The 71,883-nt window shown below is 38.3% G+C and overlaps 3 protein-coding genes across 5 annotated transcripts in view; 1 reads left to right on the top strand and 2 right to left on the bottom strand.

The window, feature by feature from the left end:
• Positions 1–20,481: 20,481 nt before the first annotated feature.
• Positions 20,482–57,486, bottom strand: cpm (carboxypeptidase M). 2 transcript variants are annotated; one of them, XM_039668063.2, is made up of 9 exons: positions 57,304–57,486; positions 56,341–56,542; positions 48,368–48,465; positions 40,201–40,370; positions 33,229–33,416; positions 32,746–32,916; positions 31,796–31,948; positions 27,175–27,323; positions 20,482–20,820 (listed from the first exon to the last, which is right to left on the bottom strand). In XM_039668063.2, the coding sequence occupies exons 2-9, from the start codon at positions 56,519–56,521 to the stop codon at positions 20,623–20,625; spliced, it is 1,308 nt and encodes a 435-aa protein (XP_039523997.2). In that variant the 5' UTR covers positions 56,522–56,542; positions 57,304–57,486; the 3' UTR covers positions 20,482–20,622. The 2 variants fall into 2 exon arrangements, with proteins under 2 accessions (XP_039523997.2, XP_088983281.1); XM_089127155.1 differs by having other exon boundaries at positions 56,341–56,491; positions 57,304–57,444.
• A 4,687-nt stretch (positions 57,487–62,173) lies between these two features.
• Positions 62,174–65,551, top strand: mest (mesoderm specific transcript). 2 transcript variants are annotated; one of them, XM_039668074.2, is made up of 12 exons: positions 62,174–62,393; positions 62,647–62,833; positions 62,928–63,007; positions 63,186–63,263; positions 63,369–63,505; positions 63,604–63,662; positions 63,818–63,858; positions 63,943–64,013; positions 64,175–64,276; positions 64,366–64,442; positions 64,834–64,897; positions 65,177–65,551. In XM_039668074.2, exons 1-12 carry the CDS (start codon positions 62,298–62,300, stop codon positions 65,292–65,294), a joined length of 1,110 nt encoding a protein of 369 aa, XP_039524008.2. In that variant the 5' UTR covers positions 62,174–62,297; the 3' UTR covers positions 65,295–65,551. The 2 variants fall into 2 exon arrangements, with proteins under 2 accessions (XP_039524008.2, XP_039524007.2); XM_039668073.2 differs by having other exon boundaries at positions 62,175–62,393; positions 62,644–62,833.
• Positions 65,552–65,585: 34 nt separating this feature from the next.
• Positions 65,586–71,883, bottom strand: part of copg2 (coat protein complex I subunit gamma 2) — an 8,208-nt gene continuing 1,910 nt past the window's right edge. The window contains exons 5-23 of the mRNA XM_039668057.2: positions 71,876–71,883; positions 71,563–71,638; positions 71,338–71,430; positions 71,073–71,159; positions 70,836–70,993; positions 70,486–70,619; positions 70,300–70,367; positions 69,873–70,061; positions 69,602–69,697; positions 69,148–69,391; positions 68,830–68,905; positions 67,840–67,943; positions 67,521–67,646; positions 67,230–67,298; positions 66,822–67,133; positions 66,503–66,600; positions 66,282–66,420; positions 66,101–66,199; positions 65,586–65,991 (exon numbers count right to left, since the gene is read on the bottom strand). The exon at positions 71,876–71,883 is cut by the window's right edge and continues 72 nt beyond it. Of these exons, the coding sequence (XP_039523991.2) occupies positions 65,861–65,991; positions 66,101–66,199; positions 66,282–66,420; positions 66,503–66,600; positions 66,822–67,133; positions 67,230–67,298; positions 67,521–67,646; positions 67,840–67,943; positions 68,830–68,905; positions 69,148–69,391; positions 69,602–69,697; positions 69,873–70,061; positions 70,300–70,367; positions 70,486–70,619; positions 70,836–70,993; positions 71,073–71,159; positions 71,338–71,430; positions 71,563–71,638; positions 71,876–71,883 (2,307 nt within the window). The 3' untranslated portion in view covers positions 65,586–65,860. The remainder of the gene's footprint in view (positions 65,992–66,100; positions 66,200–66,281; positions 66,421–66,502; positions 66,601–66,821; positions 67,134–67,229; positions 67,299–67,520; positions 67,647–67,839; positions 67,944–68,829; positions 68,906–69,147; positions 69,392–69,601; positions 69,698–69,872; positions 70,062–70,299; positions 70,368–70,485; positions 70,620–70,835; positions 70,994–71,072; positions 71,160–71,337; positions 71,431–71,562; positions 71,639–71,875) is intronic.

The following is a 71,883-nucleotide window of genomic DNA, read 5'->3' as shown; positions in this document are numbered from 1 at the left end:
GCGAAAAATTAAGTTTCTCCAATCTTCCCAAATTCTGATAGAGGGCCATGAGACTTAGACCTGAGTGCAAAAATTGAGGCTCTAGCCCCTTCCAGAGCTGAGATATCGAAACTCAAAAATTAGGCCCGAAAAAAAAACGACAGTGGTACCCCTTACGTTTTTTTTTTTGGGCGAAAAATTAAGTTTCTCCAATCTTCCCAAATTCTGATAGAGGGCCATGAGACTTAGACCTGAGTGCAAAAATGGAGGCTCTAGCCCCTTCCAGAGCTGAGATATCGAAACTCAAAAATTAGGCCCGAAAAAAAAAACGACAGTGGTACCCCTTACGTTTTTTTTTTTTGGGCGAAAAATTAAGTTTCTCCAATCTTCCCAAATTCTGATAGAGGGCCATGAGACTTAGACCTGAGTGCAAAAATGGAGGCTCTAGCCCCTTCCAGAGCTGAGATATCGAAACTCAAAAATTAGGCCCGAAAAAAAAAACGACAGTGGTACCCCTTACGTTTTGTTTTTTTTTGGCGAAAAATTAAGTTTCTCCAATCTTCCCAAATTCTGATAGAGGGCCATGAGACTTAGACCTGAGTGCAAAAATTGAGGCTCTAGCCCCTTCCAGAGCTGAGATATCGAAACTCAAAAATTAGGCCCGAAAAAAAAACGACAGTGGTACCCCTTACGTTTTTTTTTTGGGGGCGAAAAATTAAGTTTCTCCAATCTTCCCAAATTCTGATAGAGGGCCATGAGACTTAGACCTGAGTGCAAAAATTGAGGCTCTAGCCCCTTCCAGAGCTAAGATATCGAAACTCAAAAATTAGGCCCGAAAAAAAAACGACAGTGGTACCCCTTACGTTTTTTTTTTTGGGCGAAAAATTAAGTTTCTCCAATCTTCCCAAATTCTGATAGAGGGCCATGAGACTTAGACCTGAGTGCAAAAATGGAGGCTCTAGCCCCTTCCAGAGCTGAGATATCGAAACTCAAAAATTAGGCCCGAAAAAAAAACGACAGTGGTACCCCTTACGTTTTTTTTTTTTGGGCAAAAAATTAAGTTTCTCCAATCTTCCCAAATTCTGATAGAGGGCCATGAGACTTAGACCTGAGTGCAAAAATGGAGGCTCTAGCCCCTTCCAGAGCTGAGATATCGAAACTCAAAAATTAGGCCCGAAAAAAAAAACGACAGTGGTACCCCTTACGTTTTTTTTTTTGGGCGAAAAATTAAGTTTCTCCAATCTTCCCAAATTCTGATAGAGGGCCACGAGACTTAGACCTGAGTGCAAAAATGGAGGCTCTAGCCCCTTCCAGAGCTGAGATATCGAAACTCAAAAATTAGGCCCGAAAAAAAAACGACAGTGGTACCCCTTACGTTTTTTTTTTTGGGCGAAAAATTAAGTTTCTCCAATCTTCCCAAATTCTGATAGAGGGCCATGAGACTTAGACCTGAGTGCAAAAATGGAGGCTCTAGCCCCTTCCAGAGCTGAGATATCGAAACTCAAAAATTAGGCCCGAAAAAAAAAACGACAGTGGTACCCCTTACGTTTTTTTTTTTGGGCGAAAAATTAAGTTTCTCCAATCTTCCCAAATTCTGATAGAGGGCCATGAGACTTAGACCTGAGTGCAAAAATGGAGGCTCTAGCCCCTTCCAGAGCTGAGATATCGAAACTCAAAAATTAGGCCTGAAAAAAAAACGACAGTGGTACCCCTTACGTTTTTTTTTTGGGCGAAAAATTAAGTTTCTCCAATCTTCCCAAATTCTGATAGAGGGCCATGAGACTTGGACCTGAGTGCAAAAATGGAGGCTCTAGCCACTTCCAGAGCTGGGATATCGAAACTCAAAAATTAGGCTCGAAAAAAAAACGACAGTGGTACCCCTTACGTTTTTTTTTTTTGGGCGAAAAATTAAGTTTCTCCAATCTTCCCAAATTCTGATAGAGGGCCATGAGACTTAGACCTGAGTGCAAAAATGGAGGCTCTAGCCCCTTCCAGAGCTGAGATATCGAAACTCAAAAATTAGGCCCGAAAAAAAAACGACAGTGGTACCCCTTACGTTTTTTTTTTTTTGGGCGAAAAATTAAGTTTCTCCAATCTTCCCAAATTCTGATAGAGGGCCATGAGACTTAGACCTGAGTGCAAAAATGGAGGCTCTAGCCCCTTCCAGAGCCGAGATATCGAAACTCAAAAATTAGGCCCGAAAAAAAAACGACAGTGGTACCCCTTACGTTTTTTTTTTTTGGGCGAAAAATTAAGTTTCTCCAATCTTCCCAAATTCTGATAGAGGGCCATGAGACTTACACCTGAGTGCAAAAATGGAGGCTCTAGCCCCTTCCAGAGCTGAGATATCGAAACTCAAAAATTAGGCCCGAAAAAAAAAACGACAGTGGTACCCCTTACGTTTTTTTTTTTGGGCGAAAAATTAAGTTTCTCCAATCTTCCCAAATTCTGATAGAGGGCCATGAGACTTAGACCTGAGTGCAAAAATGGAGGCTCTAGCCCCTTCCAGAGCTGAGATATCGAAACTCAAAAATTAGGCCCGAAAAAAAAACGACAGTGGTACCCCTTACGTTTTTTTTTTTTGGGGCGAAAAATTAAGTTTCTCCAATCTTCCCAAATTCTGATAGAGGGCCATGAGACTTAGACCTGAGTGCAAAAATGGAGGCTCTAGCCCCTTCCAGAGCTGAGATATCGAAACTCAAAAATTAGGCCCGAAAAAAAAAACGACAGTGGTACCCCTTACGTTTTTTTTTTTTGGGCGAAAAATTAAGTTTCTCCAATCTTCCCAAATTCTGATAGAGGGCCATGAGACTTAGACCTGAGTGCAAAAATTGAGGCTCTAGCCCCTTCCAGAGCTGAGATATCGAAACTCAAAAATTAGGCCCGAAAAAAAACGACAGTGGTACCCCTTACGTTTTTTTTTTTTGGGCGAAAAATTAAGTTTCTCCAATCTTCCCAAATTCTGATAGAGGGCCATGAGACTTAGACCTGAGTGCAAAAATGGAGGCTCTAGCCCCTTCCAGAGCTGAGATATCGAAACTCAAAAATTAGGCCCGAAAAAAAAACGACAGTGGTACCCCTTACGTTTTTTTTTTTTGGGTGAAAAATTAAGTTTCTCCAATCTTCCCAAATTCTGATAGAGGGCCATGAGACTTAGACCTGAGTGCAAAAATGGAGGCTCTAGCCCCTTCCAGAGCTGAGATATCGAAACTCAAAAATTAGGCCCGAAAAAAAAACGACAGTGGTACCCCTTACGGTTTTTTTTTTGGGCGAAAAATTAAGTTTCTCCAATCTTCCCAAATTCTGATAGAGGGCCATGAGACTTAGACCTGAGTGCAAAAATGGAGGCTCTAGCCCCTTCCAGAGCTGAGATATCGAAACTCAAAAATTAGGCCCGAAAAAAAAACGACAGTGGTACCCCTTACGTTTTTTTTTTTGGGCGAAAAATTAAGTTTCTCCAATCTTCCCAAATTCTGATAGAGGGCCATGAGACTTAGACCTGAGTGCAAAAATGGAGGCTCTAGCCCCTTCCAGAGCTGAGATATCGAAACTCAAAAATTAGGCCCGAAAAAAAAACGACAGTGGTACCCCTTACGTTTTTTTTTTGGGGCGAAAAATTAAGTTTCTCCAATCTTCCCAAATTCTGATAGAGGGCCATGAGACTTAGACCTGAGTGCAAAAATGGAGGCTCTAGCCCCTTCCAGAGCTGAGATATCGAAACTCAAAAATTAGGCCCGAAAAAAAAAACGACAGTGGTACCCCTTACGTTTTTTTTTTTGGGCGAAAAATTAAGTTTCTCCAATCTTCCCAAATTCTGATAGAGGGCCATGAGACTTAGACCTGAGTGCAAAAATGGAGGCTCTAGCCCCTTCCAGAGCTGAGATATCGAAACTCAAAAATTAGGCCCGAAAAAAAAACGACAGTGGTACCCCTTACGTTTTTTTTTTTGGGCGAAAAATTAAGTTTCTCCAATCTTCCCAAATTCTGATAGAGGGCCATGAGACTTAGACCTGAGTGCAAAAATGGAGGCTCTAGCCCCTTCCAGAGCTGAGATATCGAAACTCAAAAATTAGGCCCGGAAAAAAAACGACAGTGGTACCCCTTACGTTTTTTTTTTTTGGGCGAAAAATTAAGTTTCTCCAATCTTCCCAAATTCTGATAGAGGGCCATGAGACTTAGACCTGAGTGCAAAAATGGAGGCTCTAGCCCCTTCCAGAGCTGAGATATCGAAACTCAAAAATTAGGCCCGAAAAAAAAACGACAGTGGTACCCCTTACGTTTTTTTTTTTGGGCGAAAAATTAAGTTTCTCCAATCTTCCCAAATTCTGATAGAGGGCCATGAGACTTAGACCTGAGTGCAAAAATTGAGGCTCTAGCCCCTTCCAGAGCTGAGATATCGAAACTCAAAAATTAGGCCCGAAAAAAAAACGACAGTGGTACCCCTTACGGTTTTTTTTTTTGGGCGAAAAATTAAGTTTCTCCAATCTTCCCAAATTCTGATAGAGGGCCATGAGACTTAGACCTGAGTGCAAAAATGGAGGCTCTAGCCCCTTCCAGAGCTGAGATATCGAAACTCAAAAATTAGGCCCGAAAAAAAAACGACAGTGGTACCCCTTACGTTTTTTTTTTGGGGCGAAAAATTAAGTTTCTCCAATCTTCCCAAATTCTGATAGAGGGCAATGAGACTTAGACCTGAGTGCAAAAATGGAGGCTCTAGCCCCTTCCAGAGCTGAGATATCGAAACTCAAAAATTAGGCCCGAAAAAAAAAACGACAGTGGTACCCCTTACGGTTTTTTTTTTTGGGCGAAAAATTAAGTTTCTCCAATCTTCCCAAATTCTGATAGAGGGCCATGAGACTTAGACCTGAGTGCAAAAATGGAGGCTCTAGCCCCTTCCAGAGCTGAGATATCGAAACTCAAAAATTAGGCCCGAAAAAAAAACGACAGTGGTACCCCTTACGTTTTTTTTTTGGGGCGAAAAATTAAGTTTCTCCAATCTTCCCAAATTCTGATAGAGGGCCATGAGACTTAGACCTGAGTGCAAAAATGGAGGCTCTAGCCCCTTCCAGAGCTGAGATATCGAAACTCAAAAATTAGGCCCGAAAAAAAAACGACAGTGGTACCCCTTACGTTTTTTTTTTTTGGGCAAAAAATTAAGTTTCTCCAATCTTCCCAAATTCTGATAGAGGGCCATGAGACTTAGACCTGAGTGCAAAAATGGAGGCTCTAGCCCCTTCCAGAGCTGGGATATCGAAACTCAAAAATTAGGCTCGAAAAAAAAACGACAGTGGTACCCCTTACGTTTTTTTTTTTTGGGCGAAAAATTAAGTTTCTCCAATCTTCCCAAATTCTGATAGAGGGCCATGAGACTTAGACCTGAGTGCAAAAATGGAGGCTCTAGCCCCTTCCAGAGCTGAGATATCGAAACTCAAAAATTAGGCCCGAAAAAAAAACGACAGTGGTACCCCTTACGTTTTTTTTTTTTGGGCGAAAAATTAAGTTTCTCCAATCTTCCCAAATTCTGATAGAGGGCCATGAGACTTAGACCTGAGTGCAAAAATGGAGGCTCTAGCCCCTTCCAGAGCCGAGATATCGAAACTCAAAAATTAGGCCCGAAAAAAAAACGACAGTGGTACCCCTTACGTTTTTTTTTTTTGGGCGAAAAATTAAGTTTCTCCAATCTTCCCAAATTCTGATAGAGGGCCATGAGACTTACACCTGAGTGCAAAAATGGAGGCTCTAGCCCCTTCCAGAGCTGAGATATCGAAACTCAAAAATTAGGCCCGAAAAAAAAAACGACAGTGGTACCCCTTACGTTTTTTTTTTTGGGCGAAAAATTAAGTTTCTCCAATCTTCCCAAATTCTGATAGAGGGCCATGAGACTTAGACCTGAGTGCAAAAATGGAGGCTCTAGCCCCTTCCAGAGCTGAGATATCGAAACTCAAAAATTAGGCCCGAAAAAAAAACGACAGTGGTACCCCTTACGTTTTTTTTTTTTGGGGCGAAAAATTAAGTTTCTCCAATCTTCCCAAATTCTGATAGAGGGCCATGAGACTTAGACCTGAGTGCAAAAATGGAGGCTCTAGCCCCTTCCAGAGCTGAGATATCGAAACTCAAAAATTAGGCCCGAAAAAAAAAACGACAGTGGTACCCCTTACGTTTTTTTTTTTTTGGGCGAAAAATTAAGTTTCTCCAATCTTCCCAAATTCTGATAGAGGGCCATGAGACTTAGACCTGAGTGCAAAAATTGAGGCTCTAGCCCCTTCCAGAGCTGAGATATCGAAACTCAAAAATTAGGCCCGAAAAAAAACGACAGTGGTACCCCTTACGTTTTTTTTTTTTGGGCGAAAAATTAAGTTTCTCCAATCTTCCCAAATTCTGATAGAGGGCCATGAGACTTAGACCTGAGTGCAAAAATGGAGGCTCTAGCCCCTTCCAGAGCTGAGATATCGAAACTCAAAAATTAGGCCCGAAAAAAAAACGACAGTGGTACCCCTTACGTTTTTTTTTTTTGGGTGAAAAATTAAGTTTCTCCAATCTTCCCAAATTCTGATAGAGGGCCATGAGACTTAGACCTGAGTGCAAAAATGGAGGCTCTAGCCCCTTCCAGAGCTGAGATATCGAAACTCAAAAATTAGGCCCGAAAAAAAAAACGACAGTGGTACCCCTTACGGTTTTTTTTTTGGGCGAAAAATTAAGTTTCTCCAATCTTCCCAAATTCTGATAGAGGGCCATGAGACTTAGACCTGAGTGCAAAAATGGAGGCTCTAGCCCCTTCCAGAGCTGAGATATCGAAACTCAAAAATTAGGCCCGAAAAAAAAACGACAGTGGTACCCCTTACGTTTTTTTTTTTGGGCGAAAAATTAAGTTTCTCCAATCTTCCCAAATTCTGATAGAGGGCCATGAGACTTAGACCTGAGTGCAAAAATGGAGGCTCTAGCCCCTTCCAGAGCTGAGATATCGAAACTCAAAAATTAGGCCCGAAAAAAAAACGACAGTGGTACCCCTTACGTTTTTTTTTTGGGGCGAAAAATTAAGTTTCTCCAATCTTCCCAAATTCTGATAGAGGGCCATGAGACTTAGACCTGAGTGCAAAAATGGAGGCTCTAGCCCCTTCCAGAGCTGAGATATCGAAACTCAAAAATTAGGCCCGAAAAAAAAAACGACAGTGGTACCCCTTACGTTTTTTTTTTTGGGCGAAAAATTAAGTTTCTCCAATCTTCCCAAATTCTGATAGAGGGCCATGAGACTTAGACCTGAGTGCAAAAATGGAGGCTCTAGCCCCTTCCAGAGCTGAGATATCGAAACTCAAAAATTAGGCCCGAAAAAAAAACGACAGTGGTACCCCTTACGTTTTTTTTTTTGGGCGAAAAATTAAGTTTCTCCAATCTTCCCAAATTCTGATAGAGGGCCATGAGACTTAGACCTGAGTGCAAAAATGGAGGCTCTAGCCCCTTCCAGAGCTGAGATATCGAAACTCAAAAATTAGGCCCGAAAAAAAAACGACAGTGGTACCCCTTACGTTTTTTTTTTTTGGGCGAAAAATTAAGTTTCTCCAATCTTCCCAAATTCTGATAGAGGGCCATGAGACTTAGACCTGAGTGCAAAAATGGAGGCTCTAGCCCCTTCCAGAGCTGAGATATCGAAACTCAAAAATTAGGCCCGAAAAAAAAACGACAGTGGTACCCCTTACGTTTTTTTTTTTTGGGCGAAAAATTAAGTTTCTCCAATCTTCCCAAATTCTGATAGAGGGCCATGAGACTTAGACCTGAGTGCAAAAATTGAGGCTCTAGCCCCTTCCAGAGCTGAGATATCGAAACTCAAAAATTAGGCCCGAAAAAAATTAGGCCCGAAAAAAAAAACGACAGTGGTACCCCTTACGGTTTTTTTTTTGGGCGAAAAATTAAGTTTCTCCAATCTTCCCAAATTCTGATAGAGGGCCATGAGACTTAGACCTGAGTGCAAAAATGGAGGCTCTAGCCCCTTCCAGAGCTGAGATATCGAAACTCAAAAATTAGGCCCGAAAAAAAAACGACAGTGGTACCCCTTACGTTTTTTTTTTGGGGCGAAAAATTAAGTTTCTCCAATCTTCCCAAATTCTGATAGAGGGCCATGAGACTTAGACCTGAGTGCAAAAATGGAGGCTCTAGCCCCTTCCAGAGCTGAGATATCGAAACTCAAAAATTAGGCCCGAAAAAAAAAACGACAGTGGTACCCCTTACGTTTTTTTTTTTTGGGCGAAAAATTAAGTTTCTCCAATCTTCCCAAATTCTGATAGAGGGCAATGAGACTTAGACCTGAGTGCAAAAATGGAGGCTCTAGCCCCTTCCAGAGCTGAGATATCGAAACTCAAAAATTAGGCCCGAAAAAAAAAACGACAGTGGTACCCCTTACGGTTTTTTTTTGGGGCGAAAAATTAAGTTTTTCCAATCTTCCCAAATTCGGATAGAGGGCCATGAGACTTAGACCTGAGTGCAAAAATGGAGGCTCTAGCCCCTTCCAGAGCTGAGATATCGAAACTCAAAAATTAGGCCCGAAAAAAAACGACAGTGGTACCCCTTACGTTTTTTTTTTTTGGGCGAAAAATTAAGTTTCTCCAATCTTCCCAAATTCTGATAGAGGGCCATGAGACTTAGACCTGAGTGCAAAAATGGAGGCTCTAGCCCCTTCCAGAGCTGAGATATCGAAACTCAAAAATTAGGCCCGAAAAAAAAACGACATTGGTACCCCTTACGTGTTTTTTTTTGGGCGAAAAATTAAGTTTCTCCAATCTTCCCAAATTCTGATAGAGGGCCATGAGACTTAGACCTGAGTGCAAAAATGGAGGCTCTAGCCCCTTCCAGAGCTGAGATATCGAAACTCAAAAATTAGGCCCGAAAAAAAAAACGACAGTGGTACCCCTTACGTTTTTTTTTTGGGCGAAAAATTAAGTTTCTCCAATCTTCCCAAATTCTGATAGAGGGCCATGAGACTTAGACCTGAGTGCAAAAATGGAGGCTCTAGCCCCTTCCAGAGCTGAGATATCGAAACTCAAAAATTAGGCCCGAAAAAAAAACGACAGTGGTACCCCTTACGTTTTTTTTTTTGGGCGAAAAATTAAGTTTCTCCAATCCTCCCAAATTCTGATAGAGGGCCATGAGACTTAGACCTGAGTGCAAAAATGGAGGCTCTAGCCCCTTCCAGAGCTGAGATATCGAAACTCAAAAATTAGGCCCGAAAAAAAAACCGACAGTGGTACCCCTTACGTTTTTTTTTTTTGGGCGAAAAATTAAGTTTCTCCAATCTTCCCAAATTCTGATAGAGGGCCATGAGACTTAGACCTGAGTGCAAAAATTGAGTCTCTAGCCCCTTCCAGAGCTGAGATATCGAAACTCAAAAATTAGGCCCGAAAAAAAACGACAGTGGTACCCCTTACGTTTTTTTTTTTTGGGCGAAAAATTAAGTTTCTCCAATCTTCCCAAATTCTGATAGAGGGCCATGAGACTTAGACCTGAGTGCAAAAATGGAGGCTCTAGCCCCTTCCAGAGCTGAGATATCGAAACTCAAAAATTAGGCCCGAAAAAAAAACGACATTGGTACCCCTTACGTTTTTTTTTTTGGGCGAAAAATTAAGTTTCTCCAATCTTCCCAAATTCTGATAGAGGGCCATGAGACTTAGACCTGAGTGCAAAAATGGAGGCTCTAGCCCCTTCCAGAGCTGAGATATCGAAACTCAAAAATTAGGCCCGAAAAAAAAAACGACAGTGGTACCCCTTACGTTTTTTTTTTGGGCGAAAAATTAAGTTTCTCCAATCTTCCCAAATTCTGATAGAGGGCCATGAGACTTAGACCTGAGTGCAAAAATGGAGGCTCTAGCCCCTTCCAGAGCTGAGATATCGAAACTCAAAAATTAGGCCCGAAAAAAAAAAAACGACAGTGGTACCCCTTACGTTTTTTTTTTTGGGCAAAAAATTAAGTTTCTCCAATCTTCCCAAATTCTGATAGAGGGCCATGAGACTTAGACCTGAGTGCAAAAATGGAGGCTCTAGCCCCTTCCAGAGCTGAGATATCGAAACTCAAAAATTAGGCCTGAAAAAAAAAACGACAGTGGTACCCCTTACGTTTTTTTTTTTTTGGGCGAAAAATTAAGTTTCTCCAATCTTCCCAAATTCTGATAGAGGGCCATGAGACTTAGACCTGAGAGCAAAAATGGAGGCTCTAGCCCCTTCCAGAGCTGAGATATCGAAACTCAAAAATTAGGCCCGAAAAAAAACGACAGTGGTACCCCTTACGTTTTTTTTTTTTGGGCGAAAAATTAAGTTTCTCCAATCTTCCCAAATTCTGATAGAGGGCCATGAGACTTAGACCTGAGTGCAAAAATGGAGGCTCTAGCCCCTTCTAGAGCTGAGATATCGAAACTCAAAAATTAGGCCCGAAAAAAAAAACGACATTGGTACCCCTTACGTTTTTTTTTTTGGGCGAAAAATTAAGTTTCTCCAATCTTCCCAAATTCTGATAGAGGGCCATGAGACTTAGACCTGAGTGCAAAAATGGAGGCTCTAGCCCCTTCCAGAGCTGAGATATCGAAACTCAAAAATTAGGCCCGAAAAAAAAACGACAGTGGTACCCCTTACGTTTTTTTTTTTGGGAGAAAAATTAAGTTTCTCCAATCTTCCCAAATTCTGATAGAGGGCCATGAGACTTAGACCTGAGTGCAAAAATGGAGGCTCTAGCCCCTTCCAGAGCTGAGATATCGAAACTCAAAAATTAGGCCCGAAAAAAAAACGACAGTGGTACCCCTTACGTTTTTTTTTTTGGGCGAAAAATTAAGTTTCTCCAATCTTCCCAAATTCTGATAGAGGGCCATGAGACTTAGACCTGGGTGCAAAAATGGAGGCTCTAGCCCCTTCCAGAGCTGAGATATCGAAACTCAAAAATTAGGCCCGAAAAAAAAACGACAGTGGTACCCCTTACGTTTTTTTTTTTGGGCGAAAAATTAAGTTTCTCCAATCTTCCCAAATTCTGATAGAGGGCCATGAGACTTAGACCTGAGTGCAAAAATGGAGGCTCTAGCCCCTTCCAGAGCTGAGATATCGAAACTCAAAAATTAGGCCCGAAAAAAAAAAACGACAGTGGTACCCCTTACGTTTTTTTTTTTTTGGGCGAAAAATTAAGTTTCTCCAATCTTCCCAAATTCTGATAGAGGGCCATGAGACTTAGACCTGAGTGCAAAAATGGAGGCTCTAGCCCCTTCCAGAGCTGAGATATCGAAACTCAAAAATTAGGCCCGAAAAAAAAACGACAGTGGTACCCCTTACGTTTTTTTTTTTTTGGGCGAAAAATTAAGTTTCTCCAATCTTCCCAAATTCTGATAGAGGGCCATGAGACTTAGACCTGAGTGCAAAAATGGAGGCTCTAGCCCCTTCCAGAGCTGAGATATCGAAACTCAAAAATTAGGCCCGAAAAAAAAACGACAGTGGTACCCCTTACGTTTTTTTTTTTGGGCGAAAAATTAAGTTTCTCCAATCTTCCCAAATTCTGATAGAGGGCAATGAGACTTAGACCTGAGTGCAAAAATGGAGGCTCTAGCCCCTTCCAGAGCTGAGATATCGAAACTCAAAAATTAGGCCCGAAAAAAAAAAACGACAGTGGTACCCCTTACGTTTTTTTTTTTTGGGCGAAAAATTAAGTTTCTCCAATCTTCCCAAATTCTGATAGAGGGCCATGAGACTTAGACCTGAGTGCAAAAATGGAGGCTCTAGCCCCTTCCAGAGCTGAGATATCGAAACTCAAAAATTAGGCCCGAAAAAAAAAACGACAGTGGTACCCCTTACGTTTTTTTTTTTTTGGGCGAAAAATTAAGTTTCTCCAATCTTCCCAAATTCTGATAGAGGGCCATGAGACTTAGACCTGAGTGCAAAAATGGAGGCTCTAGCCCCTTCCAGAGCTGAGATATCGAAACTCAAAAATTAGGCCCGAAAAAAAAACGACAGTGGTACCCCTTACGTTTTTTTTTTGGGCGAAAAATTAAGTTTCTCCAATCTTCCCAAATTCTGATAGAGGGCCATGAGACTTAGACCTGAGTGCAAAAATGGAGGCTCTAGCCCCTTCCAGAGCTGAGATATCGAAACTCAAAAATTAGGCCCGAAAAAAAAACGACAGCGGTACCCCTTACGTTTTTTTTTTTGGGCGAAAAATTAAGTTTCTCCAATCTTCCCAAATTCTGATAGAGGGCCATGAGACTTAGACCTGAGTGCAAAAATGGAGGCTCTAGCCCCTTCCAGAGCTGAGATATCGAAACTCAAAAATTAGGCCCGAAAAAAAAAAACGACAGTGGTACCCCTTACGTTTTTTTTTTTTGGGCGAAAAATTAAGTTTCTCCAATCTTCCCAAATTCTGATAGAGGGCCATGAGACTTAGACCTGAGTGCAAAAATTGAGGCTCTAGCCCCTTCCAGAGCTGAGATATCGAAACTCAAAAATTAGGCCCGAAAAAAAAAACGACAGTGGTACCCCTTACGTTTTTTTTTTTGGGCGAAAAATTAAGTTTCTCCAATCTTCCCAAATTCTGATAGAGGGCCATGAGACTTAGACCTGAGTGCAAAAATGGAGGCTCTAGCCCCTTCCAGAGCTGAGATATCGAAACTCAAAAATTAGGCCCGAAAAAAAAAACGACAGTGGTACCCCTTACGGTTTTTTTTTTGGGCGAAAAATTAAGTTTCTCCAATCTTCCCAAATTCTGATAGAGGGCAATGAGACTTAGACCTGAGTGCAAAAATGGAGGCTCTAGCCCCTTCCAGAGCTGAGATATCGAAACTCAAAAATTAGGCCCGAAAAAAAAAAAAACGACAGTGGTACCCCTTACGTTTTTTTTTTTGGGCAAAAAATTAAGTTTCTCCAATCTTCCCAAATTCTGATAGAGGGCCATGAGACTTAGACCTGAGTGCAAAAATGGAGGCTCTAGCCCCTTCCAGAGCTGAGATATCGAAACTCAAAAATTAGGCCTGAAAAAAAAAACGACAGTGGTACCCCTTACGTTTTTTTTTTTTGGGCGAAAAATTAAGTTTCTCCAATCTTCCCAAATTCTGATAGAGGGCCATGAGACTTAGACCTGAGAGCAAAAATGGAGGCTCTAGCCCCTTCCAGAGCTGAGATATCGAAACTCAAAAATTAGGCCCGAAAAAAAACGACAGTGGTACCCCTTACGTTTTTTTTTTTTGGGCGAAAAATTAAGTTTCTCCAATCTTCCCAAATTCTGATAGAGGGCCATGAGACTTAGACCTGAGTGCAAAAATGGAGGCTCTAGCCCCTTCTAGAGCTGAGATATCGAAACTCAAAAATTAGGCCCGAAAAAAAAAACGACATTGGTACCCCTTACGTTTTTTTTTTTGGGCGAAAAATTAAGTTTCTCCAATCTTCCCAAATTCTGATAGAGGGCCATGAGACTTAGACCTGAGTGCAAAAATGGAGGCTCTAGCCCCTTCCAGAGCTGAGATATCGAAACTCAAAAATTAGGCCCGAAAAAAAAACGACAGTGGTACCCCTTACGTTTTTTTTTTTGGGAGAAAAATTAAGTTTCTCCAATCTTCCCAAATTCTGATAGAGGGCCATGAGACTTAGACCTGAGTGCAAAAATGGAGGCTCTAGCCCCTTCCAGAGCTGAGATATCGAAACTCAAAAATTAGGCCCGAAAAAAAAACGACAGTGGTACCCCTTACGTTTTTTTTTTTGGGCGAAAAATTAAGTTTCTCCAATCTTCCCAAATTCTGATAGAGGGCCATGAGACTTAGACCTGGGTGCAAAAATGGAGGCTCTAGCCCCTTCCAGAGCTGAGATATCGAAACTCAAAAATTAGGCCCGAAAAAAAAACGACAGTGGTACCCCTTACGTTTTTTTTTTTGGGCGAAAAATTAAGTTTCTCCAATCTTCCCAAATTCTGATAGAGGGCCATGAGACTTAGACCTGAGTGCAAAAATGGAGGCTCTAGCCCCTTCCAGAGCTGAGATATCGAAACTCAAAAATTAGGCCCGAAAAAAAAAACGACAGTGGTACCCCTTACGTTTTTTTTTTTTTGGGCGAAAAATTAAGTTTCTCCAATCTTCCCAAATTCTGATAGAGGGCCATGAGACTTAGACCTGAGTGCAAAAATGGAGGCTCTAGCCCCTTCCAGAGCTGAGATATCGAAACTCAAAAATTAGGCCCGAAAAAAAAACGACAGTGGTACCCCTTACGTTTTTTTTTTTTGGGCGAAAAATTAAGTTTCTCCAATCTTCCCAAATTCTGATAGAGGGCCATGAGACTTAGACCTGAGTGCAAAAATGGAGGCTCTAGCCCCTTCCAGAGCTGAGATATCGAAACTCAAAAATTAGGCCCGAAAAAAAAACGACAGTGGTACCCCTTACGTTTTTTTTTTTGGGCGAAAAATTAAGTTTCTCCAATCTTCCCAAATTCTGATAGAGGGCAATGAGACTTAGACCTGAGTGCAAAAATGGAGGCTCTAGCCCCTTCCAGAGCTGAGATATCGAAACTCAAAAATTAGGCCCGAAAAAAAAACGACAGTGGTACCCCTTACGTTTTTTTTTTTTGGGCGAAAAATTAAGTTTCTCCAATCTTCCCAAATTCTGATAGAGGGCCATGAGACTTAGACCTGAGTGCAAAAATGGAGGCTCTAGCCCCTTCCAGAGCTGAGATATCGAAACTCAAAAATTAGGCCCGAAAAAAAAAACGACAGTGGTACCCCTTACGTTTTTTTTTTTTTGGGCGAAAAATTAAGTTTCTCCAATCTTCCCAAATTCTGATAGAGGGCCATGAGACTTAGACCTGAGTGCAAAAATGGAGGCTCTAGCCCCTTCCAGAGCTGAGATATCGAAACTCAAAAATTAGGCCCGAAAAAAAAACGACAGTGGTACCCCTTACGTTTTTTTTTTGGGCGAAAAATTAAGTTTCTCCAATCTTCCCAAATTCTGATAGAGGGCCATGAGACTTAGACCTGAGTGCAAAAATGGAGGCTCTAGCCCCTTCCAGAGCTGAGATATCGAAACTCAAAAATTAGGCCCGAAAAAAAAACGACAGCGGTACCCCTTACGTTTTTTTTTTTGGGCGAAAAATTAAGTTTCTCCAATCTTCCCAAATTCTGATAGAGGGCCATGAGACTTAGACCTGAGTGCAAAAATGGAGGCTCTAGCCCCTTCCAGAGCTGAGATATCGAAACTCAAAAATTAGGCCCGAAAAAAAAAAACGACAGTGGTACCCCTTACGTTTTTTTTTTTTGGGCGAAAAATTAAGTTTCTCCAATCTTCCCAAATTCTGATAGAGGGCCATGAGACTTAGACCTGAGTGCAAAAATTGAGGCTCTAGCCCCTTCCAGAGCTGAGATATCGAAACTCAAAAATTAGGCCCGAAAAAAAAAACGACAGTGGTACCCCTTACGTTTTTTTTTTTGGGCGAAAAATTAAGTTTCTCCAATCTTCCCAAATTCTGATAGAGGGCCATGAGACTTAGACCTGAGTGCAAAAATGGAGGCTCTAGCCCCTTCCAGAGCTGAGATATCGAAACTCAAAAATTAGGCCCGAAAAAAAAAACGACAGTGGTACCCCTTACGGTTTTTTTTTTGGGCGAAAAATTAAGTTTCTCCAATCTTCCCAAATTCTGATAGAGGGCAATGAGACTTAGACCTGAGTGCAAAAATGGAGGCTCTAGCCCCTTCCAGAGCTGAGATATCGAAACTCAAAAATTAGGCCCGAAAAAAAAACGACAGCGGTACCCCTTACGTTTTTTTTTTTGGGCGAAAAATTAAGTTTCTCCAATCTTCCCAAATTCTGATAGAGGGCCATGAGACTTAGACCTGAGTGCAAAAATGGAGGCTCTAGCCCCTTCCAGAGCTGAGATATCGAAACTCAAAAATTAGGCCCGAAAAAAAAAAACGACAGTGGTACCCCTTACGTTTTTTTTTTTTGGGCGAAAAATTAAGTTTCTCCAATCTTCCCAAATTCTGATAGAGGGCCATGAGACTTAGACCTGAGTGCAAAAATTGAGGCTCTAGCCCCTTCCAGAGCTGAGATATCGAAACTCAAAAATTAGGCCCGAAAAAAAAAACGACAGTGGTACCCCTTACGTTTTTTTTTTTGGGCGAAAAATTAAGTTTCTCCAATCTTCCCAAATTCTGATAGAGGGCCATGAGACTTAGACCTGAGTGCAAAAATGGAGGCTCTAGCCCCTTCCAGAGCTGAGATATCGAAACTCAAAAATTAGGCCCGAAAAAAAAAACGACAGTGGTACCCCTTACGGTTTTTTTTTTGGGCGAAAAATTAAGTTTCTCCAATCTTCCCAAAACTCTGGATTCTGATAGAGGGCCATGAGACTTAGACCTGAGTGCAAAAATTGAGGCTCTAGACCCTTTCAGAGCTGAGATATCGAAATTTTAAAATTCGACCCGAAAAAGAAAAACGACAGTGGTTCCCCTTTCGTTTTTTGTTTTTTTTTCCGGCGAAAAATTAAGTTTCTCCAATCTTCTCAAAAGGGCCATGAGACTTAAACCTGAGTGCAAAAATGATTACAGAACCTGGGGGCGCCAGATCCCCGTCCGCGAATCTCATAACTTGGGGGCACCAGGTCCATCAGATTCGCGGACGGGGATCTGGCACCCCCAGGTTCTGTAACCTGGGGGCGCCAGGTCCATCAGATTCGCGGACGGGGATCTGGCGCCCCCCAGGTTTCCGTAACGTAACCTAACCCTAACCTAACCCTAACCCTAACCCTAACCCTAAAGTTGATAAAAAAGTAAAGTAAATAGTCTCACTTTTAGTTACGTCTTAACTATTATAATATTTCGAAGGGCAAAACATGAACTTTAACCATTGGCTTTACTTTTTCAATCAGCTGTCAATTCAGCGGCAGTAGCATCCCAGATAGCAAACTGACATTGAATCAACTTGGAAATATGACATCGAAACAACGTTGATCTGACATTGTTTTGCTCATCGAATTAACGTTGAACCAACGTCAGACGCGTCATTCTTTCAAAACTAATGGAAAATCAACTTGAAATCAACGCGTTGTTTCAACGTTATGAAAGCAAACCAATTTTCGATTTTCATTTAGCTTTGAAGAATGCCGCGTCTGACGTTGGTTCAACGTTAATTCGATGAGCAAAATCAACGTTGTTTCAATGTCATGAGAGACGTTGTTTCCACGTTGATTCAATGTCAGTTCGCTATCTGGGATAGCATTAGCACCTCAGCTCCACCCGCGTCCCGCCTCTTTGCCCATTTTAATTTATCCGGTAGTGACGAGAGGTGACGCACTGCCAAGATGGCGACGGCCGGCCCCGCCCACTTTAGTCTTCAAAAAAGCTCTTCAGAAACCTATGGGTGACGTCACGGACACTACGTCCATATTTTTTTACAGTCTATGGTCTAGACCGAACTTCCCGACCAAAAAATGTTGTGGGCGGAGTTCGGGCTGGCATCCAGGCTACTTCGTCACTCTCTGGGGAAAAAAAAAAAAACTGTTGACATCGCTCGATTTCCACTCACGAGATGCAGCTGCAGACCCAGCACCACCAGTTTCAGAACCCCATTTTCAGAACCCCGGCGCCAGAACCGGAAGTGAGGGAGGAGCGCAATTATTGTTAGTTATTTTAGCAAGAATGTAAGGACAAAATGGGCCTGAGAGGGAGTTCCTCATTTCATACATTGTTAGTTAAATTTATACAAGATTGTTGTGATAAAACAGGCTTGCAAGGGTTGAGTTGGTCATTTTGTATACATATTTGTTGTTTTGTTTAAAACAATGCCGAATTTTCTCTCTCTTTTTTAGATTGACATTATTATTTTACACGAAAAAATGCATGTTACACATCTTGTGAAATAAAGTACATTTTATATAAAAAAAAAAATCCATGCGTTTATTTTTTTTATTAAACAATAAAAATCATTTTACAAATACAGATCTTCAATATCAAAACAATTTAAGATTTTTGTAAACACAATAAATAAACATAAAATATCACAGACATCTAATTAGTTTGTGAATTGTGTATCATTTTAAACACCTCCAATGCTTGTCTTGTTTTACTTCTTTTAAAGCTTTATTAAACAAATTACCTCCTTCATAAAAAACAAAGGTCTTACCTTCATAAATGTATAAACTGCTTAGCTAAAATTATTACACTGTTATACATTAAAATGCCCATTAGTTTCAAGTATTTTTTTTCACCATCATGATCAGGAAGTATCTCAATACAATGAAACACATAATTGAAACTATATACAATTATATTACACAAAATCAATGTTTTAAAATGCTTATTGTACAGTAATGTATAGCATCATAAGGTACATAAGTAGGACGTTTCAAGTTCAATTAAAGCTGTTTCATGAGTAAAATAGCCTCCAAATTACGTTAGATGGCGTTATTAGATTTCGAACCTAAGCTCCGCCCCTCACTTACGACCCTGGCGCTGGTGTTGGTTAGAAGAACGTAAGCCCGCCCCTTACTTCCGGGTCTGGCGCTGGGGGTTCTGAAACTGGTGTGCTGCGGGTCTGCAGCTGGATACTATAGGTTCGCAGAAGACACCTCAAACAGCTGCCAGATACAAAAGAGCCCAGATTCGTCATGAGCCTGAGGCTCCACAAGTTTCTCTCCAGAGGTCATTTCAAACACCTAATGAGGACATTCATTATTATCACATAAAACAGCACAGCGTCAGAACACAAACAGATATTTACCCACAACATCTTGCTGGCCCCACAAGAGGCGATCTTACTCCCATCTTTGGAGAAGCGAGCGTAGTAGACGGACCTGACCAGCCGGGACAAACTGTCCTTATTATATTTGTTCCTAAAGGTGTCAAATCACACTTTAAATCAAAAGGTCATTAACTACACGAAAGGCACTGGATGAGGCAGAGAAATCAGATCATCCAATCAAATCCAATCAGAGAAACCACCAAAGGGGAACCAAGAAAGTGAGGTAGAGGACAGGTGAGAAATGCAGTGATCACGTTTAACATAAAAATAACAACAAAAAAACGAGTTGTACCTTTATATTCGCTCACAATGCTGCGGGCCTGTTCTGGAACTTGCTGTGGTTTCCCATTGACATACAAAGAGAGAATTTCCAGGGCTTTGTCCTCATCTAGACCGTTTTCAACAGGCACTTCAAATCTTGTACCTTCACAAAAACAAAGCACGAAGAAACAGGATGAATTATGCAGAATAACACCCATGTGTCTTCTGCTGTAGCTTATCTATCTCAAGGATGACGTGTTGTGGGTTCAGAGATGCTTTTATACATACCTCAGTTGTAACAAGGTGACTGTTGAGAGACTGTTGTGTTGCCTTTCTATCAGCTCCAACCAGTCTGGCCATTCTCCTCTGACCTCAGCAAGGCATTTAAAGGCCTGAATGCATCAAAAAGCTGTTCTGTGATTGGCTAATTAGATCTGAGTTAACAAGCAGGTGTACCTAATAATGTGACAGGTTAGCGTATAGCAATAACACACAGTTTTATCAAGGATTGGTACTTTTAGAAACATTTCAAGTGGTACAACAGAATAAACAATGTTTTTTTGCAGGCTGTGTGGACAAAATTCATTTATCAATATAGATCTGTTTATTTATATAGTTCATTTTGAGAACCTGCCTTTAGAATGGCAAGTATAAAATAAAAGCCATAAAACAGTCCAATATTGGCTTCTTATTGGTCAGCATAAAATCAACTAAATAGTGGCTCATATTGCCACTATGGCTGGCACACTGCCACTATCTTCTATCAGAATGATGCCAATTGCCAAACGAATAAATTTGCGTTAAAAAACTAACCCTTATTAACAACACAAATTATCCTAAATATTTTAATTGCTAAATATAAAATATGCTCCTCAGCCAATTAGTACTGATTATTAACTGACTTCCGATCAGTTAGTTAAGACAGGGAGAGAACATCTAAATTAATTTTAAAACACATGCACATACTTACAGATATTGTGCTTCGCGGAGAAATAATGGGACATGACAGAATAGTTCCTGCTAGATTGAGACCAGTGACGTTGAGTGACACATTCCAAAGAAGAGCATCTTACATGTGAAAAATCAGACACTGGATCCTGTGTATGATGTTTATTGAAGGCACAGTCTTTGTAAAGTAAAACTGAGTGAGGTAGAAAGAGCACCAGGTTTTTTTTGTTGTTGTTGTTTTTTTGGCTTGGTTGTCTTCATGTTACACAGATGCAAAGACACATTAATATGCAAAAGGTTAAGATAATTTTCCTGGCAAACTATCTGCAGCGTCTTCAAATAAAAACAATCATGAATAGTACGTTTCTCAAAGAGTTAAAAATTGTACACACATCCTTCAACTTGTCAATCTTCATATGTCAGTATTGTAGCAACTGGTCTTCCAATATTGACAGCAGATATGCAGGCATCTTAAATTTGACATCATTATAAAGCATTATCTGAGACACAGGAAAAAGTTTTACGTTTAACTGTACTGTTTCAATAACTTGCGCTGTGGATCGAGTCTTTACATGCATGCCACTATTGATTGTTTGACAATGCTCGATATGGCATCATGATTTAGTACAGAATTAAAAAAAAATATGTGTGTGCAAGAAAGGCAGTTGAGTTTGTCTTTAATGTTTAAAAGAGTCTTTGCTCCCTCTCAGGACAGCAGTCTTTGTAGGATGAATAAGGTAAGTGTTGTGATTGCGTTGGTGCAGGACTGAGGACTTGGTGCCGCTCCTGTTGAGATGTTGTCTTTCTGCCGAAGGATGAAGTTGTGTGTCAGGGCAGAGAACGAGTCGGGACCATATGGCACTTTAATCCTCTGTGTGAGGGTCTCGTGTCCTGGGTGTGTCACCTGTAGACAAAGCAATACTGAGTAACTCTGTAGTCAAAACTGTAAATGTCTATCTTAATAGATTTATTGGCATGTCTGTATTCCAGGATTTGATGTGATGTTTTCTGTTTCCTTCTTTCAGAATGTCATTTCGAACCTCCTCCTGCCACCAACTTCCTGACAGAGAGAGCGGCTAGTGAAATTCTCATCTAACATCTGGACAATCAGCGCGTGTTTTTGCACCCCTATATGCATGTCTGAGTCTGTTTACAGGCAGAGGCCTGGAGCAGAACACACTCTAAACAGTGGACTTCAGGATGAACACCCCAACACTCGCCTCCCTTATCATCATGGACAGCACTGTGGCCACTGTGGGGGATTTATTCAAGTTCCAGGGCTTGAAGTGGGACAGTCACATTGACTCCATTGTGGAAAAAAAGCCCAGCAGAAATTGTAGTTCCTTCATCAGCTGAAGTTTAACATGCTTAGCCAGTTTTAATGCATAACTAACTTGTAACTCAGCAACAAGATGTACGGCACAAAGGTCATTTTATTTATTGATTTATTTATTTTATTGGTTTGCGCCTAATCAATGAAATGGTAACTTTTGTATGCGATGATGTCACAAAACCCTCCGAATGCTCTGAAACGCTAATGTGGCTAAATGCATTAGATAGTGATATTAAAAGAAATAAATTACTAAACTTAGTAAAAAAAAAATAAAAAAAATAAAAAAAAAAGAGAGGGGTCGCACTTAAGTTTGTTGTCCTACTGATAGTTTAACTGATTGTTTTGTTGTCATTTGTAAGTCGCTTTGGATAAAAGTGTCATGTAAATGCAATAAATGCAATTTACCTAGAAAAATTCCTAGTGTTCCTCTTACTGATTCTGAGGTTTCTGCAAATAAAGCCTGTATGCATATCTATTCTAAATACAATGCTTATTCAGTCTTACTAGTAACATTTGAAATAAATACTAGTATCTAATAAATAGGCACTAGTATCCATTGAATAAGTACTAGCATCTAATTAATAAGTACTAGTATCTAATGAATAACTGCTAGTCTCTAATATATATGTACTAATCACAATTGGAATACATATTAGTCAGAACTGAATAGTTGATATCTGAATGACAGATCCCCATAGAAGTCACTGGCAAAAAATTAAATTTGTTATAGTCACAAAAGAATAGTTGCTAGTATCTAATGAACAAGTACTAGTATCTAATAAATAAGGACTAGTATCTAATAAATAAGGACTAGTATCTAATGAATAAGTACTAGTATCTAATGAATAAGGACTAGTATCTAATGAATAAGTACTAGTATCTTTAAAAAGGCACTAGTACCTAAAGAATAAGCAGTGGTGGAGGAAGTACTGAATCTCAGTACTTAAGTAAAAGTACAAATAACCAGATAAATATTTACTTTAGTAAAAGTAGAAGTAACACAATGACAACCATACTTAAGTAAAAAGTAAAAAGTACCTGATTTTAAATGTACTTTAAGTATTTAAAAGTAAAAGTACTTTCTAATGATTAATAAAACATTTAATTCTAACTCATTCAACCTAATACTCCTATAATGATGTTCAATAATGATGGAAAAAAAATGTCACCATTTCTGAAACAAGCTTGCAATTAGGCAATATATACACATCCTTACTATAATAACTATGGCAGTAAACGCGATTAATTTATGGTGTAATTCTGAACCTCTTGGCTTGCCATAATCCTAACCAAACGTATATTACACACGGTGCGTTTCCTATGCATTTAAAAACTGCATTTAAAAACACTAAATGCGTGCGAGACGCATTTAGTGTGACCGGGTTGATATATCTAGAGCCTCCATTTTTGCACTCAAGTCTAAGTCCCATGGCCCTCTATCAGAATCCAGAGTTTCAAGAAGATAAGAGAAACTCAAAATTCGACCCCAAAAAAAAAAGTTTCTCCAATCTTCTTGAAACTCTGGATTCTGATAGAGGGCCATGGGACTTAGACCTGAGTGCAAAAATGGAGGCTCTATGGCAACCAAACGTCACTGGTGAGACAAACGTGCAACGGACAGACGGTCAGATTACGTTTTGGCAGGGGAAAAACTGATCAGAAAATGTAATGAAAATGTAACAGAAGTTGTAGAAATGTAGTGGAGTAGAAAGTATAATAATTGCTGCGAAATGTAACGAAGTAAAAGTAAAAAGTATGCACTATTTATTCTACTTAAGTAAAGTAAAGATACGTGAAAAATGTACTTAAGTAAAGTAACAAAGTATTTGTACTTCGTTACATTCCACCACTTCACTAGTAGCTAATGAATAAGTACTAGTACTTAATGGAATAGATACTAGTATATAGAAAATAAGTACTAGTAGCATGAAAATAGAGACTAGTAGGTTTAAATTACTAAATATTAAAAACAGCTTACCATATGTGTATAGAAGTGAAATTTAGCATGGTTGAACATTTCAAACACATTTTTTATAGTTAACAATTCAATAATTCACCTTCATATTTCTATTCAAACTGTTTAAAAACACAACCTATAATCTTCAACAGGCAATTTTCGGTCCATTTGATTTTGCTTTTTGACTTCCTCAAATCCCATGTTGACCTCGATGAAAAGCAGTAGATTACCGAGCATAATTTCCATCTGCTAATTAGTCAACAAGCGTGCAAGCGTGTGTTGTTGACGAGCAAGCCATTAATTCGCAAAAACTTATAGGATTTTATTGTCATTATTAGGACGGCTGTTTTATGTTCAATTCAGTGTATTCACGGTTACTTTCCCTGTGCAGCATATATGCAACGAGATTATAATGTTATTCCTTGGATGTTTTCCTCATTGCTTCAGGATTCCCCTGTTGGACATAAAACGCTTAACATAGCTTAATGGACTAATACAGTGATATAAAAGATCAAACTAACAGACACAGAATATGAACTTAATGCTGAGCGTTTCCGAGTGATGGATATACCAACCCGATCTCCCGGGAATTCGTACGAATTTTACGAGGTGGCTAATTCGTAACAATTTGTACGACCTCACTCGTACGAATTAGTACGATTTAGCTAAATCGTACATATTTTACGAATTAGCCAATTCGTATGAATTCGTACGAATGACCTACCCCTGACCCCGCCCCTAAACATAACCGTCACGTGGGTTTAGACAAATCGTACAAATTTGTACGAGTGAGGTCGTATGAATTAGTACGAATTAGCCACTTTTGAATCACTCGTACAAATTCGTACGAATTGGTCGTGAGATAGGGTAGGATATACTGGCATAAAGTTGGCTTGACATTGGACATTGGCACATTTTTAACTTTAATAGCATGTGAAGAGAATGATCTAGTCATAAAAACAACTGTAAAGGTTTGGGCATAATGAGCACCTTTTTAATATTAACTCAAATAAATTGAAGTTAGAGACAGTCCCTAAATGTGCAAATGTCAAGCCATTTTTACATTTAAACTAACAATAGGACAACAAATATTTGCTATGATTCTTCCCAGTTACTTATATATAATGGAAAAGAAAGTGTTACCATTAATTGATCAAGTGTTCATTTTATGCCAGTAGCACTGGGAAACGCTCAGCATGAAACTGCATATTCTGAGTCTGCTTGCCTGTAGCCTATGATTATACAGCCTATCCTACATCCCCAATGTGGTGAGAGTAGGTCTTTTTTATCACTGTATTAGTCCATTAAGATACGATATCCTTGAGGATGATGAGGTATTGAGGGAAACCGATTATAATCCCGTTCATGGTAGAGAAACCTGACAACGTGTAGACTACACAGGGAAAGTAACAAGGAAAGTTACTGTATTAAACATAAACATAGCTTTTGTGTCTTTACTGACCCAGATATTCATCACAAAAACTTAATACATGCTCAACTGCTGTAAATGAGTTATGATTGAATGGCTTGCTCTGGTCTTCTTCAACAACGCACGCTTACACCCCCTGCTGGTGAGGTCGACTAACCTCACCAGCAGATTAGGCTCGGTAATCTACTGCTTTTCCTAGATGTCAAAGTTGAATTTACAATAGAATTTGTGGAAGCGAATTTGCAAAGCGAAATAAAATGGATCCGAAAATTGTCTGTTTAATATTATAAGTTGTGTTTTTTAAACGTTTGAATATTTTGGAAGTGAAATATGAAAGATGAATATGGATTATTGAATTTTTAATAATGAAAATGTGTTTTAAATGTTTTAATTTGAAATATGCACCGCCTAAATATTCAACCATGCTAAATTTCACAGCCCATAAAAATGCAAGCATGGTTAACGCAGCATATGCATAGCAATATTCTATTTGAAATGTAATATGTAAAATGTCAATGCATTTCTGTATTTAAATTAAATTCAACGTTGGAGCAAAATTACAATGATAATACAATTATATAATTTACATTTGGCATTTCATACACTAACTTTAACATGTAAATTAAATACACATTTTAATGCTTTATAAGTTCAAAACGTATTGCAGAAATGAATGTCTAACATGTTCAAGCAAAAACTGTAAGAAAATGATCATTTAAATGTTATTTTGCTTAATTTGCATTTAAAATCATACCGTTTTTCCTTACAAATGCTTAAGCCTATTACTCAGATTACAGAATATGACGGGATAAATTCATACCAAAAATTGTGACCACTCTTTATTTCTTCATGGCTGTAATGTTCAATCAAGTGACTCATGTGATGTATGACCATCTCCCATTTCTATTTTATTGGCTTTTTGGGGGGCTGGTGACGTCATCTTCTATAATTCAGTGTGTACTTTTTCAAAAAGCAGCACAAACAATTGTTTTACCGGCACAAACAAACAAGTCTTTTTTTATTTGAATTTGGAGCATGTGTATATGATTGATGATTGGGGGCTGAGTGAGCTCGAATGACCAATTAATATTATTTTAATATCTAAGAAACTGAAGCAGCACAAAATTAACGTTTACTGGCACAAACAGAGCAGGAACAAATGCAAGTGTCTTAACTGAGTCTAAAAACATTGAAATGATCATTCTGCTACAGTTTTTGCTTGAACAAATTAAAACATCTAATCATTTCTGAAATACATTTTCATTTTGCAACTTAATATATAATACTAAAATATCTATTCAATTTACATAGCCTATTTAAACTAGTGTATGAAATGGAAAATGGAAATTATATAATTGTATTATTTTCATTTTGCACCAAACATGCACAAATGTAATGGAAAATGTACATTTAAATACAGAAATGCATTGACATTTTACATATTGCATTGTCATTTTTCATTTTACATTTCAAATTGAATATTGCTGTGTAATGGCTAATTTTGCATTTACATTTATACAAGTTTCTTTTATTTCATATATGATCTTTATTTTCTTTTATATGTTTTCTTTTATTTCATTAAGATGTGATAGATGTGTGTGTAACTTTTACTAACGTTGGAGAAGATGTATTCATGAGCATTTAAAGGAAAATATTCATATCATCTAACATATACTCATAAGCATTTAAAGGAAGATGTTCATGAAATCCAAAGGACATTGTTAAGGTATAACTAAGCTGTTAGAAATGCATAAGTAATGTAAGCTTAGTGTGAGGACATAATGTTCTGTGTTTAACAAAGAAGCAAGCAGCATGGAAACATTTTAATAGCTCATTGTATTTCAAGTGTGAGTTATATTTGTGCAGGGTTTTGATCAAACAAAAGATAAACCAGAACTTGCACCCAAGAGATAAATTGAGCAGAAAGGTGTGAGGTCGAACAGAACTTGTAACCAAGAGATAAATTGAGGTGTGAAGCTGTATTTGAACATAGGAAACTTAACACAAACGTCATTGTGCTGTCCAAATTAAATATACTGTCTACAAGAATAGTCAAGAGCAGCGCAAACAGGTTTCCTTGCTAGAGGGTGTAAGAGACAATCGGTAGCAAAACCAGATATAGCCTGCATGGTTTCCTGGGTTTTCAGGTATACAAGGATGATGAGAAGGACTAGCCTTCGCCTTCACATGTAGACATTGTTCTGTATGTTGAACGCCTTCACATGTAGACATTGTTCTGTATGTTAAACGCCTTCACATGTAGACACTGTTCTCTATGTTGAACGCCAAAAGATTGGATGTGTTTTCTTGCAAGAAAATAAACTTTTGATACTTTGACTTTTGAAAAGGTTTCCACTTGTCTTCTTCCTCCTATCTTTTCGAATAACAGAGAATCATTTCCACAACAGCTGCTACCCATACGCTTCCATATATGCAGTTTTTTTTTTTTTTTTTGTAATGATAATATTGTGTTGTGACTGATCTGCAAAGCTTTCAGAAAAATGAGATTGAGGTCGACCACACGGGGGCGGTATCTTACCGTGATGGTGTATGTGCCGGGCAGCAGCAGTCTGAAGTACTCCCCGTTCCGATCGCTACTGAACGGACACAGATTTCTTCTTCCCGACACCTCGACTACAGCGTTTTGCACAGGCTTCCCGTCTGAGTCCATCACTACTCCTTTCACTCCTGTACAAAATAAAATACAAACTCCATGACTTCATTTCTGTTTGCAAAATATCACACCGGACCTGATATGAAAGGTAACAGATTAACCACTTTTGCTTCACTTGGGCCAGTAGGCCACCTAACAATCACCCACACCATAGTAAAATGAAAAATATTGATTCTCCTGGTTTACAGTAAGTTACACCTGCATGCCCTCCATCAATTATGTAGTCGCATGTAAACACTCTAGTTGCAGGTCTGTGTACATGAGTTTTAAAAGGGGACATCATGAAAATCTGACTTTTTCCGTGTTTAAAGGTGCCATATGTAATAATTGAGGTAAAAATACCCCCCCCCCCCCCCCCCGCAAAAAAAAGAGCTACACGCATCAAAAGAATGAGAAGAAATAAGTGCAATAATGTCATTGAAAAACTGACAAGTTATAGTGCTGCCGAGATATAAACCTAAATTAGCATGCTAAATTACTAGCCCTGGCCCGGCAGGTGTCGTAATACCACTTTCGGCCATGGGAGGCGGTATGCGGGCAGGCAACATAACCACCAGCCAAATTGCAGTACACGAGTAACTCGCGCGGCTTGTGTGTACTTGAACCTGATGTCAGTCGTGTGGAAATACAGCCCACTACTACATTTCAGTTCAGGGAAGAGTTCAAAAATGATTGTTCGACATTATGCATGAGGAATACATTTTGGTAAGTTGTAGCATACTGTATCTTTCAACAGTGTTCATGTTCTTTTTCCATTAGCTAGTAGAGATGATCGGTTCACGTGCGCTAGGGATCTGTGGTGTAACATGTACAAGCGCCAAAACGGTATTTATTGTTTGAATTGCGTAATAAAATTGACAGAATCTGAAAGCTTAACTAACCTAACTAACCTTAATTGCTAAGTGTCAATTGCGTGTTATTCGCCGATGTTGATCAAGCTAGCGCCATTCAGAGCTGCAAACTCTCACGAATTCACCGAATTCACCGAATTCACTAATTCAACTAATTAATTCAAACTAACAATAAAAGTGTAATATGAACAAAACGAATACCATAAACTTCAAATAATTGCCCAGGCTTTTATTTTCCCATATCGTCGAAATGCACCAGCTTGTTTTTGAGACAGGCGTCTATGAGACGCTCTTCATCATTTAGTGTTGAGATGTTGTTCATTGAGTCTCTGATCTCTAAAAATCTCCAAATGCTCCACGTGAAACTGCGGTCTTCCGACCTTTTACTATCGTGTCAAATGATTTGAATAATTTGCGCGAGGGAGAGAGAGCAAAACAGCGCTCGCTTTTGTTGTTTGTAGACGTGAGAGTGCGCGCGGCCACGGCACAACTCACTTTCTGGAGGTATACTGCCCCCATCTGGTATGGAATATGGAATATGATTTGATTTTTGTGTCAGATGGCACCTTTAAGAACTATAATGGGGTCCCCGGTGAATCTACCAATCCGGAAAACGTGAAAAGTGGCAACCCAGTAACGTTAACTGTTTGGTAAGCCTTTCTCTGCAAGCATGTCAACAAATAAAATCAAATATAAGCCCATGCAACTTCGCTCACCTTCTAATGTAAGGTGGGATCTTATTGTAATATTACCACCCCTTAATCTGCACGTTTGTGACGGTTAGACTGTATACAACTTAACGTTACGCACATGGCGCCGCAATTTAGTTTTTTTTCGCAAACGACAAAACCAAAGGCAAAGTATTGTCTTTGTCAAAGTACAAATCGTGCAAACTGCTCTGTCGTTGGCTGCACAGACCAACACATAACATTACTTGACCAAAAAAATGTCACAGCTATCTCATAAAGACCACAGGGAATTGTGTCGACTTGTGTAAAAGTTAACCAATACGGTAACTCACACGCTGCAAGTAACTTATATGAAATGAATCAATGTACTCCACAATGACAACATATATAAATCCACTACTAACCATTCTGAAACGTCCAGGTCTAAAAGTTGAAACCTCTTCCTGTGTCTCTCTATAGGCTGCAATCCGCTACTTTTGTAAGAAATTCACGTGTTTTGTTACTGACTGAGAATCGCTCATGTATACAATCGGCCATCTTCTGAACGGAAGTGGAGCACAGCAGTTCATTTGCATTTAAGGGGACATACACAAATATAGTTTTTCCAAAGATAGTTTTTGTCATTTACTGTAGTTTTTATCACGCTGGTGTAATTTCAAGTGTTTGTTTTTAAAATAAGTATTTTTAGTTAGTTATTTGATGCGGTGGTGTGACGTTATGATGGGTAGCCAGTGAAAATTGAGTCATTCATTAGGTTTTTTTTAACAACTGTTGTTCTTTTACATTTCAACAAAGTCTGCCATTGCGTTGGACTTTGTGAAACAAACAACCAACAAAAAGATGAGGATGAGTCGTGAGTGGCTGATTTGTGACAGCGACTGTTTCGGAACGTTCATGCGATCAGAAAGAAGATGAGGCCCTTTTCTGTCTGACTACGTTTGGATGTGCGAGTATTAAACTGTTGGTGAGATGGGATGAGATAATGTAACGCTGACGTAGGCTACAGTACAATGACAGTTGCACAGATGTGTGTGCGTGTGCAACTGTGCATGTTGGGAGTTGGGAACCGGAAAAAAAAAATGTCCGGTACCCGATAACTTTACCAATAATAATAATATTAATTTAGTTCTGCTTAACGGTTCCTGAACGCTGTCTAAAAGCTGTCAGGACCTGTCTACGTGACTAAATCAGCCATCAACACAGCCGCGTGTGATTTGTTTACATATGAGCTGCGGTAAGTCTATATATACAGTATGTTGATATTATATACTATATATCTGTTGTATGTGTTTGTCAAAATCAATGAATAAAAAGATTTTAAAAATGTATATTCTAAGAGTTAATATTACTTATATTGATTTCGTTAATAACTTGACAGCACTTAAATGTGTATTCTTACAAGTTAAAGAACAGTATTGTGAAATTCCCGTTTTTCACCTTTAAGAGGTAAAAAAAAAAAAAAAAACTGGCGGGAAAAAAGCTCTGTGGCAGGTGAATTTTGAAATCCACAGTGGCTGATGGCTGAAAAAGTTAACTTCAGGCCCTGGCCGTCCATCTTTTATTTATTTTATATTTTTTTTCAGGCTATGGCTCATACACACAGAGGCAAATTTGACAAGCTATAATTAATGATCTGGGGGCATTTTGAGCAAGAAGTTCACACATTATGAGGACAACATATTACATCTTGTGAAAAGGGGCATAATATGTCACCTTTAAAGGCGCACAGCACCATCTTACAAGCAGAAAATGCAAATAACTTGACATTAAAAAAAATAGTCGTGTCTACGTGGTATTACACAACTTTAGGTGCTCTCTAATTGGTTAGCCATTTCTTTCACACCGTTGTTTAAGAGGTGTGGTAGCGTATGTCTGGATGTTTTGCTTGTGGTTGGGTTACAGGGACAGTTGTGTCAATGCTTGGTGTGGACGGCGGCTTTGTCCCTGTGGGACAATCACGGTCAGGATAGTGCTGTGTGTGTGTGTGTGTGTGTAATTTTATTGCGACTGTAAAATAATATGTTTACTGTGTGCTGTAATAATACAGCGCCCTATACCGCATGAAATTTACCTCATAATGTGATGGCTACAATTATGGCTTGGTAAAACTGCTTTTTTTAAATATTTGTTTATTTAGCGGCCACTTAAGTGTGGGTGGGACGTTTCACTGGTAAAATCTCAAATCACCTACCTTCTAGAGTTAATGAAAGAGCTAAAGGTGTTGTCACATCTACCGTTACTTGGAAAAATGCACTTATTGCAACAGGACAATCAGGAGTTTCATGCGAGGCCAAAAGTTTCTCTGCATACTAGTTTTGATTGTGTTCAAATTCACAGCATTGACCAACACAACGTTGAGTGATTAGAATGTGACTTTTGTGTGAGCATTGATTCATGCATCACTATGCTACCGACGTTGGAGAGTTTTACTGCTGTCTTCTTTATAGTGTGTTTATCATAAACAGTATTGTGTATATGAACAAACAGTTATACAATTAATTACATGACTGGTTGTAATTTGCAAGTGAGTTTAGCCAATTTAGCTTGCTAATAAACAATTGTGTTATCACAAAAACGTACTAACGAGTAATCTGTCAAATTACATATAGCAGTCAACACGGCAACTAACATTAGCAAATTGTATTTCATAGACAACTTAGTGGAGCTTCAGACACAGACAATAGAGTCTGCGTTGTCATTGTCTGAGGGCGAAACGCACTGGCCAAATGCTACAGCCCAGAAATGTCCCGAGCACAGCGAAACAAGACAATTACAATTTACAGGCACATGCAAATGTAGTGCGTCTAAACACAAACACCAGCACACACTTCCAGTGGATCAAAAGTTATGATTAAGAGCCATTTTTTTTACTTATTTGTATTATTCTTTTGGGATACCATGCATAATGCTCCTTTAAGTGGACAAGTGTGTCTAAGCAGTACCTACCTAGGTGTACTTGCTGCATGTAAGCCAGTAGTGCAGGTCTGTTGGCCTCCCATAGGCCAGGAAGCTGTGACTCTAGAGGAAACTTGCAGCAAGATATTTCCAGTGTGAGCTCTAAACACTGTGCCTTCACATAGTTATAGTCTTGCATTCCCCCTAAGAGAAAAACACATTCAATTAGTACAGAACCATTGATTGGTACTAACAGTATATTAGATCTGTGCGGTACTGTAGGTCTTAAAGGAGTAGTTCACAAAAAAAAAAAACCTTTTGCTGATAATTTACTCAACCCCCATGTCATTCAAGATATCAATGTCATTCTTTCTTCAGTTGAAAAGAAATTATGGTTTCTGATAAAAACATTCCAGGATTTTCTCCATATAATGGACTTCATTGGGACGATGACTAAGGGTCTTATCTAGCGAAACGATCAGTCATTTAAAAAATAAATAAAAAAGTTTTATAAGCACAAATGCTCACCTTGCTCTGTTCTGTGATGAACGTTTGTGACACTCCTGTTCAAACTCGTTCATCAAAATGAACAAATCTTTTTTTTTTTTTTCGAGTCATGACTCGAAGGGTCCTAGATAAGACCCTTATTCATCGTCTGGTGTCATTTAAAGCCCTTTGAAGCTGCACTGAAACTCTCATTTGGACCTTGAACCGTTTGGTTCCCAATGAAGTGCATTATATGGACAAAATCCTGTAATGTTTTCATCAAAAACCTTATTTTCTTTTCGACTGAAGAAATAAAGACATGGACATCTTGGATGACATGGGGGTGAGTAAATTATAAGCAAAAGTTTTTTTTAAAAGTGAACTACTCCTTTAATACAGTATATAGGCTGTCTGTTTTCATTAGTGTTAATCAAAAAATTGTGGTATACTGGTAAAAAAAGTAGAGCACTTAGCACAGGTCACAAATATTAAAATGCTGCATTGAACACTTTTACCTTTTAGAGGATACCAGTAGTATCCGTTAGTGATGCCGTGGTCAAAGCCTATAAAATCGGAACAACTGTTTGCGTTGTGCATTTCAGTGTGGTTGTAGGAGTATGTCTTTGCCAAGTGGATAAACACGTCATCGTCGGGGGAGATGCTCTGGCCTCCTTGCAGCTCGCTTCCTGTAAGACACCGATAACATTCCTGTTAATCTCATGATCACAGCATGTTTGCCGTGCAGATTCAGATACTGGAATCGAGGCAACAAGCTGAATTGCTGTTCGGTCATGAGTTCTGGTAAAACGTTTATTTTATACCATTATAGCTTTTTATACCATTCTGCTTTGAGATTCCACTGGCCTGCTTGCCCAAATAAATCTAGTTTCATGTGGCTTTTAACAGCTAACAATATCTCTTTTTTTGTAATTTCACTTCATGACCTTAAAAAAAAACTGAGGGAAGCCACCGAAAAAGGGTTCATTAATGTGACTGACCTCTGTTGCTGTTGTCGTAGGGGTAGCTGGCCACCACCGCACCTCCGTGGAGATTGGCCGACAGGACGAAAGTCTCCGTCTTCAGCCAGTCCATCACTGCACTGACTTCTTTCTCAATTTCCTGCTCGGTATTACTCTCAAATGCATCCGGAAAATTGCGATTCAGGTCCACGCCGTTCTTATTATACCTGGAGGGGGGGAGGAACTTGTTACTCAAGGAAACTATGGCCTGTAAATGTTGCTTTTCTGGAGTAATTGCACATATTTCTTTTACACATTCACAACAAATAACCTTTTGTGATTATTTTCTCTTTTGTGGACATACTGAACAGAAGACCTGACTTTGTCAGCTGCAGCCTGCATCTGTGCTGCTGACACCAACATCTTCAAGGATGAAGAACATCAAACGATTAACTAGCAAACTAACAGGCCCTCTGCATTAGTCTGCACTGGCAGGTCTAAATTTGTGCGGGTGGATTAGTGTGTTTTGCCGTGACATCGTCGGGTGGAGCGATCCTTCTTAATCCCGAACACGGAGCGCCTGCTCTACGCCATACAGAAGTGCTTCCCTCAGGGATTCCTGTCTGCTTACTGTTGCAATGCTTTGAAGTGCTTTTAAACAGCCCCTCTCAGTCAACAAATGCTGCTCAGCTAAAACGGCACGCCTGGATGCCAGCACAACAGAAATGTTACACACAACGAAAAAATATATATATTTAGCACAAAAAAATGACCCAAATTACGTCACACGAGGTCCAATGCTGCCAATGACAATTGGGAAAAACAAACAAACAAACAAACAGATTTAAATGGTTTGGTTGAATTGTGTTCAACAATCAAGCCTTCCTGGGTGGTCAACGCCAAATGCATATGAAACCAACCTAGATGCAATAAACAGGATGTGTGTGTGTGCCACTGGTGTTTGAACACAGAGCTGTTTCTTCCTGCTTTCACAATACTATAAAACAAAAAAAGTTGGCCTGCACTCTCAGCCTCGAATGCCTTTTGTAGTTTAATGGGAAAGATGAGCTTGTTTATGCCAGGTTCTCTCGCAAATATTGGAGCTCTTCAACTTGTTTGAAAGCTTTTTGAAAACTGATTAAGCGCCTCATAAATCCACTTAGATTCTCTTGTGTCTCTGGCTCGGTTTGGACTCGGGTTGTTTTCTTTCGCTGATTGCCGGCCTCATCCAGACACCCTAGACCCTAGAATCTAAATCACGCCAGACACTTCAGCTGATCGATGTGGCCGACCACATTTTGTCGTTAAAATGGTTGATTAACTGCTTTCAGCTCTATAAACTATTTGTCTAAAAGAGCTCTTGAGGTTTCCATTAGTGGTGAGCTGTTAGTTTGATGGGGCAGAACAGATCGTTGAAGGCCTTCTTCTTGTCTGACGCTTTTTGCATTTGTGCTCAGATCAATGTATGCCATTTCTCTTATTTAACCTTTGTTAGGGTAACTGATCCTGGGTCAGACTAAGACACATTGCTCCATCTGTGATATCTATCTGTGATGATCACTCTATATATCAGAGATGGAGCAACGCCCAGTGTGGTTTACTTTCCTTTAACCACTGTTTATATGTAATGACAGCTTAGATCATGGTGTTTTTCGGATGACTTGAATCAGTACAATTTTACACACATGCCTGCCATGCCACACACTTAGATCTCTATGCATGCGCACAGCCATTAAATCTCAGCCGGCTCGCACTCTAGGTCTGTCAGTTTAATTTGGAGGAGTATCAGGGCTGTCACAGGGCGCCAGGATGTGTGAGAGCCATTAATTCGTGAGTGAAAAGCATTAAATAGTGTTTATGTTGTGCTCTGTGGCTATGGAGTGATCAGTGCAGGAAATTTTTCAAGTGTGTTTCACTGATCTGTAAAGGAATAATTTACTAAAACTTCTGTCATTGTTTATTCACTCTCATGGTGTTACAAACCATCAACAGAACACAAAGGTATTTGTTTAGCAGAATGCGCAAGCTGTTCTTTGCTATTGAAACTAAATGGAGAGTGGTTCTGGCAAATGCCAACAATTACAATAGGTCACCAGAAGTATTTAAAAAAAAATGTGTTGTTAAAAACCACTTACATGCTGCGTGGTGACGCAGGTTTCAGGTTTCACTTTCTAGATACACAGTATATACTGCACAGGATTCTCTAATTAGTAAATGTCGATTCCAAACGTAACTGGATTTCCCGAATCCTCCTTCCACCCTGCCCCTTATCTGCCATTGTTCAGAGCCAGAGGCTGACATGTCATGAGATTCTGACATGAGGCAAATGTTTTGTGTGTTTAAACTACTCAGGAAGTCAACCTAGTAATGGCTTACTACTAATTAGCTCTGTATGTTAAAACGAGACAAAAAATTATTGCAGGTTGCCCTTTCAAGGAAAACACCCTCTAAGTTTATGGTGTGCGAGATATATAAATATATATATATATATATATATATATATATAAGATGGATATATGGAATGAATATTCCACTGCAGACTCTCAAACTCGACCTGATGGAATATTCCAGCAGTCCAGCTGTGCTTTCAAATTATAGTACTTTCACTGAAACCTCAGATGACTTGCGCCAATGACAAACTGACCAGTCATAATGTGTATTTGCCTCTTTCCGCTGAGAAAACTACGAATGCCAGGCCAAAACTTCTGTGGACCGTTTGATCGAGTCAAGTCGCCTTAAATGTCTAAAACCTCAAGAGTTGTCTTTTCTTAAATCGGAAGGTCAAATTATTGCCATATTGGACATAAATCTGACAAGAGTGGATTTCATTTGCTACCAAATATAGACCGTTTCCCAAATGAATTTATCAGAACATCCTTTTCCTGTCCTTTAAGAATGACACATTTCCTCTGAATCTTAAGGGTGGCTACATGATATTGCTAATTATATCTGTAATTCCTTATCTGCTATTATGACTAATATAATCTTTCCCACAAACTAATATCTGAGATTATACTAGTGTGATTTGATTTAGTCGACTAGTTTTTTTGTGACTTTAAGGGGATCTGAGTAAATAATCCCCCAAAATAAAATTAAAATAATAATTTCTTATTAGGGCTTTGAATTGACAACCGGTTAAAGCTTCACAGCTTGCTCCATATGCTGTCATTTTAAACCATTAACTGTTTTCAACATTGGTAAGAAATAGTGATACATTTCTGAAGGATCATGTGACAATTTTCACTGATGAAAATTCAGCTTTGCCAGCAAAGGAATAAATCGCATTTCCAAAAATAAGTAAATTGAAAACAGTTCATTTCTGTTAGCAGTTCTGGAAACTTGTTGCACTTTTTGTCTCTGTACAAGTTCACGCTAATGTCTTTTATTGTTCCTCTTGTAGCAACACTGAGAATTCAACATGTTTTGCTGCATTGTTTCAAAATCTACATTATACATAAACATGTACTTGCATATAGTACCTTCAACTGAGGCCATAAAATGTTTTACGGCGATCGGCTTGTGTATTTTTGTGTCAAACTTACAAGTGTTGATTCATTGTTTCCTATGAAATGTATAAACGGTTTCCTGTAGTATGTATATTTTCTTTGCAGACTTGGCACATACAAAAATCTAAGGTATGGGTCTACGAGAAATACATGAAGTGGTGCTATAACAGGTTAAGAAAATGTCTTCCATAAGTTTAAATGCATAAACTTTACTACAATGCAACAACTTTTCCTGAGTATTTCCATGGCATTACTAGCGACAAAGTTACTGAATAAGTTAAAACTAATTTAATTAGTTATAAACTAATTTATGTAAGTGTTAGGTCACCTTAACTTATAAAGCACTTTTATAACTTATCTGGCCAAATGAAAGAACATAATGTGATTATGCATCTAGGCTGCATCATAAATCAGATTGTGGATTGGTATCATTCCGAATATTTCATTCAGCTCCTGCTCACACTGGCAAAGTAGCCGAATCAGAGTGATGCATTTGCTTGCGATTCCCATCACTTTTCCTTACAATGTGACCTGTCACAGGTTAAGCATGATCCGTTGGATTGAAATACGAGACTGTGGCAGTGGCTGACAGGGTTGTGTTTGTTTCACTTGGTTGAGAGTGGTGCCAAACCTCACAGGAAGCTCATAGCGAGAGCCATGGCAATAAGGGCGAACCACACCGTGTAAAAATACAATCATCGTCCTAAATGTGCACAGCTGCATGACTGATGTTGTAGTGTGCTCTCTCGCTTTGACTCTTGCTCAATCTCCTTTTCTCCGAGTTTACCCACCATATCATCAAATCCAGATCAGATCTGTTTCCAATTGCATCCCCATCTGAGCAGGAGCGCTTATATGATCCCAGACTGCAGGAGCAGGACGGTTTGTATTCAAGGATGTGGCTTCTATGGTATTAGATGAGGTCTGGTGTGTCTCCAAAGTTTTGGGGCTTACTGAGCTGGACATATGGTTGACACTGGTCTCATGTAGCCTTTCAAAAAATTGAGAGTGGCTTTACTGTCTACAGGTTTTGCAGGCAGCTTTTTAATGTTAATTGAGCTCATGTTTTTCACTTCACTAATAGTCTGTGTGGCTTACATACATCATAATGCAAACTGACTGAGAATGAATAATACTGATGTTTGTGCGTACTGTGACCATACCACTGGCCCAAGGGGTCTGCAGAAAGTCTGAGAATAAAAAGATTTTACAAAATGTTAGGGCTGTCAAACGATTAATCGCATCCAAAATAAAAGTTTGTGTTTACATAATATATGTTGGTGCACTGTATAATTATTTTATATATATATAAATACACACACATGCATGTATATTTAAGAAATAAAAAAAAAATTATATATAATATAAATTATATATAAATCTATATACAGTATATACATGAAAATATTTCTTACAATCATGTGTGTGTATTTATATATATAAAATAATTAAACACAGTGCACCCATATATTATGTAAACACAAACTTTTATTTTGGATGTGATTAATCGTTTGACAGCCCTACAAAATGTAGTTTTTTAGGGTTGCTCGCATAAACGATTTAAGACATTCACCTATATTTGTACACTGTAAAAACATAGTTCATGATTTGTAAACACAACATTTTTTCTTTTGTCAAATCAACTTAAATAATTTATGTAGTTCAGATAACATAATATTTTGAATTTCTGATGATTAATTTAATCTCCTTCATTGTATTAACTAATTAACATTATTTTTCAAGACGGAAAGATGGGCGTCAAATTAATAAAATTTGACTATACAGTGGAAATTAAATTAAACAAATCAGTGCTAAGCGACTAGAGAAAAGGGCTGTGATATTCCCTTTTACCAAAACCTTCAACACCCATAATGCACTTCTGATAGTGCAACCTAACAATCTGATGGGCAGGAATACAAAAATGTCTAAGTTTGATCTGTAGTTTTAACAAAATTCCCTAGAACTGTCAGAAGTCTGCTGTATAACTTTTGAAAAGTCATACATATAACCGTTCTCCTTGCCACGAATGGCATCCAACTATTCATTTGTTTGAGCTTGACTAATTAAATGTACTTATCATACAGAGCGATTCTAGATTGAGGTCACCCAGTGGGAGCTTCCACAGATACGATCCATCTACATCATCTAGTTCCTCTGTACAAATCGGACAAGGTGCTGACTTGTCTTTGATTGGTATCATTGAAAACAGCAGACCTTTACAGCATTGTGGGTCTGATCAAAAGCTGCATTGTTACATCCACAGGATGAATGAAACTTAGCCATCCAGATTTTCATATCTTCTGATGATTACAGATTACATATTTCCACTTGGGTGGATTTTGTTGTCAGCATGTTGTGGCAACAGACCAAAGAAGTTATTTTCCATTGCTTCAGGCTTTTGACACCCCTTTACTCTGGCAAAACTATGCCCGTGGACCAAATAGTTTGAGTTTGCTATAATGAATGTTTATCTTTGTGTGTGTGTGTGAGAGAGAGATTAAGATCCCTCATGCTAGATAAGATGTGTGTTTGAGTCTTTGTATCCTGCTTATCAGCAAAGTCTTGGATGATTTGTGGGAAAAGCAGCTCTATCTGTAAACGTCTCATCTGAGCCATGGTTTCTCTGGGCAGATAGTTACAGACTCTGACAACTTGGAAATAAACTGTTCTGAATTCCTTGCAGCAAAATAAATTAAGCTTTTGAAAGACAAAAATAAATTGTTCAATTGGATGTTAAAGGGTCACTTCATTTAAAAAAAAAGATTTTCCCTGCTTTTTTCCGATATACTAACTTAAATAATGTGGTAAAGAGGTTTAAACGCTCTTTATTTAAACCATGTATACTCTATCTATAGGAATTGGTATAGACCAATTCCACTGGAAGCGTTGAAGCCAAATGTCACCATAGACCAATCAGCTGTGACCTCGAGGCTACATTCACCAATATCAATGTGTTTTGTCACTGACTGGTGTCAATATAATAGTGAGTTTCAGTGAGAAGTATTCAAGTTCTCAAAAACACACCACAAAAAACTTGTTTAAAGCTACATGAAACCACACTGACATTTTCACACTCACGCAGAAGACAGGAGAAACACTGTGCGACAACGATCTAGGCTTTTTTTAACCACAAATCACCAACATTAACCATGGATTTACAGTAGTATCGTGGCACAACTGTGGGATATTCCAACGCATTCCCATCCTAGGGCGTCATCTAACTGACGCTTTTGACCATGCGCCAACATCCGACGCACATGAAACCCTTTAGTGTCAATATGAATGCTTCCGTTATGGGTAGGTTTAGGTCTGGGGTATGGTTAGGGTTAGACCACTAGGAGGCGCCTTCTGGCCCATATATATCTGCGTCTCATATTGACGCTAAAGGGTGCCATGTGCATCGGATGTTTACGCATGGTCGAAAGCGTCAGTTAGATGACGCCTTGGGATGAGAACCGGGTGGATATTCATATCAACTTGTATTATTTATCTCTCTCTCACTTACCGGCCCACTGAGTTTATGCAGTCCCGGTCAGATGACTCAAAGCCGTCCGGGTTCATGGATGGCAGGATGTGCACACGACTGCTGTTCAACATACGTGTCACCAGCGGGTCACTCAGGTAACGGCTGGTCAGATAATTGATCAACTGAAGCAGTAACACACGCCCTACAACCTGCACACAGAGAAATACAAATACATGGTCAAAAAGAAACTTCAAAGATTTTTGATAAATCTGCTTCGATGTGCATACATTTATGAATTATATGGGCTCATATCATTTATGTGTCCTTTTTTGGAAAGACACCTACATTTATCTTGAAAAAAAGCTTGAAGAGAATAGTTTTGTGAGAATCACCCTTACTTTGCTGGATATACAGTAGAAAATTATATGACATAATGAACGTGTTAAACAAGATAAATGATGTATGCTTAATTTCATGATAAGTGTATAATTAATCACACAAAAAATATTCTATTGACAGCCCTAATACACACACTATATATATATATATATAACTTCAAATTTCTTTTTTCAAATGTAATATCTTAAGCATGACAAATACTAATGCAATTTGTGTGGCTTTATAGTTTAACAAAACTATGGCAGAATCTTCCACAGGAAATGAATTGCCCCATTCCTGGTAGGAGATCACTGAATAGATAGTTCATGCCACATCATTGTTGTCTCTTCTGGACGTCACAGGACGACAGGGGCGCTTTGATGTGGTTTGAGGAGAGTTTTGGCCTGCTATTCTCATCTTACAGGAGCAGCTATACCAGAAACTACTCACAGAACCTGATGCCCGAGGTGCATATACTATACAAAACAACATGCAAACATTGAGACTACAGATAGATACAGTAGTTTCGGTATGGTGTGTATTGTCTCTTTCTGAGAAATGACTGCCTTGGTTAGTTCCAAGGACAACCCATTTTCTAGAAAACTATATTCGAAAGAGACTCTGAAGTTAAAGTGCATCGTCATACACATTGTGACACAGTGAGACCTGTGATTATGAAGCACAAGTTCAGACCAGCAGAGTTGTGGGTTAAACTGTCTGTCCTGGAGCATTGTAGTCTGTCTAACAGCAGGTCATGGTGTGTATGATTACTTTTATCTGTGAAACAGACCACAGCACACATCAGTTCATCGGTGTGAATGTGATAACACACCTTTCCAAAAGAGTACCAGTAAACATCAGACACCAATAAACAAAACATGCCTATAAGCACAAAACATACATGCTTACAATATGTTACATCCTTATAAATTATAGACACAATATTAAACAGGGCTTAATATCCCAGAAAATCACAATGAAAAATGTAGGGGCGTATTGAGGATTTATCAAACAGTTTCCTTCCTAATATGTAATTTAAATGGTTTCATTCTTTTTTGAGTGATTATTGGCATTTGATAGGAAAAGGCTTACTTCTGTCCCCAATGGGACTTTAATACATTTGTTATATAACAATTATTTTTATCTTCTTAATTGTTACATTTGGCATGCTAAGTTCTCTCCTGTTCCTTCATCAGACAAGAGCATTTCAAGTCCACACAAGAACCACTGGCTCCATTAGACCTCTAAGCAAATTCTGTAAAAACAGAGAGCTGGAAACACACTAATGATGATATATTGTGTCCTGTAGTTCTCCCTGTCCCCATCAGCACTTACTCGCCAACTCATCTCAGACAAAAACATCTGCTCCAGTGGCGGGTTTTCAGAAGAAAACAGTAAAGTCTGATTCCACGGTTCATTGACAACAGATAGTTGACACAATAAGTAGTTCCTGGACATTGTACGTCCCGTCATGTTTGCATTACTGCAAATTACTTTACTTAGTGGTTATATGTTGACATGTCATTACATTTCTCTGTTAAAACTTTCAGTGATGTGGTTGAATCTTGACTGATGTGGTTTGGTTTTTGTTTACCATTCAATTTACATAGTGTCCATCTATTGTGGGTGAAAACAGTGAACAACAACAAGATCCAAGAACTGTGTACCATTTCCTTTTCAAAAGACCAACACAAACCGCACACCCTCAGTCCCTTCAGCGCCCCAGACATGATCAGGGCCCAACACCAGGCCTGAAATACTTGATGTTCTTCATTCGGCACCCTGATGCTCACACTAAAACACCTCTAGATCAACATTTCAGCATGTGTGTGAGGGCACAGACAGATCCCTCACACCTGTGGGGTGATGCATTTGTGGCCAAGCTTACACTTGTTGGTGAAATAAAACACCCCTGAGAGAAGGAATGGAAGAAGGGTCCAGTTTAATAATTTAGGGAAGAATTCTCACACCCACACAGGATTCTGCGTACATACTAAACCGCTGTGAGTATATTTGGTTGTAGATTCCTGAAAACTATTCCTTTAGGTTTTGAAATGTTTTGTTAATATGAAAAGAGAATAGTTTCCTGGCTAAAAAACTTTGATTTTGATCATTTCTTGTGTTGAAAGACAATAAATAATATATAAAAGAAGAAAGTCAGAACATTAAATGTCATGGATAGATGGGTATTAACTGAGTAATTAATGGGTATTAATCTGAGCCAGATTACAGGTTAAATTATTAACCAGATTAAATTATTTTAGAAAGATTGCAGCATCAATACTTTATTTTTACAGAGAAATTGATAGGTCTATTAGTTAAATATACTGACTACAATCTATGTTAGATGTCAACATGTCATAAATAAAATAAAATAAAAATACTTCTTGTGCTTTTTTCCCTGAAGTTTGCATGCCTGTTACTCAGTATTACATATATCTTAATATCCTTTTAGATTGGGTAAATTCATTTTTAAGGCCTTTTATGTTTTATTTCCAGAGATATGGGGATTTCAATGTGGCTCAGAGAGTAAATTGTTGAATTCTGCACTTTTTCTAAAAAACAAACATGGGTCACTTTCCATTTGCAGGAGGAATGTCTGAAGAACAAATCATGTTGAATAATTTTGTGTGCCTGTAACTCAAGTATTAAAGATTTTGTAAGGCAGTTCACATTTCCACTGAAACCAACTGAACCGATTTGTCCCTTAGCCTACATGTCAGACAGATGGTCTTTTCATGTCTAAGTAGCAATTCTTTACCATACGTAAACCAGACTTTATGCTGAATACAGCTGATGTAAAACTTTGTAAGAAAACATTAACTTCACTGTTGCCTATAATAAAAGCTTTTTTTTTTCTTATTGAGTGAAATAACTAATCCAGAGGAGAATATTTATGGATCTATTTCTGATTAACGAGGCACGTGGACCTCTTTTTTAGGTTGGCATATACAAGACGATTTAACACACAGCTTCATTTCAAGACCACTTAAACCCTGACTCGCCACAAGCTTAATATTTTTTTTTTATAATAAAAAAGATCATGCTACTGTTTGAACAACATTTTTGAGGGTGAGAGAGAATGAGAGAGAGAGAGAGAGAGAGAGAGAGAGAGAGGAGTGGAAAAAGGGAGCCACTGTTGAAAACCTCCAGTAGGACTAAGATCAGTCTGTATATTCACAATCGCGCTTTCATACAGGCGGTGAGTCCGCTCTGGCCGGAGCAGCGTGCAGCAGAATAATTTAAGATTGAAGTAAAACCAGAGCTGGAAAAAGACAAGTCAGTCGCACTGCACTAAGGCCGAAGGTCATTTGACTGTGTTACACAGTCACTAGACTTTAGCTTTCCATGAATTTCGCTCTCACTGTTGGTTACTTAATGGGATCACTGTTAGGATGCAAAACAATGCTGATTTTACATGCCTGTAGAATAGATGATGCTTCGAAGATGATAGGTATTCTTGGGATTAAATTCTGCCATGTCTGTTTATATTACAGACATGAACGCTCCTCAGATGGTGCAGATTTTTGAAAAGAGTGTGCAATTGTTTTTCAAAAATAATTATGGTTTTCAATTTTAATTTGAATGATAACACAGGTGAAAAATCCAATATAAAGGGACCCAAATCATACAGATCAGAATATAATCAAAACTTGATCTGTATCTGAAATCGCCTCGCATACCTTCACTATTCTCTAAATTAAGCCCTATTAGCACTGGATTAGTATTATTGTGATTTAAAATTACCCACCGACATCTGAATTTCATGTGGCAAGCAAAACCTGCCATTTTACTCAAATTTACTGACTTATCTCCCGGATATGATGTCAATAGGCTATAGCTTGGAAATGTCTTGTCGTTATAGGTCTAGCTGTATGATATACCATAAACAGAATAACGTTCTTTACCGCATGCTGTTTTACACGTTTTCAGCTTTCTCTTTCTGCAAATTGTATAGTTGTATGGTGTAGGTATAGTGATATGACCCAATATGTGACCCAATACTATAAAAACAGTCCAATGCAGCCTCCATTATTCGTGAAAGGCTAAAGGCAAGATAAAAAGGCGCACAGGAAACAAAAACCTTTAAAAAAAAATAAGGCTCCAAAGTTAAGCCTACGACCTCGCCAAATCACAGAGATGCCAATTCGCATGGGACCAAATTGGACCGACCAATATTATCACAGGACCTCGGTGTTCGGCGAAATACAGGTATGTGACATATTTTCACCTTTCCTACAGTGAAACACTGACTCTGGCTGGATGCACCTAAATCTGCAGTAAGGATGGTTTCCTGTTATATATTACACTTCAATGCACTTCAAAACACTGAAAGAACGCAGGTTTAGGTGTTAACATGACCAGACTAATCAGGGTAGATATCGATCTGTGTAACACAAATGCTGCGTGGAGTCAACCAATCAAAATGTGGCATGAACCAATCAGTTTGGCGCCCAAGTCCCATTTCTTAAACCATTTCAACCAAGAATGTCGTCAATGTGCAACCACCTAGCAGCCAATCATGAAACATGAGCTGAATTTCATACAAATTGTTTGTAAAACCATTCGCCTTTAATGCACCGAGTAAAAGCGTCTCTTGAATGCATAACGAAACGTTTGCCAGTAAAAACACAGATAAACTTACAACCTTGCTTGATATTGCTAAAGCTATAATCTTAAACTGAGCTTCATGAACAAACAAGCAATTGTTGCAATAGATTCAACTCAGATTAATTCTGTTTGTTTTATAAATGATGCCAGAAGTAATGCAGCTAATTACTTTTATTCTGAGTAATGCATTAATGTGATGCATAATTCCCCTCTCTTCTCTTCTTTCATCCCTCCGTAATCCATACTAGCCCCATCTGTGTTTACAGTCAGTACGCTCTCTTAAGATAGATGTTTAAAAGAGATTTTTTTGCCATTCAGGTTTATAACAAAAGGATCATGTTCTGTCTTATGGGGTCATTAGGAGACTCGGACCATTATAGGAGCACTTCAGTGGTGTATCAAAGTTCTGCCACACCTCTTTTCATGAAATGACTCAAGGATGCTGGTGGGTAATGCTTAGGTGACTAATTTGAGTAATGTTTACAGTTTTATGAAATGCACCTCCCTTCCTTGTATGTGCGTGATCTGAAAACATCAGACAGGATGCGGTTTCATTAGGTGACACCATGGTGCCAGACAAGTAAAGCTTTGACTGGCTAAATTTAGAAGGTCATTTGACAAATGTACAGTAGAGCTACTGATATACGTGAATCTTTTGAATCTGAATTGTGTAATTTATGTTCTGATGATCACAGATGTTCACAGTGTTTTTTAACGCGTTGCTATTGCATTCTAGGTGGTTTCTTATTGATTCAAGTCGAATCAAAAGTCAAAAGATCCCAAAGGAAATTGGACTTTGGCTGAATTCACCGCTTGCCGCTGAGGAAGGAGTTGAAAACGGAGCCGTCAATTCAGTAACTTTCTGCTTCCCTTGGTGACGTTCAGATTGTTGAAGTATGCCAAGTGTATTTGATGAAATATGTCAAATACAAGACGTTTTTATGCAGCAACAGTAGCACTGCATTCAGTACTTTATGTGCTGGTTTATGTACAGCACACATACAGTATGTGCAAGAACTTAATTTAAATTCTAATTCCAAAGTTATGAGAGTTTTAAGAGTTTTTACGGTTTTAAAAACATGGATTTGTCAGGATTTGTGGAACTAAAGTTGTCAGAACAAACATGAAACACACGTGAACGCTGTCATCATTAAACATCAGAGCTTGTGCTCTAAAATGGCTTTTGTAGTATTTTAAAAAAGGCATACGACACAGTCACATGGCGTCAGCGCAATCTCAAATCACATTTTCTAACTAGAATGCATATTGGTTGAGCACCAATTTAATCTTTAAATTGCTTGAGTGAAAGCAAACCGTAAAAGAGATGTGAATGAGGATTTGGGGAGAAAAGGAGAGATTCTTTCTGCATTCTAGTAAATTATATATGGGATATGTCTATTTAATTGGGAGAGTAGACCACAATACTGCAGCATCTGTTGTCTTTTTCATATCCACAGCGGAAAAAAGAACATATTCTTACGATACCAATGTCATTCAAATTTCAAGATTGATAGAAATTATTTTCACACAGTCCAAGAAATGTACTTGTAAGTCTAAGGGGCCATTCACACAGAACACATTTTTCTAAAAATAGAGCATGATGGAAAATGTATGCTTATTCAGTCAAACTGATGGATAAGGATCAACTGAAGTGCAACCCTATTTGGAATGAGTTGTTTCAGTCTTTTTGATTTTCCCAAAGCAGAAGTGTCACCCATAATTTAAAATGCAGTAGAGGTGGATAACCATCCCTGCAATAGAGTCCATTTTTGGTATCACTTTAGAGTCCATTTTTGGGATAGAGTCCATTTTTGGTATCACTTTAGTTTAGGGTCCAATTCCCACTATTAACTAGTTGCTTATTAGTTTATCACTAGGATATTGGCTGTTTATTAGTACTTATAAAACAAATATTAATACCTTATTCTGCATGACCATATTCAACATCCTTTATTCCTACACATTACCTAACTGACTAACAAAGATGATCACAGATGTTCACAGTGTTTTTAATGTGCTGCTATTGCATTCTAGTTGGTTGCTTATTGACTAAAGTCAAATCAAAAGTCAAAAGATCCCAGAGGAATTGGACCTTTGGCTGGATTTAACCGATCAGAAAGATTTGCTACCTCACTAATTAGGATTAGGATTTCATTGAGGCAAAAGTGATAAGCAGTGTTTCCACCGAAATTACCCTGGACAATTTGTCCTAGGAACTTTTTTTCCCCCCAGACCTGTTGCTTTTTACGTTTCCACCACGGTCTAAAGTACCGTGAAGATTAAGCAAATTAGTCCAATGACTTAGGACGCTGCACGCACCGCAAGAGATTGGTAAAAATGGAGGTTGAAATGAAATGCTGCGTGGAGTCAAGCATTCAAAATGCCAACCAATCAGCATGTTCAGCACCCAAGTACCACCCCCAAAAGTTCCTGAACTTTGAAAAAGTATACTACCTCGCAAGCAGAAACTTTCTGAGGGGAACATTTTTACCCAGATCTTCATTTAGACCCTGATCCCTGTCGTCGAAACACACAAGTCAAGTCACACCCCAGTGGAAATGTGGCTATAGTTAATATTTAGTTAAGAGTGACAATTGTACCATAATCTAAAAAAGTGTGACCTTTTTTTTCCCCAAAAAAATCCCTCTCCTAAAGCTTTTCCAGCCCATTCCTCCAATAGTAATTCCAACCACAGTTTTTCTTCAGCAAATTTGGTTTAGTCTTCTCACAAAGACAGGAAGTACAGACTTAACAATAGTTCTGAGTGGATGTGGAGGCAGAGCACATTAGTGAAAAGATCCCCCCCCTATACAGCCCACCTTGTTTTGTATTTTTGTATTTTTTTCCCCAGTGAGGGTCACAGTCCACTGCTCCTCACTGGCGTCCCGGCCGGTTCCTCGGACTGCAATACTTTTGTGCACAGACCGCTTTTCCCACACACCCCTTACCAAATACGCCCATTCTGACCAACACTGGCCCCTTCTCGCCCAAATAAGAAAAGAAGAAGAAGAGAAAAAAAAAAAAACTAAACAAACGAAGAGCTGGATCTATTTAAAGAAGCCTCCAATTCCTAATTTAGCCCGATCTAAAGAAAACAGACATGCCAGACTGGGCTCTTTAGAAGCAGATCAGTAACACTAAACTGCTAACAATGCAAGACCTGGTGAAAACAGAACCATGTTCAGTAATAAATAACAAAGGAGCACAGCTGCATTACCTCGTTCCCGTGCATGTTTCCCACATATTTGAATTCCGGGATGCCTGTCCTGTGTTCTCTCGGATGTTGACCCAGTATTAAGACCCAGAGTTCTCTTCCTAGAAAGACAAAATGTAAATGTTAATCGACTGCAAACAAATGTTTCAAGTAGTGAATCAGTGCATTTGCAACTGAATTAAGTAGTGTTGATCTTGTGCCGGTCACATGATTAATGTCTCACTGTTTTCTGGGTTAACCAGATCCTCAAATAATGTTTTTGCACAGTTTGGGCAGGCACCTGGCAACCCATTCCCGTGTAATCTCACGTCTAGCTCTCTCATTCACTCTATTTGTCTGTCTCGGTCTCTGTCTCTCAGAGGACTACTGAATTTGGAGTTATCACATTCACTGAGCAAGTTAAAGCATGCTAGTCTCAGAACAAACTAAAATAAATGAATTCATTCAAGATGAGCTTGAAAAGAGGGTAACACTTTACTTGAAGGGGACTTACATGATGACACCTTCATAATCATGACATATGAAGGAAGTTTGATGGATGTTTGTGACAACTGTCATTAAGTGTCATTCGCTGAGATATGACACTTTTAATGCAAATATGACATTGTTTGAGATGTCTTTGTTATGACACCTTGACATAAACCAATACATCATAACCTGTCAGTGTCTTTTTCATGACAACTTGACATTACTAAGACAACACAACCTGTCATAAACATGACATAGCAGATTAATTATCAAACTTAAGAAAGCACCTAGCTTTATTGGTTAACATTACATTAAACTGTCAGGTGGTTGGTTTTGACATTGGCTGTCATGAAGCCATTATAACTTTTTAACGACAAATTCAATTAGTACCACTGTAGTTGAGGTCACGGAAAATATTCATGACACAGTTATAATGCCTCATGACAGCCAATGTCAAAGCCAACCACATGACAGTTTAACTTAATTTAATGTCAAGATGTCATGACAAAGACATCTCAAACAATGTCATATTTGCATTCAAAATGTCATTATTGAGAGTTAATGACAGTTGTCACAAACATGCATAAAACCTACATGATTATGAAGGTGTCATGTCAGCCATTTTGTGTGTCTGGAACTTACACACCATTCAGTAGGTCTACCTGTGTGTGAGAACATTTTTAATTGTGCACCTTTACAAAGATCATGGGAGCCATCCGGGACATCCCCAGGCACCAAAGGTAGAGGTATTGTGGCCACCAAACTAATCTGTGTTGTGTGTGGTCCATGTAAAGCTCTCTAGGGAGTGCACCCTGAGATACTTGAAGCCTTTCACTCTCACTAGGGGGCCTCTCTCCAAGTCCACAATAGTTTCTTTAGTTACTTTTAGAAAGAGTGGTTCTCCAACAGATTAGCAACTTTTACACTAAATTCTTATAATATTCCTGGAGTAACCACCAAATTGATTGTTATTCACCACCAAAATGCAGTTGAAGGCACGATTTATACAGTTGTTCATGATGTCACACAGTCCATTTAATTTACTTGTGAGTCTTTACACAGAACACACAGAACTCGAGCTAGACGGACGTTTGCGTTCACGTCTTGTGTCTTTTGCAGTGCCTCAAGAATGACACAGCATTCTAAAACTTTAAAATCAGTTTAACTTTCACGCATCTCGAGATATTGCGGTTTTTCCCCATTCCACAGATTGTTTTCTGTGTAAACGATCACTAATTGTGTCAAACTATGTGACTGGGTTAAACTCATTGAAAGCAGGCTTCTTACGGTATGCCAGAGCATCACAACCTTGTACATGCTCCAACGTGCATGCCTAATAGTATGGTTTAGTTCACACATACCATCGATAGAGAACAACAGCTTGGTTTGGCATTGTCAGCACTAATTTGATGAGATTTTCACAGTGAGTCCTGTTCACAGTTTCACACAACCTCCAAACAGAAATGATTATTCACATTTACAGCCAAATCTGTCAAAATGTCAGCCAAAAATGTCATCGATACACTTTTCGATTTTCATGTCAATGGAAAAGTCCAATACGCTTCAATATACTGTAATAATATCAGCCCAGCTATTAAAGCACTGGGACTTTTATTCACAAAGCAACAAAAGAATAGGAGTGATTTCTAATGTGTTTCTTTTTTTTTTTTTTTTTAGGTGAGATTTAAATTGGACTCATATTCGGCATGCAATGAAATTTCACAACTCTAATTTTCTAATTGCAAGCTATAGATCATACTGTGAACAATTCATTTATACATGGGTTTTATAAAAAAAAAAACTGACCACATAATGTTTGATAAAAATGTCATAGTTGGACCTTTCAATGAAAATGACAGATGATGTATGCAGGACTTTGTTTAATCAATCATGTAATCTGCTTTAACTTCACCTCCGTAAACTCACGTTTATCTGCCTCCACTTTTGAGTGCAACGTCCAAATCTGAAAATTCAATCAACAACCGATCCATTGAACCAAGTTAAAGATGTACAGCATGACTATATTAGATGGTAAAAGAAGAAAACGCCTCCACAACGTGCCTTTACAGAGAGATCATCAGTCAAGTCTTTAATTTTCTTCTGTGGCACTACACTCACATGCAGTTGTTCCATCATCATCAAAGTTTATTATCTGCTTGCATTTTAAAACCTTACCAGTCCAAACTTCTGATATACAGTTTTCTGAGTGCACATGCCTGAAGCGCATTATTTCCAGATTTAAAAATTACTGTTTAGTAATAAAAACCTTAAAAACCAAGGTAAAGAATCACTGTAAGATATACATTCGGATGTAGTCACATTAAGAAAACATCTGTCGAACTTTCAACAGTGGTTTACAAAGTCAACCTCCCAATTACACAAATCACAAGAGCCGCCACTTCTTCCATTAACAAAGCTGTTTTTGCATTTCCTACCAGAACTAAAATCCAATTACTGCTGTTTATCAAACAAGACAAAATAATGTCCAGAATTATGAATGCTTAAAGGATTTCTGTAGTGTAATCTTGATTAAGCCAATGATGTTGCCAGATGACGACTGGCATTTGTCTGGCTTGATGATCACCCTACAAGCGCTTTAGCTAATTAGGCCCAACTAATCAACCATTATGAAACATAATATTACATCAGAGATAATCATAGTCAGCCTCCACCCCCGTTCTTACCCTGGTGGGCAACTGCAACACTGATTAGGCCGAGACAGGGCAGTCAACAAACAAGGGCGGTCTTCCAGGCTAAGCAGCTGGTGTCCTAGATTACCTCTAGTCAGCTCGGGTCTCTTATTTCTTGGCCTTAAATAGGCGGCACAGTGGGATTAGGACAAGGGGTTAGCTTGACAGGACAAGGGCGCACAATGGCTACACAATATCCTTGAGGCCTGAAGTGATTGGAGAAATGGGCTTTACAATCAGCCAGTAACAAAGGTTTCCAAGAGATGAAGGAGATGAGAACAACTTCATTAGGGGCTGCTTTCTTGAAGTGTGACTCCATCAGCTAAATGAAATGGTATGGTACCGCAGTGTCCTTGGGTTAGCTTTGAGCAATACCCACATTAGCAGAAAGAGATCTTTAACGGGGGAAGCAGAGGTTTACTTGAGGTTTTAATCAACTAAAGTGGGCCCAAGAGTCAGCCTTGGGGCACTCCTCTTGTCTGGAGATGAAGTAAATGAGATTTGGTCTGAAGCATACAGAGGACCACCCTTGTAGAGACAGGGGTTGAGAGAATGTGTACAGCATGATATTAGCATCTAAATCAGATGGAGAAAACAGAAAGAGAAAGAGAGAGAGAGAGGGAGGGAGAGAGAGTTGGCAGCGGATGTGTTCTACTCAATGATGTTTTTGTGCTGAGCCGAAAGAGCAACCTGATCCACGAACCAAATCAACTTAAAATGTCACGGAATAGCAGCACCTCCACTAAAGATAAGTCAATGTCTCCATCACTCTGTAATCCTAAACACCGTAACCGTGAGCTAGACGGCCACAGTAACTAAACAAACTTACTTTATTAAAAGGAAAAACAGTGTACAAATGGCAGGGAGTGGTTATAACACTCAGTTTCCCAACTTTTATGTCTTCCGTCATGCAATGAAATTTCACCCCATTTATTTTTTCAAATCTTAGGTTTTTAAATCTTTAGCCGCTGTGATTTCCCTTTCAAATAATACATGAGACGAGCAAACTGTCCTTTCGAACATCCCCAGACAAACCTGGATACACAGGACACATTTAGAAAATATTTCAAAATCAACCCCAAACCTGTATTACACCGGATATATTTAAAACTCTCATTTATATTAATAAAAAAAGCCATATTCATATTTTTAAAATGAAACAGTAGAGAAAAATAGTCTATAATTGTGTAAGAGCATTTAGATTGGTATTGGCTTGATAATGGGAGATTAGGAAGGAAAGTATAAAAGATTAATCGTAATTGTGTCATTTTGAATAAATAAATAAATTTTATATATATAAAATAACATGGATGCATTTAATACATCAAAAGTGATAGTAATGACTTACATTTTAACAAAAAAGATCAATTTTTCAAACAAATGCTGTTCTTTTGAAATTCGTATTTGTAAAAAAAAAACCAACTAAATAAATAATAATTAAGCAGCATGCTCGTTTTCTACAATGATAATAATAAGAATTGTTTGAGCAACAAATCAGCATATAATATTAATGGTTGCTGTTTTTTACATTTTTACACTATTTTTTATCAAATAAATATATCTTTGGTAAGCATGAATTTAAAAAAAAAAAAAACTAGGGTTGTCAAACGATTAATCGCAATTAATCACATCCAAAATAAAAGATTGTGTTTACATAATATATGTGGGTGCACTGTGTTTAATTATTTTGTATATAAATAAATAAATAAATATATATATATATATATATATATAAACACATGCATGTATATTTAAGAAAAAAATATTATTTATACATAAAATATTTATATTTATAATATAAATTATATATAAATCTATATACATTAAAATATTTCTTAAATATATACAAGCATGTGTGTATATTTATATAACTATACACAGTGCACCCACATTTATTATGTAAACACAAACTTTTATTTTGGATGCGATTAATCGCGATATATTGTTTGACAGCCCTGAAAAAAAAAACATTACCTTACGACACCAAACGTTTGAATTGTAATGTTATTTATTTACATTAGCCTACTATTTTTAATATTTTAAAAGTGGTAAAGTTGTATTCGTACAGTAACAGGAGGACCAGGATGAGCAACACTAAAACAAGAAAAAGCCTAAACCTTTAGCATGCAATCTAAAGAATGCCGGACAATCATTTCATTTCATTGCAAAAACTACGGTCTTGTCTGTCACTCAAATGCAAATCAAAGGTCAGCTTTATTCGTTATACCAATCTCAGCACAGGAGCTGCATTGTGCTCCTGTGCGGGCAAGTGTTTACCGGCTCTGTTTAACACTGTCAGATTGACCGTCTGTGGAAAAAAAGCAAATCTTTAGCTGCACTGATTTCCCTTTCAAATAACAAATGGGATGAGCAAACTATCCTTTCAAACATCTCCAGACAAAACAGCCTGCTTCAAAAAGTTCTTTCAGTATGACCGTATAGGGCGTAGAGAAAGACCTTTGAAGCGCCACTGAAGCTACCCAGGATCCTTTTGTTGGGGTAATAGAGTAAAACTGGCTGGTCTTTCCAAGCACCTAAGTAGAACCATGGGAAACTAGTGTTCAAGTTGTGATTTTGCCGCTGATATGAACCGCTTTGCTACACTTCAACTCTTTTGGTATGTGGCGCCTAGAAACTACAAGACGTGAAGTTCGGTCAGAGGCCAAAATTCTTATCAAATATTGTGTATAAATCATTAAATTAACAAAACAGTTTATCCGATGTGGAAGAGAGATTAAACCAATTTTAACATTATTAAAATAGAAGTAGACTACGGTATATCAATCTAAAACCTAAGACGATTCACTCTTTCAAGGGTTGAAAGCATGGTTTCAATATGCATGAATGATTCACTCATTGTAAGTAATGATGTGTTTTCATAATTAAACTATGATCAACATGTAGTGGGTCTGAAATGGCTGATGGGATTGTATCCAACACCTTTACACAGGATGTTTCAAGGGGAACTGGTACTGTAATGCAGCACATTCAGAGAGATACTGATGTGAATTTCCCAGTTACATCAGACAGTGAAAGATACTCAATGAATATTGCTTTAAAAGTTGTAATACATGAATGTCATTGCATTAGATAATTAATATAATCCCCTCATAAGCAAACAAAAACTGCTAGAGCATTTCTCAGGACACATTTTCAGTGGATTATGCAATTCTCATTAATTCATGCATTGATGTTCAAAAAGATTTTAAAAGTACCAAAAAATTTTTTAAGGCACTGTTTATGTAAACATGAAACAACTGTCAGTCACAATTCACAAATTTAAATGGCACCTGCTTATGAATAACAGACATACGAGCATTTTGAAAATGAAAATAAATACAATTTATCTTTTAAGGAATATCAAATGAATAAGAGTGCTGTTAATTCGGCCATGGACATGAGGGCGCATGTAATATTCAAACTACGATTGCGAGCCAAATTGCTTTTTTACAACCCTTAAAAAATAGTTACAACATTTCCACGTGTTACAAAATTTGTAAAACTCTGAATTGCGAATTATGTTACAAAGTGTGACCAATGACCTCTTCTTAGCTGAATTTGCCAAATTTAAAGCAGCAGGTTTGCATTTCATTTAGTTGTTATATGTTTAATTTATGTTTTTTTGTTGTTGTTGTTTTTTGCAGCGTCCGATGTCATATCTTATTCACTATCAGAGAAAAATGCGCAAAGCCTACATTATTTTTATGGTTTGCATATAGGCTCCATGCAGAATGATCTCGTTCATTTTTGGAGTTCCCTCATTCGGCATGTTTTTGGTTATATTTCTGTCCATTTATTAAGGATCACATCTTGCCCATCAACTCTGTTTTGAAAAAGTTTGATTTTGTTATTTCACTTATGCCATGTTTTGTCTTATAAGGAATATTATTTAATGAATCTGCATTATCTATTATCAAAATGTATTTACAGAAATGTAAATATGGGAGGAAATTAGTATTTTAAATTTGTAAGGCAGTTCGACAATACCTTAATAAATATTAATTAATAAAATATCTACTAAAAAGGATATTCTAAAAATGTGGTTAAAAATGTCTCTTTGGATCTTCCTATTTGCTGGACATTGTTCTTTTGGAATGTACCACCGCTAAAGTGCAAGGCGGCACCAGAAAGACAATACAATTTTGGTCTGAACTTATTAAGATTTTATCAAGAAGTTTGAGATGTTGAGACATTGAGATCCTTCTATCTTGTTTTGGTCACAGCTTTATTTTATTGTCATGTTATCATTTATTTGTATTTAATCTTATGATTGTGGGTGAATCTTGGGATTTGTTGAAATTAGTTATACACATAAAATGTTTCATAAATAAAGAATCACAAAAAATAATGAAAAATGTAAAACATTAATCTTTTAAATCTAAATCTTTTTTTAATCTAAAAAAAAATAAATAAAAAATACAAAAAAAAGGCCCCAGCAAAATAAACAGACTGGCATTCCCGTCTTGATCCCACAAAAACATAGACAATGCAAACTGAAAAATCCCAGTCCTGAGGGACTTTATATCAAAAGGTCAATCAAATTAGATGACTTTTTATGCATAATTGCATATGGCTCACTGTACTGCTGCTGTTTGCAGACTCATAAAAATATTTGTTGCATGATAAGCTCTCTAATAAACGGCCAGGTAATAAGTTTGAACCTGTTGCATGCATCTGTTAAAATTGCCCTCAAACTGTACAACACCGTGTGCTCTTCAGCAGGAACACATCCGGACAGAGAGGAATTGAACTCACAGAAGACAAACACAGGAAAATATTGTCATGATTGTGTTTAACGCTGCACTACAGCTGTTTTACCTTCGACAGACTGTCCGATGCTGTGTAGATGTGTGATCTCAGGATACGTCCCGTTGACGTCTTTCAAGTACTGCTCCATTTCCACGCTGTTATGATAGCGGAAATCAAGACCGTGAATGGATGACAGCCAGGAACAAAAGTACAGGGAGAGCTGGAAGACGAATATCCTTTGAGCTCGCATGATAGAAACGTGCGAGAACCTCTTCCAAAATAAAAAATAAAAAAAAATAGAGACAACAATGATGTGATGTGCCCTTATTATCCCATTGTCTGTCAAACATGAATATCACATATATTTAAAAATCTGTAAGTTTAGAAAGACGTTCAATAAATATAACATTCATTTGATATAATCTATCGACCATGTAAATGCAGTAGGCTAAATTCAGTATATCATTAATATCATACTTATATCATACCATTGTCCCACTACAGTAGATAGATAGATAGATAGATAGATAGATAGATAGATAGATAGATAGATAGATAGATAGATAGATAGATAGATAGATAGATAGATAGATAGATAGATAGATAGATAGATAGATGACTGACAGAGTCAGATAGAAAGATAATTGACAGACAGATATTGACAGTCATAGATAGATAGATAGATAGATAGATAGATAGATAGATAGATAGATAGATAGATAGATAGATAGATAGATAGATAGATAGATAGATAGATAGATAGATAGATAGATAGATAGATAGATAGATAGATAGTGGAACTATGATACGTTGATGGTATCTGTTGTTTGATAGAAACAGATCCTGTTTTAACTATATGTAGCATGAATAAACTATCAACAAAAAACAAAAACCGTACTTAACAAATTAACAAGTAGGCTGCACCTAAATAACATTAAAAAAGATAAACAAACTGCATTACTTCGTTAAGCTATTCACTGACAAAAGTGTACACGTTGTAGTTAATATTAATGAGTTAATGAGCAGCTTTACCTCTTGTGCGTCGGTTGTTCTCCGTCACAGTTTAATACCTTCTCCTGTTTGTGTAGTTACTCCGCTGTCATTTTAACAACTCACATCATGTTAATGAAGTTCATATGTACCCCTCCTGTTCGTGTCATTGATGAAATGAAGGTGTCTTGTTTCATAACGCTGTGAGTTCAACTGACTCAAGCAGGACTCCCGTGTTTGGTGTTAGTGCGTGGAGGCGGAGCTGCTCTACACACACGCGGACGCGCGTGTAAACACACACACACACACACTGAATCAGTCACACACTTGAAAGTTAAACCAACTTATGGTGTTCAGTGATCTACTGTATCTATTTAAAATGTACATTGTTCACGTACAGTACCGCAGTCGATACAGATACAAGTATTATTAATTGAAGATCACTTTTTTTATTGAATATGTATCAAATAACAAGCAGGTATAAAGCACAGAACACATAGAACTCCGACATGTTATATCAAGTCTATATTAAAGCTTCATACAGTATATATAATACAAGTCTATATAAAGCTTCTATACAGTATATATAATAAAAAATACATCAAAAAAAAAAAAAAAAAAAGACACAGAGGAAACCTTATTCATCAGTGGTATTAAAAATATAATCATAATATTTCAAGAATCTGTCACTTTTCTTGTTTTTAATCAATCTAGAGACTTCAGAAATGTATCAACTTCGATTAAGAAATGTGGAAAAGTAGGCTGCGATTTAGAGAATTTTTGCTTGTGAATAAAATTTTTCCCAAACAAAATAAAAAAAATTAACAATGTAACAAATTGAAGTACTAGCTTTATCTTCTTTATAGTAACAAATTATATCATTTAATTGAAAGGGTCTGTAAGAATCAAGGTGCTTGCCAATGTGAAGATATAACCTATTCCAGAAGTTTTGGGTTTTTTCACATTGGAAAAATAAATGGATCAGCGTTTCATCCTCATTCCCACAAAATGTGCAAGAACGGTCAACATCTATATATTTTGCAACAGTGTCATTATGCAAGATCTTGAAATGAACTTCCTTAATCTTATTTGAAATACAATACTTATGAGGTAACAACCAGGCTTCCTTCCAGTCTATACATTCAATAAAAGAGGACCAATAAAATTTGCCTTTAGCAACAGTATATTTTTTACTCTGAAAAATATATCGAATATGTTTATTATTACATTTCTTACTAAGTATATTTATACCTTCTAAGATCAAATCAGGTTGTTTGGTGGTGAAGGTTAGATGACATTTAACAAGATGACTTAGACCAAAAGGAATTGCTTTAAGCACTGCATTATATTCAACTGAAGATCACTTAGCATATACCATTAAGAATGCGTGACGTCTCGACCAATCAAGTATGTTTCTTGACATACTTGAATTTGCATATTTTACTTTTTACTGACGATATTTCTGTCACGAATCATGATATATTTTAATATTGTCCATGATGACCTTAAAAATACTATTAAGTTTTACTTTTTTTAAGTAGTTACTTTTTTAAGTACTTTTTTAAGTTTTACCTTTTTAAGTGTCAGACTTAAACATTATGGGAAATGGTTAAGGTGCATGCCCATAGTTTGGATGATGGATCTTACATTATACATCCAAGGGATAACAAACAGTCCCAAAGGGGGAAAAAAAGCAACCAGTCATTCAACCATAGTTATGACTAACAGGTTTACATATCATGCAAATATAAGAGAGCAACACAAAGAAGAAAGAAAGGATTGCAACCATATAATTTAGTCTCATGTATGTGGAACCTATTCAGCACTATAAGAGGATCTGTTGAATTTTTGCTGTCAAATTCAAGGTGTAGCAGAGTCCCTCAGGGCGTTTTAAATAGCATACCGGCTGCAAGCACATTCTTTACTGCTGAGTTTACCCTCATCTACTGTAAAACGTAATAGCACCTCATTGCAGTACACAAGATCCAGGGGGCGGAGTTGGATCCAGATCGAAGGAGCGGAGATGGGTAGGATTAGGGATGAAATTGGCAATCCACACACACACTACTCCATTAAACATACACAGGGGACACCACAATCATTACTTAACAATTACAATAAAATAAAATAATTAACTCAAATTGTCAATAAAGAGGTCATAAAATAATCTTACTCAACTAATTATAATAGAAAATAAACATGTAATCTGCTGCCCCCAAACCTCCACTTTCCACATGCAGGTAACTTAAACTCAAAGAAATAAACATTAATAAACATTGTGAAATAAACACAATATACTATTGACAACTAGAAAGTGTGCATCTGGTTATGGTTTGCTCCTTGTAAGTGGGGATTTAACATTTGAAAACATAGAGAAAATATGTTTGTCGGAGTTGGTTGTGGTTTTGTTTCATGTCCATGTTTTCTTTTCTTTTAGTAGATTTCGTCATGTTCCTGTTGGTCAAGTGACTTTCTTGCCTTCATCTGATAACATCTTGTGCTTCCCTATCCACCCTTTTCCTGGTTAGCGAATTTCCTAGTTAGCGAAATAATAGCGGATTTGAACCGGAAGTTGGTTGTCATTTTCCAGTTCAAAGCTTCTGTGCGTTTGATAGCTTGTAGCTTGCTATCTTGTTTGCTGTAAAAGCTGGTGTTTCTCCACGGATGAAGCACAAATGGACAAAAACAGAGGTGGATACACAGACACCATGTTTAAACAAGTCGTGACAACAGTACTGTAACCGTCCCTCATCCATCCCTTCTGACGGACTGGCTAGATGACATGAAGCAACATGAAGCTCAATGGTTCATTGCTTTCGTGTGGCTTATGTCATTGGTCCTTACTATATACAGCCCTCATGTTATTGTCTCTTGTTTAGCTTTGTTTCATGTAATGCTGTTTGTTAAGTTTTATGTTTCAAATCATGTTTAAGTTGTTTTGTTTTTGTAAGAAACCGCACATGGGTTCAATTCAACTCTCCTTCGGTGGACTAATCATTACACTGTCTCCCTTAAAGCCCATAATTCCAGTTTCAATGTAAAACTCTATATACCAGTAGTATCTCTTGCACATCATTATTCCTGACAGCTGCACTCTAGTGTTATTTTGTGCTTTGTGTATGAAACTGAGTGTGTTTATGCATGTGGGTATCTAACTGAAGGTGTTCACTGGTACTGTATGTGTCATCCACATCTGAGGTTTCTATGCGTATATACTGTACAAAAAATACACAATTCTGTTACTTAAAATGAAAGTTCAGGTCTATTGATGTAAAAGTCATTGAAGAAAATTCTTCAACATGTCACATTTTAATTTCAAATCTAGCTTGGTGGTCTAGTTGAGAAACCAGTTTAACCAGTTTAAACCACTTTAGACTATCAAACCACCTTAAGGGGTTTCTTTCAGCTGGGTCTTTCTCTTTATTTGGTGTGGTTGACTCATTTTTAGGTCAGTTTTTATAAACAATGAGTCGCATCAACAAATTTGACACCATATACCAACAGATCCTCGAGTCAACGCTGACAGAACGCCCATAAATTATATCACGACTTTAAACACGACAACAAAAAGTTTCCAGTGACCTGAAGGCTCCTCTAGTCATCTATTTGTTTCAGGAAAAAGGTTGACACGCAATCAACATATCTAGGTCTATTACACAGACAAAGTTTAATTTCAACACCAGGCAACTCCTATGTTTTGGTTTGTATGTGAAGTTTGACTTTTCATGAGGTGGCTGTAGATGGTTTTCATACTAAATGAGATGCACAGCTGGAGAACGAACAAATTAAAATAAACATTTTCCACATCTATGTTTGGCTGAGACAAAGAAGTCATGGGAACTGAAAACAATGATCTTCTAGGCTGTCTTTATCATGAGATAATAAACATCAATCACTCGTATTATTAAAGTCCCATTTATCTGTAAATGTGTTTAGGAACTGAACCCATGAAGCGTTAGGGCCATATATGGTGAGCTTCTTAAAGGTCCTAAATTTTACGTTTTTTATGATATAACTAGGAGTCATTAGTCTCATACGATAAATATTAAACAATTATACTAAGTGTCATTTTTCAGTCCCACACCCTTACCTACAGCTTCATGAATGATTAAGTTTGGAAATGATCTCTTGTCTCAAATTGCACAATGTGTTCAAGCAGATAGAGACATCTGGTGGTTGCAATAAATTCCTACATCCAAATATTTAGCAGTCTCTAGAATTGAATGAGATCTTATATACTCATTAAACAATTTGAGACGCTAGAACAAACAAAACAGTGGCCACATTTTTTTTTTTTAAATCACCCCATGTTGTTTTATTAGAGAAATCTAATTAGGAAATCTGATAATCAAGTTACATTTAGTAGTTGAACTTTTTAAGACATAATGTTGGACAGCTGGAATGCTGTGTCAAAATGCACTAAACCAGTTTATATACTGAAAAGCATGGGAGACGGAAACAATTGGGGCTAGAGAAGATAATAAATTAGTTTGCTTGTCCATGAAGAAGATATACAAAATATATTGTTTAATTATGTATGATAGCATCATAAAGGAATTATGCTTAGGGCACCAAAATGGCTAGCAGCGGCACTGATCATATCTGTCTTACCCCATCAGTTAAGAACTGATCTGGGAGAGAGACAATTACCTGCTAGATTCAATGTTGATCTCTTGGTCAAGAACCGACAAATAGGCTATCATAGTATTAATATCATAGTATTATTATTATTACTGTGATACACTTATGGACCAAAGGAGGGAGCTAGCAATCACTTGTTTTTGTCCAACATTTAATTTCAAAAGGAATTTTCGTTTGAGTAACTTTACAGAAATGTCAACGGTTTCAGTTTCGCTCGGTAGATCCTCAACTGCCGTTTGCCATCCGCTCCACGAGGGGCGGAAGCGAGCTCTATTTTCAGCCTGAGACCTTTGGATCCTTGGCAACATGACGCCTGATGACAGTCGCGACAGACCGTTTTAAGGCCATGCAAGTACGGATTCCGCAGATGACAGCTCAGTGACAGACTTAACTTAATGTCACTCAACAGCACATATTTCAGCCCACCAGCAAAAACAGCCGACACACACTGCGATAAAGTACCGGAATCGAGAATGTCACAAGAGTCGACTGTAAGTAACTAGCACGAATTATTTGGCAGTTCTTATTTAGCTTAAAGTTTGAATTCAATCGTCATATAAAGCCTGCATTGTCAGTTCATTTAAATCCGTATTGTGACGCTGCTTCGACGCCCTCTATGCCTGTCTATCTGCCAATACTTCTAATACAAGGTCCAAGGAATCTTACACAAACAACTGCAATATACATCATAAGATAAAGTACAGTAAAATAAAAACGTAACGTTACCCCGTCTCTCTGCAGCAGAACGAAAGTGAGTGCGGGCCGGGCCGTCGCGTGAGCAGGGAGTGGTGGCTTCATGTGAGTCTGTTGTGCATTCCTCTGCTCGCGGTGTATCTGCACATCCCTCCTCCACAGCTCTCACCTGCTCTCAACACCTGGCGAGCTTCCGGACACTTCTTCACATTCAGAGGAAATAACATATTTTACAAAGGTATATCACAAGATTCGTTTACACGCTATTCATACACGGTATATACTCTGTTGATGTTGTAGTCTTATTGAAATTGTATTCTGTTCGTCAATAGAGTCGGTTGGTGTTGTGGGAACCTCTGATGTCCTCCTGCTGCTTCATGGTTTTCCTACTTCTAGCTATGACTGGTATAAGGTACAAGCACAGAGCCAGTGTAAAACTGCATCAACGTTTCAGAAAAGCTACTCTAAACTCTAAAAAAAAGAGTTCTAAACTCAATTTAATACAACTTGATGCTTCGCTTCTGCTTTGCACTTGGTGTTAATTGTGCAGCATTTGCTCTTGATGTTTTTTTTTTGTTGTCATTTTGTAGATCTGGGATTCTCTCACTCAACGCTTTAATAGAGTCGTCGCCCTCGACTTCCTGGGCTTTGGTTTTTCGGACAAACCGGTGAGATGAAAGACATGCAGTCACTACAATTACGCTCTTTTATTATTCATAATTTGAATCATTATTTCTATCACGCAAACGTCCCACCTCATGATGATACTCCAGCGACCACACCGTTACTCCATCTTCGAGCAGGCCAGTGTGGTGGAGGCCCTGATCGCTCATTTGGGTCTTTCAGAGCAGAGGATTAACCTCCTGTCACATGACTATGGAGACACTGTAGCTCTCGAGTTACTGTACAGGTGAGCTGTAAGGATCCTTCAAGCTCTCTTGTCATAGTTCAGCTTAATGTTCCTGTCAATATGATCTGGCTGGTTCTCATGAGCAGTTAAACACACAGGAATGACCATAACAGGAGTGGACACATTACCATAAACAGCCTCTGCCTCTCAAATGGAGGTACATTAAGTTTGTATTCATTCTTCATGAATATATATATATATATATATATATATATATATATATATATATATATATTCAGATAACAAGTCTGATTAGAGATCCTTAACATTATGAAAAAAATGAATATATTTTATTTTTTTCAATCTTTAAAGGTATATTCCCTGAGACTCATTATCCAAGATTCCTTCAGAAAGTGAGTGTGACGCTTTAAAATACACATTTGTTTTCATTTGTGAACTGAAAGAAGTGAATATTTCAAATTTTTTGTCATCTACAGGTGCTGAAGGACTCCGGCTTCATTTCACCTTTACTTACTCGCATAGTTAACTACCAGCTTTTCTCTAGAGGGTGAGTGGAGCGTCTAGAAAGGGAGTGGTGTATAGCTTTATGCTTTCTAGTACACAGTTCAAACTATTTGTTGTACCTAACCTTACACAGTCATAAATCAATGTTTATAGGTTGTGGCCTTACACCTTCAACTGCTAATATTATATGTATTCACCCTACAGAATAAGGGATGTGTTTGGACCGTACACCCAGCCAACAGAAGCAGAGTTCTGGGACATGTGGACAGGCATTCGCTTTAACGATGGAAATCTAGTCATGGACAGGTGTCCAAGATTTTCCATGTGTTGCATCTGCACTGCTTTGATTGTAATGACAACCGTCGCAAACAATCATTTTGTTGTGTCTCGCCCAGTGTCCTGCAGTACATTAACCAGAGGATGAAACACAGAGAGAGATGGGTGGGGGCCCTAACCTCATCTTCAACACCATGTGAGTACACATGCCATTCATTCAGTGGTATAAAGTGCTGGAGTAGCCGTTATGCTACCAGACTGAATGTAGCATAAGACTTGAGGCTAAGTAGTTTAATCCATTGAAAAGCACCGCAGAAGCTGCTTAGCCCGTCTGCACCCTAGGCAATGTACGTTTGAGGTGAGGTGACAGCATATATTAAGTAAACATTCATGTAATATTACAATATATTATACATGCAATGTAGAAGGATAAGCATTTTAACACTCATACTATTGGATGGGAGAGCTTGGTTCTTAATTCAATTAAGAGTTAGAAAGAGTTTTGTGCTTCAGAAGATTAGTTGATAAATCACTTCTTCAGGCTGTTTGCTATATCGCATATTTATAAAAAATATTTTACTTTCTAGTGCACATGATTTATGGACCCCTAGATCCAGTTAATCCACATCCACATTTTATCCTGCTCTACCAGTGAGTATATATATGTCAGTTTATATTTAATGTCTCTATTTAAGCTAACTAAATTTTTTCTCCCTTAACTTTTGTGAAAATCAATTATATAATGGAGATGGTGATGGTCCTGGGGTAAGAGGGTTAGTTCTTTATGGGAACTTAGCATATAAGCCAAGATGAAACTGCTATGCTGTGACAAACAGAAAAGACAGATCAAGCTGTCTCTTTAGGAAAATGGGCACTATAACATAGAAATGTTTTATAATCACTTTTACCGACCCTATTCCTCATTTACAGGAAACTAGTTCAAAGATCCACAGTATCGGTTCTAGATGAGCATGTGAGTCATTATCCACAGCTGGAGGATCCCACAGGCTTCATTAATGCCTACCTTAGCTTTATCAACTCATTCTGAGCAAGAGAGTGATGTGATCATTCGGAAATGAGTGGAATATTGCTCCTGTAAAGATGTTGTTAGAAAATTTCAATACATTTATTAACAAACCGTAAGGTATGCCAGTCACGTTTCTAAATGCATGAAAATGTATTGCACCAAATAATCTTTACAATTGTCAATAAGAGTTTGCTAAAATACTATATGCAATTACTTGTAAATACATTTGTGTTCAAAGCATGAATGATTTTATTCAAATAAAAAAGTCTTTGTATCAATTGTCATGTTTTGTGTAGGAAAAAAAAACAAGTCTTGTACTCTTTCAGAGTTTTTATTGTTGATAAATGATAGGTTTGTTTTAAAGGACTATTTCCCCTGTGCCATGACAGAAGGTCAAAACAGCTCAAATACCAGAAAAACAACAATGATTAGATCTCTAAGTGGCACAATATTTGGATGTCATAGAGGATTACTGTTAAGCCACAAAGATGGTTGTGTGAAACATTATAGAGCTACTATATAGATGCATATAAAAGGACAATAACCCAGATTGATTGGCATGTGACCAGGTCACTCACATCACGCATTTATCCAACAGACGCCAGGATGACATCGACCACATTCTCGTCTGTGCTCCTTACGGTCACCTGCATAGTGACCCCATCAGCCAGCGCCAGACGTGCCCTCACCAACACGTCATGACCTCCCCTAAACACACCTTCAGAAACACCATCATTAATCATCAGTCAGGTTAGAAATAGAAAAAATGAATATCTTATACACAACTCACAGAACTGAAAAACTGGATTGATGAAATCAGTACAAACCTGCTAAGACCAGAACATGCGAGTTCTTGTTTTCAGGAACTTTGTCTGAGCGTTCACAAGGCTGCATGCCCAAGAAGCTGATGATGTTATTTACCGCCTCTGTGAAGATAAATACAATCAAGAGAGGATTATATACATACATTTATTTGACATTCTTATAGATGATTTTAATCAAACTGACCATCTAGAGTTCTGACTGTGGCCAAAGCAAACGTCTCTTCCTTCTCAAACTCGTCTCCGATCTCCTCCCACGCTGCGCCGAAGTTCGGCTTTAACACCTTCTGTATGTGGTCAGCGACTGTTACCTCTAAATCTTCCAGCTAGGATGAAAATGCGAGATTGATTGAGGAATGGCCACCGATAATCGTCCTGGTTTTGAATGGATTTTAAAAATTCCCATACCACATATTCATCATCATAACCGTCATCATCAGGCTCTCCCGTGTTGGGATCACAATCCCGGACTAGATATTTCATCGTACAGCTGAACGTGCAGGAGACTAAGACAAATGCAAACAATTAAAAACTTGTCATCTAAGCAAGCAGTTTAGTCTGTAATGTACCATTCACACAGAATGCGTTTAAAAATATGAGACGCGAGGTAGCAAAATGAAAAAAAGAGCTATGTGTAGAGAGGTTGAACTACTTTCAACTTGAGCACTATTCAGCTGTGCAAGCCGCTGAAAAAGATGTGATTTACATGGAAATCTGTGCGACATACCTGCTGTGGGGTCATCCTCCGGTAACCGGACCAGACTGTAGCAGGAGCCAGGCTGGCTGTAGGGGAGGTTAGGTGCAGGTACGTAATGTAGTACCTCGTAAGCCTCTGACGGCTCCATCTGGACCATAACCCGCTGCAGCAGCTGGTCGTTCAGCGTGTTGGTGCAGTCGAACTGGAATATCATGTGATTTGCAAAAGTGTGTTTGATGCAGCGCACTACATATTCCGTCTCTGCTTCTGTTAACTGAACCGGCTCTGATGACTTGAACAGGGGACCCAGGCCCTTGAATTCTGGGATGGCTGCAAGTTGATCTGAGAGAAAAAAAAATAAGGGAGGTAAATGCGGCAGTTTGCTTCAAACTCTAGTTTAACGGTGCCATTGCTTTGCCGATTAGCTAATCGTCTTACCTTGGTAAATGTCTTGGCGTGAAGGTGCAAGCTTTTCAGGTAGTTTGCTTGTTGCAACGGGTGCGATTTCTGGAATGAAGGAGAAAAATAAAGTGAACTTGTGCAAATTGAGAAAGCTTTGCAATTTAGCTGAAAAAAGGTTAAAGACATAGGAAGATTAGCATCCAAATCAGATGCCAAACAGTGGTATACAGTAAACAATTTTTTCAAAGCATACATAATTATGGATTATATTGCGTAATAGTCTAGTTATTGGACTCTGGTTCATAAGTAGTGTGAAAATCTATTCACCTGTTTTCTGTTCGGTGATGGGTGCGGTAGCCAAGGGAACGGTCTTCATGTCAAATGGTTTCTCAGAGGGCTCTAGTGTGTACTGGTGGAGGGATTTCTCCAGTCCAGGAACAGATACGGACAGACCTGTCGAACAAACGGTTCAACAACCATGACACAACTTTAATGCAGAATAAATATTAAAAAAATAAAATAAAATAAAAAAATCACACCACAACCACAAAGGGTTTATCACTTATATCAGATACACAATAAGAATCTTAACTATGAAGAACAATGGAAACCCACACAAAACGACCACTGCAACACAAACCCTCACCATTGAAGATGTATGCGGCATTCAAGGCCTTCTGCTTCTGCTGAAGGACATTCATGTAGAATGTGGCTCTGTCTCTCACCTCATCATCACTGTCCATCATACACCTATCAGACACACACACGCATTTCGTTATGGATGGATAAGCAACATTATGATAAAAATACTCTAGTAGACAAACATATAGAAAAGTGATTAAAAATAATGCAAAAGTAATGAAAATGTCAGTATACCTGAAATGAATAGGTTACCCAAAATGTTTAATTCTGTCATTAATTACTCACCCTCATGTCATTCCAAACCAGCTTCACAACTGACACTTTGACGCTTCAAAAAGATTGCAAAACTAATCCTTATGAATTGAGTGGTTTAGTCCAATTTTTTTCTGAAGAGTCACAATCACTTTATATGATGAACAGATTTAATTTAGGCTTTTATTCACATTTAAACCTTCATAAATTTGCACATCAGTTTTGGTTAAAGGAAGCTCAAGCGTGTTCGCCTGATGTGCAAGAACCAATGAGGTTCATTCTCGTGTGTTACGCAGCAAGAGGTTTGTTCTCGCGAGTCAAGCAGGTTCGGTTGAGCTTCGTTTATATGATCTCTTTATGAACTTTTCAGTTGGGTAGCTGTCAACGGAGTGACAGAAAGCGCTCGGATTTCATCAAAAAGATCTTAATCTGTGTTCCGAATGTGAATGAAAGTCTTGCGGTTTTGCAACGACATGAGGGTGGGTGATTAATAAATTCAATTTTGGGTAAGTAACCCTTTAATGAGCAAAAATAAATGGGTAAAATTAGGTAAAATATTGTTTTATTTTCTGTTTGGCATCGCTTCTTTTTAATCCAATCAAATGAGGATGTTCTCTTTTTACTTTAACAAACATTAGCACTGATTCAACACATTTATTTGGTCATTTCCTAACTCTAATACTCAAATTACCAATAAACCACCCACTCCCCCCACATACACTTTCTGCAAGTGAAGGCCTACCTCTGCATCAGGACCAAGACGCTTGGCAGCAGGTCATCATTTTGAGCCCCAAACTTGGCCAGCGCACTGACCGCAGCTTTGAAGAAAAACGTGAGAGGAGAGTCAGAGCTGAAGAATGCGTAAATGTCCTAAAGCTGATTAATTACAGATTATCCAGCATGCTTAAACTTGCAGTCAGACAGCAGTTAATTATTTGGACACGTGTCGTTCCAAAAAAAAAAAAAAAAATCTTGAGATCTTAAGGTGGCATGAGCAGGTTTTATAAGCTGATTGAATAGAGGTTAACGCACAGGTCAAAGGTCATACAAGATTCCTCACCTGCCCGTACCGCCTCACTTTCTAGCACCACACGGTTGAAGATGAAACGGATGTATTTGGAGGGGGTGGGGGTACGTGGCCCCTCTTTCCCCAGCAGGTGGAGGATCTTAGTGGCCAGGACGGTGTGCTCACAGTCCTCGATAAACTCACACAGGTGAGCCAGACCTGTCTCCTTACTCTCTGGGTTTTCCTCTATGATGCTGATGATACAGTCCACGATGGCTCTCTTGTAATCAAAGCCACCCTGCAAAAGAAAAGAAAAATTCAATATGAAGCTTCTAAAATAAAAATATTTTTTCACAGCAAGATCCATGTTCAAAACTGTGGGTGCTGATTAAATAAATTACAGATCCAAAGTAAAACAGATATTAAGAACATCAGTATAAATCTGGTCGTGTGGTTTGGCACAAGAAAAGCATAAGACTACAAGACTAATATACTTGAATTAACTTACATCATCTCTAAGCATGTTTGAAAGGAAGTTCATCATCACGCTGTGTTTTCTGGGATACTTCTGGCACAGAGCACTGATGGCCTGGACCACAACCACCTGGAAAACAAACACACCATTTAATTATGAGAACACATTGTTTACTGGAACATTATTACATAGACCAATTATTTAAAAGGTACAATATGTGCAAATTATTAAAATATTAAACTCCAGAATATGCATCTAAAACAGATGTTTGCACTCTAATTCGCTGCCTCGATGATGAAGTCACCTTGAACTCATCCGAGATCTCAGAGACGAAGGAGGAGATCTGTTTCATTAGACGGTCCACGCTGCTCTCGCTGCCAGTCTTCAGCAGGGTGGTGATGGCCAGGGTGGCGATGCTGCGGTTGGAGTCAGTGATCAGGTTCTCCAGGTCCAGATTGCATGCGGTCACTGCTGATGGATGCTTCATTGCCACCTGTTATTTGAAATAAAATAAGATAGAAAAAAGCTTAGCAAGGCTACATGTCCTAATTTTAAGTTAGTTTAACAAACTAAAATAAAAGACATAAAATAGCACTATAGCACAATTTCTGTGATATCAAACTGTCTTTGAACATTAAAATGTGTTATTTGTTGTCTCCAAGTGGTAGTTGTTGATAATGCAATGGTTTACATATGAGATCCTATTCAAAAAAAAAAAAGGAAAAACTAACCTTATTAAGGGTCCGTACAGCTGCATATCGCAGTGCTGCTTTGGGAGAGCTGCAAAACAGCTGGAGAACTATGGAAAGAAAGAGAGAGAAACAAAAATGATTTAAAGATCTAGTGTCATCTGTCTTGTGCGCTGGTTAGAAATCAAAAAGAAGGTAGCAGCAAGAAGAAAAATACACAAGACTAACCGGACACAGCAGGAGCCAGCTCACGAGCGGTACAGTTGGGCATGTGGACGATGGCGGAGGCCGCTTCATAAACCACCATCTCATGTTTATTCCTCAAGCAGCTCTCAATGAAGTCAAACAGAGGGCTATCGTGCCTGTTAAAACAACGTAGACAGACTAAGGGCCAAATTTACTAAACAAGGAAAAGCAAATTAGCGTGAGAATAGCCGACTAATTTTATTATACCAAAAGAGGGTTTGCTCTGTTGCAAGCTGCTAGTAAATCTGAGCACAAATAAGGTCACATGTACATTATTAGCAACTGCATGATGTTGATAACGCCTAAAAGGGCCTGATGTCCAACACACATACCCTCCATCCGTCTCCTCCAGCAGCTTACTGGCAATGCGAATCATCATGCAGTAAGCAAATGGAGACTTGAGGCCAGATTTGGTGAATTTGTTGAGCATCTTGGTCACAGCCAGACGGTCATTCTTCCTCAAGTGGTACAGAAGACCCAAAGCATGGTACTGTGCAGAGAGATCCCAATTAATTAAACACAGAAAGGCCCTCAACTCATAAGACAATGGATGCAAACATTATACTAACCTGCACCATGATGTTATCACTTGAAGCCGCCTCCTGAGCTTCATTGACCCAGCGTTTTACCACATCAAAACTCATCTTCACCATGTGCTGTGAAACAAATACAGAAACAAACAGTATAGCTACATTATAGGACTAAGTGTAATAAATAGTTAAGTGAAAACAGACTACTATTCAGTTTAGCGTCATTTTAAAAGATTAACAAATCCTATAATTGTGCTTAAATAATACTAAAATAAGACTGGGCGCCAGCAGGTTGTGATCTTACCAGCGAGGAGACGAGAGCAGAGCTGGACACGCTGGGCACTTTGTCCACGATGGCCTGTTTCATGTATCGTTCAATAGCCTGCAGCATGGTGGTCTAGTGGACAAGATGGAACAAGCACAATTGAAAGGATCATTTACATCAGTTCCATTGTAGTTTATTTCTCACTGATAGAAAACAAAGTCTGTTACACAGAGGCAAATGAGATTTCAAACAGTTGAGACTCACATCAGTGATCCTGCAGAGAGCTCTGATTGCCGGGCCTCTGTACACATCCTCTTTTCCAGTCATGTCCTTTGTCAAGCTGAGACACACACAAAACATTATTCAGCGTTTTTCAGGTAATATTGGTGGCATGTGCAAAGATTTCCATTTCTCATTAAATAACAAATGTTTACACACTACTACAAATGTTATAAATGTATATAGTTTTCTTTAAATAGGTACAGAGTTTTTTTTTGTCAAGAAACACTATTCAAAACTTTATAACCCGCAAGTTGAGGAAAAGTCTGTAAAATGAACTGCAAAATGAACTGCTCACCTGCTTGT

This window comes from Pimephales promelas, chromosome 24, assembly GCF_988280905.1.
Source record: "Pimephales promelas chromosome 24, fPimPro1.hap1.1, whole genome shotgun sequence".
Taxonomy (NCBI): Eukaryota; Metazoa; Chordata; class Actinopteri; order Cypriniformes; family Leuciscidae; genus Pimephales; species Pimephales promelas.
This window is presented reverse-complemented; position numbering and strand designations above follow the sequence as displayed.

Excerpts from the sequence above, each read along its gene's own strand:
- cpm (XM_039668063.2), bottom strand. The coding sequence starts at position 56,521 with ATGCGAGCTCAAAGGATATTCGTCTTCCAGCTCTCCCTGTACTTTTGT. Across the intron at positions 32,917-33,228 it reads CTACGACAACAGCAACAGAG|GAAGCGAGCTGCAAGGAGGC; the intron begins GTCAGTCACATT and ends GGTGTCTTACAG. Across the intron at positions 20,821-27,174 it reads CCGGCACATACACCATCACG|GTGACACACCCAGGACACGA; the intron begins GTAAGATACCGC and ends CTTTGTCTACAG.
- mest (XM_039668073.2), top strand. The coding sequence starts at position 62,298 with ATGTCACTCAACAGCACATATTTCAGCCCACCAGCAAAAACAGCCGAC. Across the intron at positions 63,859-63,942 it reads ATCCAAGATTCCTTCAGAAA|GTGCTGAAGGACTCCGGCTT; the intron begins GTGAGTGTGACG and ends TGTCATCTACAG. Across the intron at positions 64,014-64,174 it reads TACCAGCTTTTCTCTAGAGG|AATAAGGGATGTGTTTGGAC; the intron begins GTGAGTGGAGCG and ends TTCACCCTACAG.